At 41.8% G+C, this 58,436-nt stretch overlaps 1 protein-coding gene across 2 annotated transcripts; it reads right to left on the reverse strand.

Annotated features, from left to right (window-relative positions):
• Positions 1–20,002: 20,002 nt before the first annotated feature.
• LOC125461876 (transmembrane protein 26-like) lies at positions 20,003–49,045 on the reverse strand. 2 transcript variants are annotated; one of them, XM_048551172.2, is made up of 6 exons: positions 48,818–49,045; positions 26,881–26,992; positions 23,215–23,283; positions 22,741–22,946; positions 22,580–22,656; positions 20,003–20,951 (listed from the first exon to the last, which is right to left on the reverse strand). In XM_048551172.2, the coding sequence occupies exons 1-6, from the start codon at positions 49,006–49,008 to the stop codon at positions 20,611–20,613; spliced, it is 996 nt and encodes a 331-aa protein (XP_048407129.1). In that variant the 5' UTR covers positions 49,009–49,045; the 3' UTR covers positions 20,003–20,610. The 2 variants fall into 2 exon arrangements, with proteins under 2 accessions (XP_048407129.1, XP_048407130.1); XM_048551173.2 differs by lacking the exon at positions 22,580–22,656.
• Positions 49,046–58,436: the final 9,391 nt, after the last annotated feature.

A 58,436-nucleotide genomic window follows, 5' to 3' on the forward strand; every position in this document is an offset into this window, starting at 1 on the left:
GTAAAAGGCAGTAAATGAGTTGATTCTGGCTTTACTGTGCTTTGTGCTGGATCAGAATTGATTTTGGGATAGCTTTGTCAGTGTTTGGAATCAGCAATACTCTACAGATCCAAAGGCTTCTATCTCCCTTGTCAACTCTTCTCTGCCACTGATGTTAATGCTGCCCCACAGAATGGCTATGACATAACTAAAAGTGTCTTTGCTCTTGGCCTATTTAGGAGGGAAGAGAAGATCACAGGCAGTCTCACTCGGAGAAGCAGGGCTGGGGCCAGGTAGCAGCCGGGGCTGGAAGTGAAGGCAGAGCCAGACACAGGGACAGCACCAGGAATACGGCCAGGGTCAGAAATGGCACAGGAACCAGGCTCAGGAGGAGGAACAACATGATGGGAGGCTAGACCTGTCTAGGATTTAACAGTCTGAAGATTGAATTTTTTTATAAACTTTACTCAATTAGTTAGAGACCCAAATGAGAGAAAATCACAGCCTGGTGACCAGAGTAATTAAGTATTGTTTACTCAGTTTGACAGTACTCTACTGTGAAGGCTACACAACACTGAGAGGTCATATAATTGGGACTGTAGGCATAGAAACATAGAAAATAGGTGCAGGAATGGGCCATTTGGCCCTTCGAACCTGCACCACCATTCAATATGACCATGGCTAGTCATACAATTTCAGTAGCCCACCCCAATTTCTCTCCATACCTTCCTTGATCCCATTTGCTGCAAGGGCCACATCCAGCTCCCTCTAGAATATGTCTAACAACCCTTTCCCAACAGCTTTCTGTGGTAGAGAATTCCATAGGTTCAGAACTCCCTGAGTGAAGAAATTCCTTCTCATCTCAGTCCTGAATGGCTTACCCCTTATCCTTAGACTCACATCCAGTTCTGGAATTTGCCAACATCGGGAACGCTCTCCCTGATTCTAGCCTGTCCAGGTGCATCAGGATTTATGTGTTTCTATGAGACCCAGCCTCATTCTCCTAAATTCTAGTCAGTTCAAGTCCAGTCGATCCAGTCTTTCCTCAGTCCATCCATCCCAGGAATCAGTCTGGTGAGCCTTAGCTGGACTCCCTCAATAGTAAGAATGTCCTTCCTCAAACTAGGAGATCAAAACTGCACACAATACTCACCATGGTGCTGTGTAACTGCAGCTTACATTGTTACTTCAATGGGTACGAAGATGATCTACTCTGAGTGCTTTCGTGTCACTAACACAGAGTCCCCATTGCTGAATGTGAGTAGGCCAAGCTCTGAGTTACTTCTCACCCTGTTTTCATCAGAAAACAGTAAAACAGCAAAGAACGTTTGTGGAGAAACTGTAATACAAAAATTACACAAAGTAGACAGCAGATATTAAAGAGAATTCCCATTGAGATTCAAATACAATGTAGTGCTCTTGGAGGACTGTTCCTAACAGGATACCCAACAATACTTCACAATCAATTAATGACTTCACTTTTGTAATGTAGGATACATAGCAGCCAATTTGCGAACAACAAGTTCTAACTTACAGCAACGGGATAAATGGGCAGACCAGGACTAAATGCTAATTTCCTTTATGATAGAGCAGATTGTTTTGTCTTCTGTGTGGTTATGAACCAGATCAAAACCCCTCAAAGTATGTTAAGAAGGTAGCCTAGACCCTAATGTTTTTTTTAATTTTAAAGATAGATGTGAAGTGTCGTGTTTCAGATGCGATGCGTCTCGTCAAATTATTCAACATTGAGCAAAACACAGTTTATTTAAACACTATAGTTAAAATGCAACCCAAAGAAGGAGGAATTTAGAAAAATTTCACGACTGGAAAACTTAACAGAATAATAGATACAGTTACTATTACAAATTAACTGTTCCAATATAGTAACATTCCATTAACACATCCATTGGCAGAACTTCAGCCATAGATTCTCATATGCAGTTCTCCAATCCAGGAGGAAAAAGCATGAAGAAAAAATTCAGAAGAGGTAACAGCTAGGAGATATTCACTAAGCTTCTAACTCTTTTGAGACCCCAAAGACTTCCGCTCAAAACTAAGCTTAAAAATTTTTTAAAATCCTAGAAAGCCTGGCCTGAGCACGCTGGCCACGCCCAGGCTGCTTCCATTGTTCCAACTTTTAAAAAAATCTCAAGACCTCACAAATTGTTTACTTTCTATGAGACAGCTGGGTACCTCTATCTTACAACTTCTCTTCAACAAAAACCAGGACAGAATAACCCCTTAAAGTGACAGCATCACTGTAGTGTCAGTAAAGAACTGAGCAACAACTATCTTTTTCAGACACAAGACCATCAGCCATGCTGTCCTGCAACCACACATCTTCCAGAAATGAACACGCTTCAGTAACATCACCGTGTTTACTCCGTTTGGTCTTGTGGTTGGTTGAGGGGTAAACATTGGCCATTCCATTCGAGAGAATGCCATGGCTTATCTTTGAAATGCTTGCAGAGCAGACAGCATCTTAGTTTATTGCATTATTTGCAAGGCATGCCACCTCCCAGCTTCTTTCCATAAGCCCAGTGAAATATCTGAATGTGCCGCACTCATTCAGCATTGTCTGGCCAGACTATGGGGCTTTAAATTGAGACTTGAACCCACGACCTTTAGACTCGGAGTAACAATGCCAGCATTTAGTTGATGCTAAACAATGTTTGTTACAAGGACTATTACAATCAATTTCAAGACAGTAGGGGAGACTACAACATCTTTCCATGTATGTTTTACAATTATCACAATAAGGAACATAGATGAGAAACTGCTGTCAATAACATGAAGTCAATTTTGACCCGGGTGTGTCAGAGCAGGATTGTTAGAAGATGAAATAATTGTGGGTTGTTTGATCTTTCCTATTAAATGTAGTTCATTGACATAAACCCAAAAGGCTGTAAATGCAGATATCAAGGTTTGCTCAATTTTCATTCAATTTATCCCACCACTTGTAGCAAAAGAATGTGTGGAGAGTGTTGCTGTTAAAGAGTTCAGAAAATAAGCTGATCAATGCACTGAACTGATATTGTTTAAAAATCCCAGACCTAAGCTCTACTCAGGGCCAAGAATAAATGGGGTCAGTAGTACAGGGTCAGCCTCAGGCACAGAACACACAATAGAGTCCTGTACACAACTTCACACCATGAGGGCATCTCATTTGACCATTATGGTGGTGCAAGTGATTGGAAGCTCAGGTCTTTATAATAGAGTCATACAGTCATACAGCACGGAAACAGACCTTTCAGTCCAGCCAGTCCAAACATAATCCCAAACTAAACTAGTCCCAGCCACCTGGTCTTCACCCAAATCCCTCCAAACCTTTCCTATTCATAAATTTATCTAAGTGTTTTTTAAATGTTGTAACTGTGCTCACATCCACCACTTCCTGTGAAGTTCATTCATCGTGCAAACTACACTCTGGGTAAAAATTTGCCCCTGTCTATCTTAAATCTCTCCTCTCACGTTAAAAATATCTCCCAGTCTTGAAATCCCCCATTTTAGCGAGAAGGCACCTACCACTAACCATATCTATGCCCCTGATTTTATAAACCTCTATAAGGTCACCTTCCTACACCCCAGTAAAAAAAAGTCCCCGCCTAACCAGAGATAACACAGTGTAGAGCTGGATGAACACAGCAGGCCAAGCAGCATCATAGGAGCAGGAAGGCTGACATTTCAGGTTCTTGCTCCTATGATGCTGCCTGGCCTGGTGTATTCATCCAGCTCTACACCGTGCTATCTCGGATTCTCCAGCATCTGCTGTTCCTACTATCCCAGCCTAGCCAGCTTTCTTTGTAACTCAAATCTTCCCTATCCAGCAACATTCTGGGTAAATCTCTTCTGAGCCCTCTCTAGCTTAATAATATGTCGACTGAATGGTGATATTCAGCAAGTGATTGCTTCTAACGGCCTTAAACTGTAAACTATAATGTCCAATCTCGCCTTTCCCAGTATTGTAAGATCAGACAAGGATAGACCAATGCAAAATTTCACAGACTCAACACAGGCAAAGCCCAGCTTCAATGAGCTTATTGAAGGATGGCACACACACGTCAATAAGTCGAGAGAAATAAGATGATCTCCTCTAATGCTGATGGCATTTCTAAGTGACAGCTGAAGAGCACCAAAGCTGGCAAACTTGACAATTAATTCCGAGCGGTGCTTGGCTGACACAGAAATGCTCATTGGAAGAATAGTTATACCTGCCAGAATCTCACCAGACAGCCTGTGAAACCCTACAAGTACTCAGTGTGCTGTCTTCTTCCATCATGGGACAGTGCTCGGTCTCTACCCTTCACTGGCATGTCCTGTAAAAGTCTGTATCTCATCACGTTGCACACCACAGCAACGACAAAAATAAAGGTTCAGCCCTAATATTTTAGGTCACGGTTTACTGCTACTTACCTTTCAAGAAAAATAAATATCTTAGGCAGATCAATTTGAAACGAAGCCAGGACAAGAAAAAGTGCTAGTGTTGAAACTTTGGGAAAAACCACCCCTCCCTTGTTTGGCAAGCATTTTAGCCAAAACTTCACAAAGTGCTTTCAAGAATGTGAAACTCCGAGGTTATGAAAAATGCTGGATAAATCACTTTTTCGGGATAGATGTAAAACAGGCTGAAGACTTGTAAACACGCATTTTGCATAATCACACCTAAGGGTCTAGGCCCGAAACGTCAGCTTTCCTGCTCCTCTGATGCTGCTTGGCCTGCTGTGTTCATCAGCCCTGCACCTTGTTATCAAGATTTTACTGGTGTCAGGCTCAAAGCAAGAGAATAGTGCCATCTAGCAGTAAGAATGCATTCCGTTAATTCAGATGTATTGGTAACTATGTCCTGTATGAGAAACGCATGCCTTTTCTCAGGGGTGGCCATCAGCTGCTCCCAGATGTACACACATAGCGCACACACACCCTACAAATTATCTGGCCCTCTGCATCCCAGAACCTCTGTGTTCTTTTTCAGTGCTGAAGGTTCTAATTCAATGCTTTGTTTGCGTTTTGTGGACGGGACCCCAAGGGTTTCGGAAGAAAAGCCTCTGCCTCATTCGTGGAAAACATAAGAGCAAAGCACTGAGATCCTTCAAATCATTCTTAAATTTTCTCTTTTGGCTTCTGTTCCTGCATTTACCTTCCCCCTGCTTAACATCTGACTTGTCTTCCCGTTCTCAGTGGCTGCACCTTTAGCTGCTGTTACCTTTTTGCACTTCCTAACTGTCCCTTCAGCATCTCTTGCTCTCCCAGCCCCTTTCCCACTCTCAGTTACACATACTAAGGGCCTACTATACATATATGTACTTTAGGGAAATGCCTTGGTGCCAGATATGAACACAGTTCAGCCCCATTTCCAATTAAGAATCCATGAGATTATCCTGTGAAACACTTATGGTATCTTCTTTTTGTTTTGTATCGATGAAAACATCACAATGTTTTTTTTTCATCCACACACAGCAGATTTCTAAATGTATTCAGCTCACTGTCTTCTAGGCATAAAGCCCAAATGAATTAGAGAAGCTTGGTTTCATGTAATCTTCCATTTCATTCAACTTCTAGATTCAACATGATTACATGTCCATGTCAAGGCTGCTGTGATCTGATAAAACTCTGGTAAGGACAAGTGAATAAAGGAAGAATTCTCAACCACATTGCATCCAGTCCACTTAATGGGATAGTATTTGGAAATTTGCAGGAAGAGATTACGGAGATACAACTTGACTTTCCCGGAAATTGGGTGAGGTGTGATTAACTTGTGTGCAGACCTGCACTGATTACGATGCCGACTGGCTCCATGCCTCAGTCGGGAGCTCAGGTTTGTGTGAGGCTAATGCCGATGTTAACCTGCATTGCTAAAAGGCTCAAAGTTGAGTTACTTCTGGCTGCAGCAGTGGGTGAAGTGGTGACATTAGAGTTAAACAGCAGTCTTGACAGGCTACAGTGTGACCCAAAGGTCTCCAATACAGCACCAAAACTGTTGGTGTATGATAATATAAAAGGAGGTCCTCTTCATTCAGGAAGCCAGGGAGATACTGAGAATGCAGTGAGAACTTGTAGCTACAGTGATCAATACTAACACTCTAGTTTGAAAAACCTGAATGCAGTGCAGGTAGCAAATTAGCGACCTCACACATGTGAACAGGGTAAAATTATGCTCGCTGTGCCCTAATCTGCACCAAACTCACTATTCTTCAAAGCACCTGCGCTCTCTAGCCAGCCCTGGCTTTTGATTATGCATTGCTGTGGTTTTAAAATGATCATCCTTGAATCTAAATCCCTTCATCAGCTTGCCCCTCCTAATCTTTGTAAGGATGGGGGGAGAGAGTACAAGTCGACAGCTACATTGAATCTCAGGTCAGGGAGTGGAATTAAGAGAGTGAAGGAGTCAGGACCTAAGAGAACTTCAATGTTTGCTGTCTGTGTAAACTGTAAACTGCAATACTGGCTGCTTGCTGAAGGGGGCGAAATTGCACATGAAATTGATTCCTCAATGCTCCTGAGCCAGTCCATGTCTTTATCTTCATTGCTGCGCATATTGAAGTAAGCAAGGAGATATTTGCAGGAGACGGAAGAACAAAAATGCATACTTAAAGGATTCATCATTGTAGATACTGTGTCATGCTGCTATTTATGGATTTAGCTGAAGTACTTAATGGCATATTCATTGAGAAAAAAGGAAACGTACATTTAGATTTTAAACTAATTGGGCAGTTATGATGAGGAGGTGGGGGTGATGTATTTACAGGGCACCAGAGACAGGCATTAGAGAGAATATCCAATGTGCACAAAAGACTGAAGGAAACAACAGCATTAGAATAGAGTGATCAAGAAACAGGAGGAATTAACGATAGAATATGAGTTCCCCAATTGGACTGTTAGTCTGGTCCCATCAGGGAGCCCTGGCTGACATGAAAGGATAAGCGTAAGAGATATTGAGTTGCTGAATGTCTGAATCAGGGAGAGGCCATGTATTCGTGCATAAAAGGTGATTGATGATGGGACGTTTCCCTCTGAAGAGTAATTTTAGGCACCCTTGGGAGACTGCAATCAGTTTCAACAAGACCATTGGATGCTGGAAAAGAGGTAGGGTGGGATTAGCCAGCTTTGGGAGAAATGGTCGTAAATGTGTTGTAGAGAATGAAAGGATAAGAAGGAAGTGGGTTACCAACTTCCAGGGTAGAACCCAAATGCCATATGTGATGCACAACCCCACCCGAGATGACAAAATCTCCTTCCTTCTCACTATTTTTAATTTTTTTAAAAATGGTCAGTCTACCGCCGGCTTAAGTCCCATGTCAACTGTATGAAGGCCTTACTGCACAAGAGAAAATAGTGTGGACAATTCAAAAACAGAATCTATTTGTTTAGAATTAGACAACAGAACAGTTATTGTACTACAGGAAGTGTAGAAAGGGAACCAAGTAATTGGCAGAGTGTACTGGAGCAAATTCTGCACTCATATTTCAGAAGGATGTAAAAACTATTCGGGTCGTGACAGTGGGAGAGTTCAATTCAAGACTGGAAAAATTACAGGGCAACTTGAGGAATTCCTGAAATATGCACAAGACCATATATTTGTTCAGACATAGTAGGGGTCCAGACCCGAAATGTCAGCTTTCCTGTTCCACTGATGCTGCTTGGCCTGCTGTGTTCATCCAGCTCTACACTTTTTTATCTCACATTTTTGATCACTTTGTTTCCAGCTCAACGAGGAAGGAAGCAGTGTCAGATGTTGTCCTGGGAAATGAAGGTGAAATAGGCAAGAATTTAGACTAGGCACAGAAAAGCACAACTAAAAATCAAGCATGAGAATGTTCAAGGACTCCCTTTAGGGAGTGGAAAAGAGGTCTGGCCAAAGTAGAGTGGAATTAAAGATTGGGGGCGGCACGGTGGCTCAGTGGTTAGCACTGCAGCCTCACAGCACCAGGGACCCAGGTTCGATTCCAGCCTCGGACGACTGTGTGGAGTTTGCACATTCTCCCTGTGTCTGTGTGGGTTTCTTCTGGGTGCTCCAGTTTCCTCCCACAGTCCAAAGATGTGCAGGTTAGGTGGATTGGCCATGCTATATTGCCCGTAGTGTTCAAGGGTGTGTAGGATGTAGGCGGATGGGTCTCGGTGGGATGCTCCAAGGGGCGGTGTGGACTTGTTGGGCCAAAGGGCCTGTTTCCACACTGTAGGGAATCTAATCTAATCGAATTACCATATGAAATAGGAAATAAGCAATTGGAGGTTTTGAAAGAGTACTCATATCAGCTATGGCCTCCAGAAAGTAGAGAACAGAAGGGTTCACAAATCTAGTGATCATAGATGTCTGAAGATGTGGAGATTAAAATCAAATAGAAATTGAAGCTGATAATTTTTGATTGATAATTTAGGAGAGAAATCAGAAGTAGAATGAGCTTTATTGTCACATGTACTCAAACGAGCACAGTGAAAAGTTCACAAGTCGCTTTTATCGTACCATTAAGGTACAAAGGTACCTAGGTTCAGATTCTTAAGTAAATATTTTAGGGAAAAAAATTAGAAAAATAAATAAAAGTTCAGCATTACAGATCATAGGAATAAATTAGACAAATAAAGATATTGCCATCTTTAACAATAAAACAAAATAAAAATTTATTAACAGAAACGAAGATAAACATGAAAAACCCTCTCTATTACTTTGCGACACAGATTCAAAGATTTTTAAACACAGAGTTGAAATTATCCAAGCGTGGTACAGCTTGCAAACATTATTACAGTTCAAAGACCATTTAGTACAGTGCCGCTAGCAAGACTCACCCTAGCTTATTTCCAAAAGAGAAAGAGAATTGCGCAGGAGCAAAAAAGGGCAAAGAAGAGAGTGCTACTAATGTCAAGTTGAAAAGAAATTGAACAGAAAATGTACAGGGTAGAAATAAATCAAGAGGAGGTACTTAAAAGAGCTGCAACTTTCAAATAGAAGTCAGTGGGAAATGTCTTGGATTGCTGAGGCAAGCAATAATGGATCTATAAAAGCAAATGGTGTTTCTAAATTGGTTTAATTTTTTAAATTTAAGAGTTAAGATGGTTAGTGAAGGTAGTGTGGTTGATGATGTGTGTTTCAAATTGGCTTTTAAAAGAGATTTATGAATTAACATACAATGGACAGATTAGCAATATTGAAGTCCATGTTGTTATAGAAGCAATCGCAGCATGTATATGAAATTGCCTAAAAGTACAAATTGAAGTGAATGGTTATTTTGCAGTCTGGAGGGAAATGGTGAATTCTATGTTCTTTCTTAATGAAGGTTCTTTCTGATATACATTGACGGCCTGCATTGGGATACATAGGAAGTAATTGCAAAATTTGCAGATGACATAAAGTGTGGAAATGTAGGGAACAGAGGTAAGGAAATCATCAACAGATAGATGAAATTGGCAGACGTTTGGCAGGTAAAATTTAATGCAGTGAGATGTGAAGTGATACGTTTGGTAGGAGGAATGGTGACAGTAAAGATACCCTAAATGGTACATTTTTAAGAAGAAACAGTGGGACCTGGGAGTTTACCTACAAATGTGTTTGAAGTTGGGAGGACCAACTAAGACTATTAAAATGCACATAGAATTCCTGCCTTTAATTGGAAGCATGAGGTACAAAAGCAATAATGTTATGCTGTCTTTACATGTCACTGGTTAGGTACTAACTGGAAAATTGAATTCAATTCTTGTGCAGGCACATCAGCAAATATAAATGTTAAGTTATCAGAGCAGAAGTAGTTCTTACTGATTAAAAATCTGGCAATCTCAGACTTGAATATACTTAACCCAGGCTCAGCAGCACTATGCGGTAAATAATTCCACAGATTCACTGCCCACTGAAAAAAGAAATTCTTCCTTACCCATGTCTTAAATGTGTAACCCCTCATTAGGAGATTATGCTCTCTGGTCCTACACGTTCCCACATGGGAAAGTACCTTTCCAAATCTATCCTGTCAAGTCTCCCAGGAATCTTATATTTCTCAATAAGGTCGCCTCTCATTAAATATGTCAAGGCCTTGGACAAAGTGAAAAGAAGATTTTTTAAAAATTATTTGCTCATGGGATATGTTGGTAAGGCTCAATATTTATTGCCCATTCCAGTTGCTGTGGAGAAGGTCCCCTTCTGGAACTGTTGCCATCCATAGGGTGTAGGCGCACCCACGGTCCTCTTAGGAAGGCAGTTCAGGGATACGGAAGAAATGGCAGCAATACAGGTTCAGAAAGGAGACCTGACAAGGAACTTGCATTGAGTGGTGTTCCTATTCCTCTGCTGCCCTTAGGGTCTTTTTAGGTGGAGATGATGGGTTTGAAGGGGACTGTCAAAGGAGCTTCAGTGCATTACTGTCGTGTATCTTATGGATGGTACATGCTGCTGCCACAGTGTGGTGGCGATGGATGTTTATAATGGTGAATGGGAAGCCAATCAAACAAGCTGCTCTGTGCTTGACTGATGTTGGAGATACACCCATCCAGCCAAGTGTTGAGTATTCCACCTGGACTTGTATTTTATAGATGACAGAAAGATCTTTGAGAATCAAGACGTGAATTCTTGACCTTCTCTTGGGAAATAAGGCAGGACATTCACTGAAGTGTTGTTAGGGAGGTACTTTGGGACCAGTGATCATAATTCTGTTAGTTCTAAAATAGTTATGCAAAAGGATAGGTCTTGTAGAAAAGTTAAAGTTCTTATTTTAAGTAAAGCAAATTTTCACATTACAAGACAGGAACTTTCAAAAGCTGATTGGTATAGTCTGTTTGCAGGTATAGGGTCAACTGGCAAGTGGGAGGCGTTTAAAAGTGAGATAATGAGAGTTCAGCGGCATATGTTCCTGTTAGAGTGAAGCGTAAGGCTAGTAAGAGTAAGGGACAATGGATGAATACAGATATTGACACTCTGGTCAAAAGAAACGAAGCTTATATCAGGTATAGACAACTGGGATCAAGCAAATCTCTTGAAGAGTATATGAGGTGTAGGAGCATTCTTAAGAAGGAAATAAGGAAGGCTAACAGGGGATACCTTGGCAGGTAAGATAAAGGATAATCCAAAGAGATTCTACTAGTACATTAGCAGCAAAACAACAACTACGGAGAGAATAGGGTCCCTTAAAAGATCAGTGATGCCTGGAATCACAGGCGATGGTAGAGATATAAAATGCATTTATTGTGTCAATTTTTACTGTGGGAGAAATATATGGAGACTAGGAACTCAGGGAAATAAAAATTGATGTCTTGAAAGGAGGTGCTGGAGGAGTTATAAAACATAAAGGCGGCTAAATCTCTGGGATCTGATTAGTATATCAAACATATCCCAGGGCTTCATGGGAAGTTAGGGAAGAAATTGTGGAGCCCATAGTAGAGATATCTGCATTATCTATGACGACAAGTGAGGTGCCAGAGGACTGCAGCATTCCTGATGTTGTGCCGTTATTTAGGAAAGGCTGGAAAGAGAAGCCTGGGGACAATAGATTGGTGAGCCTGTTTATGTAGTGAATACGTTGTTTGAGGGAATTCTGAGAGATAGGATTTACATGTATTTGGAGAGGAAGGGACTGATTACGGATAGTCAACGTTGCTTTGAGCCAGGAAAATAGTGTCTCACAAACTTGATTGAGTTTTTTGAGGACATAACATAAAAGACTGATGAGGGCAGAGCAGTAGCCATTGTCTATATGGATTTTAGTGAAGACTTTGACAAGGTTCTGCAGGGTAGACTGTTTAGTGAAGCTAGAACACATGGGATCCAGGGACAACTTGCCAATTGGATACAAAATTGGCCTGATAGCAGGAGACAGAGGATGACGGTGGTGAGTTGTTTTTCAGGCTGGATGCCTGTGATCAATGGTGTTCTGCAGAGATCGGTGCTGGGTCCGCTGCTGTTCATCATTTGTATAAACAATTCAGATAAGAATGTAGGAGGAATGGTTAGTAAGTTTGTAGATGACACCAAAATTGGTGATATAGACAACAGCAAAGAGGGAGATCTAAGGTTACAAGGGGATCTTGATCAATTGGGTCAATGGACTGAGCAGTGATGGATGGAGTTTAATTTGGATAAATGTGAGGTATTGCATTTTGTAAAGCAAGGGTAGGATTTATACAGTTAATGGCAGGGCCCTGGATAGTGTTGTCAAACAGAGAGATCTAGGGGCTCCGGTACATAGTTCTTTGAAAATTGTGTCACGGGTAGACAGATTGATTAAGGTGTTTTGTATGCTTGCCTTCAGTGCTCAGACCAGTGAGTATAGGAGTTGGCATTGTCATGTTGAGGCTGCATAGGACAGTAGTGAGTTCTCTTCTGGAGTACTGTGCGCAGGTCTGTTGTCCTGTTATAGGAAAGATATTATTAAAGTGGGTAGAGTTCAGAGGAGATCTACTAGAATGTTGCTGAGATTTAGAGTGCTTAAGAATTAAAGAGAGGCTGGAAAGGCTGGGACCTTTTTCACTAGAGTGTAGAGGTTGAGGTGTGCGATAGGGTTAGGGTTATAGAGGTTTATACAATCATGAGAGCCATAGATAAGGGTGGGCAAGTTCAAAATTAGGGAGAATATTTTTAGGGTGAGAGTAAGAAGATTCAAAAGGGGCCTGAGGGTCAACATTTTCACAGAATGGGTGGTTTGTATGTGGAATAAACTGCCAGAGGAAGTGTCAGATGTAGGTACAGTTACAACATTTAAAAAACATTTGGACAGGTACATGAACAGGAAATGCTGAGAGAGATATAGGCCAAACACAGACATTTGTTTAGTTTGGGAAATTTGGCTGGTGTGGAAAAGCTGGGCCAAGGGCCTGTTTCTGTGCTGTATGACTCTATGACTCTATTTTTCAAGTCACTGCAGAGTTCTCTTAGAGACAAAACTCCCATTTTGGTCAATATAAACCAATAGGTATCACCTCTCAGTCTTGCTATCATGCTGCCTTCACATTTTTCTTATGTTTTCATATTAGAGGGATATGGACCAAACACAGGCAAGTGGGACTAGTTTAGTTTGGTAGACTTGGAATGATCAAGATGGACCGAAGGGTTTCTTTCTGTGCTGTAAGACTCTATAATTCTGCCCGTTCCCAATCTCTGATGTGCTAATGCAACCACAGTATTTATGTGGTTTGTCCAGTCCAGTTTCTTGTTGATGGTAATGGTGCAGGACAATGATGCTGGGATTTTTAGCAATTATAATGTTATCGATTATCAAGGGGCATTAGATAGACTTTCTCTTGAGCTTTTTGAAGAAGTAATGAAGAGAATTGATGAAGACAGAATGGCGGACATGATCTATATGGACTTCAGTAAGGCTTTCAACAAGGTTCTGCATGATAGACTGGTTAGCAAGGTTAGATCACACGGATTACAGGAAGAACTAGCCATTTGGATACAGAACTGGCTAGAAGTAGAAGACAGAGGGTGGTGGTGGAGGTTTGCTTTTCAGACTGAAGGCCTGCGGCCAGCGGTATGCCACAAGGATCGGTGCTGGGTCTACTGCCTTTTGTCGTTTATATAAATGATTTAGATGTGAACATAGGAGGTATGGTTAGTAAGTTTGCAGATGACACCAAACTTGGAGGAGTAGTGGACAGCAAAGAAGGTTGCCTCAGAGTACAACAGGATCTTGATCAGATGGGCCAATGGGCTGAGAAGTGTCAGGTGAAGTTTATTTTAGATAAATCTGATGTGTTGCATTTTGGAAAGGAAAATCAGGGCAGGACTTGTACACGTAATAGTCAGGTCCTGGGAAGTGGTGTTGAACAAAGAGACCTTGGAGTGCAAGTTCATAGTTCCTTGAAAGCGGAGTCGCAAGTAGATAGGATAGGGAAGGTGGTGTTTGGAACACGTGCCTTTATTGGTCAGTGAATTGAGTATAAGAGTAGGAAGGTCATATTGTGGTGGTACAGAACGTTGGTTAGGTCACTTTTGGAATACTGTGTGCAATTTTGGTCTTCGTGCTATAGGAAGGATGTTGTGAAAGTTGAAAGGGTTCAGAAAAGATTTGCAAGGGTATTGCCAGGTTGGAAAGTTTGAGCCATAGGGAGAGGCTGAATAGGCTGGGGCTATTTTCCCTGGAGTGTCAGGGGATGAGGTGTGACCTGAAAGAGTATGTAAAATCATGGGGGGTACGGATAGGGCGAATTGACAAAGTCTTTTCCTCAGAGTTGGGGAGTCCAAAACTACAGGGCCCAAGTTTAAAGTGAGGAGGTAAACTTTTAAAGTGGATCTAAGGGATAACTTTTTCGTGCAGAGGGTGGTGCGTGTATGGAATGAGTTACCAGAGCAAGTGGTGGAGGCTGGTATAATTACAGTATTTGAAAGGCATCCAGATGGGTAAATGAATGGGAAGTGCTTGGGGGATGCTGGCAAATGGGACAGGATTTATTTAGGATATCTGGTTAGCATGGACGAGTTGGACCGAAGGGTCTGCTTCTATGCTGTACATCTCTAGGACTGTATGATCATAGCCTCACAGGGCTGTGGTTTGACTGGTACTTGCTTTCTATCAGCTCAGTCTGAATGTTGTCCAAGCCTTGCTCTATATAGATACAGTTGGCTGGTGGCATCTACACCTGCCTGCCAGTCTCATCACACTTTTCAGCATTTGGTCTGTGGCCCTGGAGGTTACTCCTTTTAAAGGAGTTGAAAGTATCTGCCTCTACAACTCAATGGGTAGCCCCAAACCACCAGGGAGCCGGGTTCAATTCCAGCCTCAGGTGACTGAGTGTGGAGTTTGTACATTCCCCCATGTCTGCGTGGGTTTCCAATGGGTGCTCCTCTTTACCCCCACAGGCTAAAGATGTGCAGTTTAGGTGGATGGGCTATGCTAAATTGCCCCATAGTGTCCAGGGATGGGCAGGCTAGGTGGATTGACTGTGGGAAATGCAAGGTCACAGGGGTGGGGAGATGCTTGGGCCGGGTTGGATGCTGAGTTGAATGCTCTTCAGTGGGTTAGTGCAGACTCGATGGGCCAAATGGCCTCTTTCTGCACAGTAGGGATTCTATGACTCTACTCGAGTAGAAGAAAACCTTTCCTCATTTCCTTCCTAATCCAATCATCCCCCTCCCCAGTCACTGACCTCCCTGCTATGGTCGATAATCCCTTCAGATCCACTCTATCCAGGCCCCTCACAACATTGTGTGTCTCTTAGTCTAACCACTCTTTTCACAGAGCTGCATTTTCCAGTCCTGGCTTTTTCCCTTGTTAAATTACCTTTGTCCCGTGCCTGGTGCAACCACACATCCTTTCTGTAATAAAGTGACGAGAAATGCACTCAAATTGTACTCAAGTTGTGGCCTAATTGATTATTTATGCAGTTCCAAGATCACCGCCTTGCTCATACTCTATACCTCAGCAAATAAAGGTAAAATATCCATATGCCTTGTTAATCACCTAAGTGACTTAGAAACCCTACAGTGAGGAAGCAGGCTTTTCAGCCCAGCAAGGTCACACCAAAGACAATCCCACACAGACCCACTTCATTCCCCTGTAACCCCGCATTTCCCATGGCTAACCTACCTAATCCACACATCCCTGGACACTGTGGGCAATTTAGCATTGCCAATCCCCGAACCTGCACATTGTTGGACTGTGGGAGGAAATTGGTGCATCTGGAGGAAATCCACCCTAGATGCAGGGAGAATGTGCAAACTCCACATAGACAGTCACCCGTAGCTAGAATCAAATCTGGGTCCTTGCACTGTGAGGCAGCAGTGCTAATCACTGAGACACCATGCCGGCCTGTCATAACATCTTCAGGGACGTGTGAAGATGAATTCTAAGGTCCCTCACTTCCTTTGCACCTCCCAGTACGTGTTCATTCTTTTGCCTTGTTTAACCTCCGTGTACATCTGCCATTTTTCTTCCCATGTGATCAATCCATTGATATAATCCAGCAGTTTACAACTCCTCCCCACTATCAACAACTTTCTGCATCATCTACAAGCTTTTCCATCATGCCCCTACATCTATATTCAAATTGGTAATATATTTAATAGGGCACTATCCTGAGGAACTCATGCAGTGATGTCCTGGGGCTAAAATGATTACCAGTGATGAAGGACTTTTGGAGAGATTAGAGAAAATAGGATTTGTTCTTTTTAAGATTAAGGGAGCTGTTCAGAAGTTTTGAAGAGTTTTGATACCAGTACGGATAAATGAACTATTTCCACTAGCATCAGGGAAAATCAAACAAAACGTTGTTACACAGAAGCTTGTTATGACTCAGAATGTACTCCCAAAACGGATAATGACACAAAACTCAATAGTAAAGATTAAAAGAACTACGTATGCTGTAAATCAGAAACAGCAAAACTCAATAGCAACTTTGAAAAGGGAATTGGAGAAATAATAGAAACCATTGGCAGGATTATCAGGAAAGAGTGGGCATGATGTCGGTCTTAATAGGTCTTTCAAAGAGCTATTAATTCTCCCAATGTTTTTGTGAATATTCATCAAAACAAACATCATGAAAACAGATAACTTCATTCTTGTCATTTCTCTTTGTGGAACCTTGCTATGGACGCATTGGCTGTCATATTTCCTACATTAAACATTGTGACTGCACAAGAGAGCCTTGGTATGTGCTTTAAGTTGTTATGCTAAGTTTATTTCTTTGCGTGATAAGTTGGTCCTTGACCAATGCTACAGCTTCATGGTTATTCTTATTTTAACACGATTGAAATTCTCAAACAACTGCAGCAGGATTTGTACTCACAGAGGAGTAGATTACCAGTCCAGTTACATAGACACGACACTACACAATGAGTCTTTAGCTGTCGTTTTACCAGATATCTTTGTGAAGCACCAAGGCTTTTAGTAAGAGACAGCATTAAGACTGAAAGTGACAAGGAAGCAAAAATATTGATGAAGATATAGAACTGGGACTCAATGACGGCGCACAGATTCAAGAAACAGTTTTTGGAGACTGAAATGTTCTGAAGAATTGAGTCACACAAATCTTCCTTTGTTAATCATGAAACTGCAGTGAACGCTCTACAGCTTGAACTGTCTTGTCCATCATGAGGTTCTACATGTTGGGAACACTATTTGAAGCCATTGAGAAGTTGGGGACAAATCCTTAAGTAGCTCACTAGGAACAGAAGCGAAACCAAATGGGATAAATTGAGTTGAATTTGTTTTAAAGCAAGAGTGAAGAAAAATAATTTGCTCTGAGGAGTGACAATACTCACATTATCAGGGTGGCAAACATAGTCGCACTGTCAGGCCACATGTATGAGCTGACAATAATACTGCTCCGAAAATTTCGCTTTAGTGTAAAGGCTGCAAAGATAATGCTGAGTACAGAAAACAGTTGAAATGCTTTGGCATCCCTAAGGCTAGGTCTTCTGGTCAGCGTTGTTTGTATGTTTGGATGGGATTGAAAGGGTTAATATTGTATTGCTGATAATAAGCACCAGCCATTGTGATAATATCATGAAGACTTCATGGGAGACTGAAGTAGGATCTCATGTGAAACAGGCCTGGAGTCTTTGAAGTAATATCAAGTATAATCTGATAACCCGTAAACAGTTGCAAAAATGCAATAAACTGTATCTTGTTAATACCACTAGATTCTTCTTGTTAGATCAGAGATTGGCTACCCTCCTGTATACTAGGCCACTTGAGCCCCTAAAAAAAAATACACACACTTACAAGATACAGATGGCAATTAATGCGACGATACTGGGGTGATCACGGCTGACTGTGAAAATAACTGCAGCTCTATCTGTTTCTGACTTCCTAGTTAGGTCTTCCTGTGCCAGCAATCCCCAAAATTGCCACCAACAGACTGTCATGGCAAGAAGATGCAGCTGAGAGATCACCTTCTCAGTCACAACACTGTGTTCTGCTAAGCTTTCAAAGGCCTTTCAGAGGGTCAGCAACCTATGACAGAAATTTACAGTGAGATTGTACAAGCTTAAGTTTTCAGCTAAGTATTGGACAGAGGGTCCAAGTCTCTGATGGAGAGGTCAGTACCTGAGACATTCTTCAAGGTGGCCAGGCAGTTCCAACCTGATCATTGGAAGATTAAACTTTCTGTGCAATTATCAGTCTCAACGTTCAGTGCTGTTGGCATCAGAAGATGAAGCCTACTGTGTTCGTTCTGCATAATATCTACCAATCAGAAAAGACACTTCTATGATCTAGAAATGTAACATTTTGTGACCTTCGGACCTGGTCATTACAGTCATCTCCTGGCCATCCTTCTGTGTTCTACCAATTGTAAACCTAAGTGAACCGTCATCCTCTCTATCCTTACCTGCTCTGGAATGTGTGCTAGTCGCTTGGTTGCTTCTAATCACTGCAAATGTGAACCATGGTGACTCAAAGGGAAACCCTGCCACTATCTTTTAGGGCAAATCCCACAGTAAGGTTTGAATTCTTAGTTTTGCCAATCTGCATGTGTGAAGAATACCACAAGAGGAACTGAAGAAGCATGTTTACATTTGAGTGTGATCCTATTTAGCATGCTAAGTGAGATAAAGCAAAGTACCGCTTACCTGTTAACTGAATATAATTTTAATTCTCACCTTCTGGTTCCTTTAGTATTGAACGTTGGCAGACGAGACGTTGATTGTGCTCTCCTGGGCTGGTTTCATTCCCCTGTGGGGATCAGTGAGGAACTTTCCAGAGTACCTTTTTCACCTATTAACCCTGGGTTCCTTTTTATTTTGTTTCTTTTACTTTCCCAGGAGATTTTGGGATTTTGATGTCAGGGTTGATGTTGGTGGTGGCAGGTTATGAGGCATGAGGGTTGGATGAGTAGGAAGCATCAAATCTAGATTGTGCAGACTTCATAGTGTAAGGCAGGCTCAACAACCAGATGGTTTTCCCTCTCTATTATCTGAGTAATTCTAACAGCACAGAATTCCCATAAAGCCAATTAATCCCAACAAGAGCCACTGTCCCTTAGATTTCACTCACATTTCAGTTTGGCTGACATCAGCAGCTCACTGATGTGAGAAAGGGATTCAAATGGGAGTTTCTGCTCCACTGCTGTTTCTCAAATAGCCATTTGTTACCAAAAAATAAATTGAAGCATTACTTCAAAAATTTTGTTTGTTCTCTTCAGCATGCATGCTCTTGGCTCAGAAGAGATACTGTATGTTTTACAACATTCATAAAACGTACAGCACGTTCCATTGTTCAATGGCAGAATTGTCTCGATCTAATCAGTGCTTTGGAGTAGCATTGTGTGAGAAAGTACAGAATGTAACATTTATTCTGCCTAGCAGCAGTACAAGTTTGTCTTTCTTTTCTGAACATCCTATCCGTTCATTGCACACATACAATTATAGTTTTGGGTATTTCTGTTGCTGAGCCCTGACCAAGAAATGCTGAGTCTAATTAAAAGTCTTGAGGATGGGGTATCCCAGAATGCATTTTTTTATGGTAGGGCCCTGAGTAGAGTTGTAGAACAGAGGATCTAGGGGATCAGGTACATAATTCTTTGAAGTTTGCATTACACATAGACTGTTAGAAGGTGTTTAGCATTCTTGCCTTCATTGTTCAATCCTTGTATAGGATCTGGGAAGTCATGTTAAGGTTGTACAGGATATTAGTGAGGCCTCTTCTGGAGTTCTGTGTCCAGTTCTGGTCACTTAGTTATAGGAAGGATATTATTTAGCTGGAGACAGTTCAGAAGAGATTTACCAGGATTTTCTTTTTCCTTTATTCATTCACAGGATGAGGGTGTCGCTGGCCGGGCCAGCATTTACTGCCCATTGCTAATTACCCAGAGGGCAGTTCAGAGTCAACCAGATTGCTGTGGGTCTGCAGTGACATTTGGCCAGACCAGGTAAGGATGGCAGTTTCCTTCCCTAAAGGACATTAGTGAATCAGATGGGTTTTTCCTGCCAATCGGCAATGCTTTCATGGTCATCATTAGATTCTTAATTCCAGATATTTATTGAATTCAAATTCCACCATGTGGTGTGATGGGATTCAGATCCAGGTCCCCAGAGCATTATCTGGGTCTCTGAATTAACAGTCCAGTGATAACACCACTAGGCCATCACCCCCCCCTATGCATTGCTGGGTATGGAAGGTTTGAATTATAAACAAAGGCTGGGACCTTTTTCACTGCAGTGGAGAAGGTCGAGTGGTGACCTTACAGGATCATGAGGGGTAAAGATAGAGTTAATGGTCATTGTCTTTTCCCTAAGATGGGTGATTTTAAGACTAGGGGGCACATTTTTAAGGTGAGCAGAGAGAGATTTTAAAAAAAAGACATATTTAGGCAAATTCTTTTACACAGAAGGTGGTTTGCATGTGGAATGAACTTCCTGGTGAAGGAACATTTAGAAGACATTTGGATAGGTACATGAATAGGAACAGGTACAGTAAATGGAGGGATATGGGCCAGGAGCACAGACACGGGACTAGTTTAGTTTGGGATTATGGTCAGCAAGGACTGGTTGGATCAAAGCGTCTGTTTCTGTGGTGTATGACTCTTTAATAAAAGAAATCAGGTATATACTATATATGTGTTAATACATATGCATCATAATTCCCTACTGAAGTGAGGAGATTCTGAGTTCAAGCCTCGTTATAAAGATGTGAGCACAAAATCTCCACTGACACTCCGATTGAGGGAGTGAATCAAATGTCACCTCATTCCAATCCTCTTCTGCAAGAAGAGGTACAGCTACTCAGCAATGTCACCCATCTCGGTGTTACTTGTGGGAACATTGTCCTCAGTGGGTGTCAGTTGCTGCGTCTCATTCGATTGCCGCATTTCTAAATATATCAAGGCCAACCGATAAATCTGCAGGGTCAGTACAAGAGCATTCTTGATTGTGAAGAACACCAGCATCTGGTGAACAATCCCTTGGTGGAACATCAAGAACAATCGAAAGGTGAAGAAGGGTCCGTCTTGTATCAATATACTTATGGTAATATTCCAGAGGTCCGCGCTGTATTTGTGCAATTGTTCTTTCTTTTTTGGCCTGACCTCCCGCGGATGTGATTCTTCTGGTTTCTGAAGCACTGCAATTTGATGAACAAACAGCAATTATACAATTATTTTAACATTAACATGCTTTTCCATTTGTAATTGTGTATCTTCTCACTCATGGGGAACAGTTAAAGGTAATGGAAGAATTTGCAGGCTGTTTAAATCTGTCAGGCCACAATGTGAACTCTCCTCCCATACCCATGTGTGGGGTGTGTAGTCCCATATGTGCAACAAGCTTTATTGGCTCAGAGGCCCACACAATAAAGGGAAGGTCATCAATACCTTCTCTACACAAGAGTTTCACTGTATGTTAAACCATAGCACTGGTCTCTATCCACTGAGTCTGACAAGAGTTTCAAACAGTGCACCTTTTAAGTTGGTTGAGTATCTTCAACCACATAGCACACAATAAGGCCCATCACATCACAAACTCCATCAAAGCAATGCTCTGTCACACATCATTCCATTAATTAATATCACAAAAAAAATGCAAGTCACTACCAAACATCACTCCATCAATTAACACTATACAGAACATAGGAAGAGAAATGGGCCAGTTAGTTCCTCAAGCCAGTTCCATTCACAGAGTTAAACAGCGTGGAAACACCTTTTTGGTCCATCACTTCCATGCCGTCCAGATTTCCTAAACTAATCTAGTCCCATTTGCCAGCATTTGGCCCATACTCCTCTAAACCCTTCCTATTCGTGTACCTAGCCAGATGCCTCTTAAATGTTTCAAGTGTACTAGCCTCCACTGGCAGCTCAGTCCATTCACACCCCACCCTCTGTGCGAAAAAAGTTGCCCCTCAGGTTCCTTTTAAGTCTTTCCCCTCTCACCTTAAACCTACACAGTCCAGGTTTAGGGCTCCCCTAGCCTGGGATGGAGGCCTAGGCTATTCACCTTATCCATGCTCCTCATGACTCTTCAATTAGATTGCAATTAATCAGTGATGTAATTCCATATCCTAACCATATATCTTGTGATTTTCTTAGCTGAAACATAACTCACATGGCCTTTTATGTATTTCTACAGATAGAAAAGCCAGTATTCCATTAGCCTTTCTGGTTATTTTCTATACCTGTGGCCGGAACCTCAGTGTTCTACGTACCCAGGCTCTCACTTTTCTTCTATTTAAGCAAGGCTGGTCAGAAACTGAATTGGGCAAGCCATATAAATATTATGGCTATGAGTGTAGTTCAGAAGCTGGGAACCCTATGTAGTAACCCACCTCCCATCTTCCCAGAGTTAGTCCACCCTCTACAAAGTACAAATCAGAAATGTGGTGACAGCATTATACACACGAAATTGTAAAAAAAAAACAAATGAAAGCATTTTCCAAAACTGAAAACATATCTGAAGACAGTCACATTAAAATACAAAATATTCTGAGGGAACACGGACATACAAATTAAAAGCAGGAGGCGCCATCTGGTCCATCAAGCCTGCTCTGATCTGATTACACCACACTCCTGAGTACCCCCGATAACTATCGCCCTCTTCACTTATCAAGAGTTTATGTACCTCTGTCTTAAAAATGGCCAAAGATTTTGCTCCCACTGTCGTCTGGGGAAGCGAGTTCCACAGACTCACAACATCCAACCCTCCCCGCTCCATGAGAAAAGAACTTCTTCCCATCTAGAAAGCAGCATTAATATTTACCTGTAAGGTCTAAAGGGAACTGCAACATACTCCATGTCCAAAGAGCCAGAATTGTATATACCAAATCAGGATGACATCTGAAATCAGCGTGACAACTAGTTAGTTATTGATGCATAACTGCTGTCGCACTGATGATATATTCCACTGAGTACAAAGCTCACCTGACCCCTTTCTCTGACAAGGTTTCACTCTTAAACTCTAAGATATCAGCTGCAATTCCCACAAACGTCAGGAGGAGCTGGGATAACTGGTCTCGGCTGATGCCCACTCCCATTGGAAGTATCCATTTCCCCACTATCAGTAGAATCATGAGCGTTTGGTGAAAGCCTAGTGTCCAGTCCAGTGTGCTGTTCAAAAAGTCAATGACCTGCAAAAGCATTTAAATCCAGAAGTGACTCAACAAAGGATGCATGAGATTCAAGAGATAAATGCAATCACAATTTATGTCCGTAGAAACGAAATACAGTAAATTTAAGGAATAATATCAGACAAAATTCTGAGATTGCAAGTTAGATTTTTGTTTACACTTTTTTTATTGATACGATTTATTTACTGGCATAAGGCGATATAGAAACAAGATGAAATTCATAAGCAGTACGGATGGAAGTTTGTGAATTAAAAACAAAAAGATTTACCACATTGATGGTGCTACTGGAATTCCCGTGCCCTTTTGTAGCTGGTGCTTCTGTTGATGGGATAAAATTCTGCAAATGAATTTTCACATGTTATCTTGCAACCCAAGAAAGAATTGCAGGCTGAAAAGTGTTAACTCCACGATCCCTCTGAGTATGGGTCAGACAATCAAAGGACAAACCACAGGGTATGATTGAATGGTTCCTCAGTCCTAGGATTTGAACCTCAAAGGTCAGCTTGCCATCCTTATTGTTGCCCTATGTTGTGCTCTGTCCACTCGATTCTCTCTCCTCCTTGCTGACTCCCCGCATCCTGACAACATTATAAGGTTGCCTGCCCTGTCCTTTCTTAACGCTACAGACAAATGGTTAAGCCACAAAATCCCTGGGCATCAAGTTAGATTTTGGAAGTGCACTGGAGCAGAACCCAGACGCTTAAGGCCAAGGCTAGAAACCATATCTTAAAACCCCGAGACTAATCCAAGTCAGCACATCCCTGAACACTACTTAATTGGGACAATTGTCTGTCCTACCTCTCTAAATCTAGCGTAAATGGCCAGCAGACTGCAACTGCATAGCACCAACTCCTTCTAATCTACCCTACATCCCTAACTCACTGCTCCTGATGCTACTCATTTTGAGGGAGCATTGTTAAAGTGAAATTTTATGGAACTCAAACCAAATTATGGGCCTACTTAGGAAATTGGCTGAGGGACAGGAAACAGTGACCTACTCCTGTTTCTATATTCTGATGTTTCTGTATGTAAATTAAAGATTTTTTAATGGGCATCTCATGGAGATATACATATAAGTGACTGTGATAATAAAAGCAGAAAGCGTTAGAAAATCGCAGAGGGTCTGGCAGCATCTGTGGGGAGAGAAACAGAATTAATGTTCCACGTTGGAATGATTTTTCTTCAGAACCATGTAGCTGTGTTACTGGACAGAGGAAAAAGTTTTCCAACTACTACTCTGATAAAACCTATTAACATTTTAAACACCTCAAAGAGATCACTCCTCAACCATCTAAATTCATAAATACAAGATAGACTTGTGCCATCTGTCCTCATAATTTAACCCACTAGACCACAGTATCATTCTAGTGAATCTGCACCTTCCACTACCAAAGATAGTAGGAACTGCAGATGCTGGAGAATCTGAGATAACAAGGTGTAGAGCTGGATGAACACAGCAGGCCAAGCGGCATCAGAGGAGCAGGAAGGCTGACGTTCAGAAAATGAAGAAGGGTCTGGGCCCGAAACATCAGCCTTCCTGCACCTCTGATGCCCCTTGGCCTGCTGTGTTCATCCAGCCCTACACCTTCCACTACCAATACATCTTTCTTCAGGTTCAAAGTTTAGAATTAAATGCAGTACTTCAGATCTGGTCTGACCAGCGATTAATATAATTCAGGCATGTCTTCTTCCCCTTCTCCAACTAGTTTGAGAGAAATGCTTCACGCCATTCCGTTAGAATTCACTCATTGACAAGTGTATATATGGAAATTGTATCATGGCATTTTATGGTCAGTGGTGAAGAACAAGGAAGCAGATATAGCAATTCTACATGAGCACTGCAGTGTCTGTAAATTTAGGTCAGAATCTTTAGTTTAATGCCAAATGAGGTATAAAAGAGAAATAAAGACAAGGATATAATGGTAACAGTGTTAGAGGAAACAGAAAAATACTTTTCCAACAATAAATCAGACTTCACACCAGTAAAAGTTATTTTTCAGAGCTGGAGTGATTTGAATCAGCAGTAATTAAGATTTATTGCACGTTAAAAGTCCACTTACACTAGAATGAGTAAGCCTGAAATTTAGCTGGTGGGCACTTTTTTTTGGTAACTCGAGGAATTTATTGTTGCTGTGTATGTTTAAGTGCCAAAGCTTTTGGTGAGATGCCAATGTGAGAAAGAACTGGAAGGGGAACTGCACCTTGGATTTATATAATGCCTTTAATGGAATAAAATAGGCCAAAGTGCATCACAGGATCACTACAGTGAAAGACTTGACACTGGGCTGTGTAAGGTGATATTAGGGTAGATAGCCCAAAGCTTAGTGGAAGAGAAAGGTTTTAGGAAAGCACTAAAGAAGAAAAGAGGCAGGTTGGTTTAGTTCAGAAATTCCACCGAGGCAAGGCAATCAATTGTGTAGCAGTTAAAATGAGGTCTCTTCACAGCCCAAATTAGATCAGTACAAATACCCTGGAGAGTTACAGAACTGAAGGAAGTTACATGGGTAGTGAATGACAAAGTCACGGATGGATAAAAAACAAGGGTGTGAATTTATAAATTGAGGTGTGGCTTGTTTGTGAGCAAATGTAGATTAGTGAGCACAGGGTTGATGGTCGAACACAAATTGATGCAAGTTTGGATATCAACAGCAGAGTTTTAGCTGAACTGAAGTTTACAGCGAATAGAGCATAGGAGACCCTCTCGGGATGTGTTGAAATATTCATGTCCAAAGGTAGCAAAAATAACATTCATACCACACAGGTGCCTGCAATGACCATTTTCAACAGGTCAGAATTGAGCTGAATAGTCTTAATGTTCAAAAGTATTACCATCACTGAATCTCTTAGAGTAACAGCCTTGGGAGCAGGGCTGGGTACCATTGACCAAAAACCTAAAACCTAAGCCGATTAGAAACTATGGCAAGCAGAGCAAATCAGAGGCTGGGAATTCCGCAGCAACTAACACATCTACAAGGTGCAAATCTGGATATTCTCCACTTGTCTGGTTGGGTGCAATTCCTCAAGAAGCTTGGCACTGTTCAAGATTTAAAAAAAACTGTCTGGTGGCATTATGTTGTCTACCTTCAATGTTTTTCATTTTGCTACCAATGCATAGAGGCAACAGTGTAGCAAAGTATACACTATAGCAGCTTGCCAAGGCACCTTCGGAAGAATCTTCCAAACCCATGACCTCCAACACTGAGAAGTACAAGTACAGCAGTTGCATGGAAACATCATTGTGTGCAAGTTTCCTGCAAAACTGCACTCCATCTTGCCTTATAATTATATCACCATTCCTTCACTGCTGCTAGGTCAAAATCCTGGAACTCCCCCCAAATGGGTGGACGGGCGTTCAGCTTCTTGAGTATTGTTGGAGCTGCAATTATCCAGAAATTGGAAAATATTCCATCACTCTCATGACGCGTACCTTGTAGACAGTGGACAGGCTATGGGAAAACCGGAGATGGGGTGCTACAGAATTCTTAGACTCTGTTCTTGTAGCCACTGTATTTATATGTCTGTCCAGTTCTGTTTCTGATCAATTATAAGCCTAACGGTGTTGAGATGGGGGTCTCAAGCAATGGTAGTGCCATTAAATGGGGAGATGGTTAGAGTCTCCATTGTTTGACATTATCATTACCTGGCACGAATGTCTCAAAAGCCACTTATCAGCCCAAGCCTGGGTATCTTCCAGGTCTTACTGGTCAAAGATATGGGCTGCATCAGTGTCTGAGGTAGGGGGGGCATAATGCTGAACATTGTGCAATTATCAGTGAACATGCCCACGTCTGTCCTCATGATGGAGGGAAGTTCATTGATGAAGCGGCTGAAGATGGTTGAGTCAGGAGACTACCCTGAGGAACTCCTGTCCTGGAACACAAGTTCAGTCATTGAAACATCAGCATCTATCATGCAAATAAATAGGAATTCATACCGTGCATTTAGTAGAGGAGTTTTTTGAATTACATTCTTCAAGCTGATATAGTTCAAGCATCCATACTGGAGGTATTATATTGATCAGATAAAAAAACAGTGCTGGAGAAAATCTGTTCAAATGAACACACAAATATATTAGAGTTACTAACAGAATAATTACTTATCATTCCTGTCTTTCCAGTGCCAATTTTTATTCATTCATCTTTCCTTATAAACTGTGTGATGGAATCCAAATTGTAAAGTTGATTACTTCATTTATCAATTCTTAAATGTAACTTCAATACATTAATGATACATTTCCAGTTCTGCTCAGTTGTTGATACTTGATAAATTACTTCGAATTAACTGTACAGCATGTATCACCATGAGGTATTTAGTTCCCTCAGCCATACACTCAGGGATTCCATTTGTAAATCTCTCTGCATCTCTATCACTCCCTCCTCTTTGAACACGCTGACTTAAACCCTGCCTCTTCAACTAAGTTCACCTGTCCTAATAGAACTTGATGCAGATCAATTGGAAACTTGTTTGAATGCTGCTATCAAGCACACTGGCGCATTTTACAATAATGTGTGAATGCAAGTTGTTGTTGTGCTCTGTGTTAGAATGTTTCAGGAAGCGTGTTTGTATTTCTGGATATTTGAGCCACTCCAAACAGGAAATCCTCCTTCACTGTGACCCAAAGAATGACTTTAGTCAAATTCATATGATAATGTTGTATTAAATGACCGGGTTAAAATGAGCTTCCCAACAATTGTCAGAAGCTCAATGAAGACTTACATTAGAGTTGAAACAGATGCTGCCAGGCCTACAGAGTTTCTCCAGCACTTTGGTTTTTATTTCGGATCTCCAACATCCGCAGTACTTTGCTTTTTGCTTATCTATTCATTGGATGAGGGCACCACTGACTCGGCCAGCATTTACTGCCAATCTTTAATTGTCAGGAGTTAACTACATTGCTTTGGGTCTGGGCGATGACGGCAGTTTCCTTGCCTGAAGGACATTGAGATGTTATTGGGATAACATCCCATTGATTTCTATATTTCTATAAATTAATGTCCTTTATCTGCCTACACCTAGGCATGCAGGCACTGCCCTAAAGCTTCCTGCCCAGCTAGAAATTCGATGTAAGATTTTGTAATTCCTTATCTTCCTACACATCGGTCTGCAGACACTGCCTTAAGCTTCCTGACTGAATAAAATTAGAGTTAAACTGTCTCAAATAAGGTTAAGTGAGGAACATTTGTAAAGGTGTGAGACTCCTGAAGTATGTATCTTCTGTCACTGACAAAGGGGCCAGGGCACTGACTTTGTTCCAGCCAGACACGTCGGCAACTCGAAATTACAATCTGTCTCGTTAACAACTTGAAATCGCCTCCTGCCATTAGCAGCCAGTTCACTAACGATCGATACTATATCCTGGTCTTTTATGTTCTTGATGTAATAATTGTTTTGTATCCTGTCTTTGTCTGTTGTACTAATTGTTTCATGTATCATGTCATTGTGAGGTGTGAAATTGTTTTATGTATTATGTAGTTAGTAAAGTATAAAAAGCGGGGACTGTCCGCTGCTCGGGGAGAATTGCTTACGAGACTCTGCACTCTGTGCTGGGTTAAGTACAGTGATTCTCCACAGCTTGTACTTGCTCTGTAATAAAAGGATTTGTGTTTTTCTAAACAGGTCAGTGTCTTGTTATTGCATCAAGTCCGTGAGGGTCTCCGAAAACAAACCTGACAACATCAGTGAACCAGATGCACATTTCCCAACAATCAACAATGGATTCGTGACCATCATTAGACTCTTAATTCCAGATTTTCATTGAATTCAAATTTCAGAATCTGATGGTGGCAGGATTTGTAGTGTTTAGAATGAGGGGCAGTTGCATCTCACTGACGAAGAGGTCCTTGATTGGGGTTGTTAACCCAGGCCAATCAGGAAGCCCTGACTGACTGATATAAGCCGGACATTCACAGAGTCTCCCCAATCTAGGGGCAGGCTCTAAATTGGCAGGCCGGAGCCCATGTACTGTGCACATGTAGATAAAGGATAACTTGGTGACAGGTTACCTGCTTTCTTGGAATTATTTCAGGATTCAAACCCAGAATATTGCCTGGGTTTCTGAATTAACAGTCCAGTGATAATACCACGAGGCCATCACATCCCCTTGCTCTTAACTGTCAATAGCTCACTGCAAATTACAGAAACCCTCATGGATTATAGGAGGAGGGCCTGTCAGATATCAATATTATGCTATAATCTAAAGAACAGGTTTATTGAAAGTGAAAAGATTCAGATTCATCGGCATATATCCTCTCACCTACTGAATAACTGTCTAAACGATCCCAAAGTCACTGAGCTCATAATAACATCAAAGGAAATCTTAAATATGATGAGATAATTACAGCATTTTCTAAAGCTGTTCATGCCGTGGAGTATTATTGCTCTGTGGTCATTGCTGTAACATGAGGAATTTGTCAGAAAATGTAGCGGCCAAATTGTACACAAGGTTCCTTTAAACAACCACTTAATAGTGACCAATTAAACTGTTTTATCGAGTTTTGAGAAGATTTGTAGCTCAGGTTGAGGTTCTCGATGTAAGTTTGCTCACTGAGCTGGAAGGTTAGTTTTCAGACATTGCGTCACCATTCTAGGTAACATTATCAGTGAGCCTCCGACGAAGTGCTGGTGTTATGTCCCGCTTTCTATTTATCTGTTTAGGTTTCCTTGGGTTGGTGATGTCATTTCCTGCATTGGTGATGTCATTTCCTGTTCTTTTTCTCAGGGGATGGTAGATTGGCTCCAAATCAATGTGTTTGTTGACGGAGTTCCTAAGACAAGCCAAACAGAGACACGCACGAGAATTCCTAGAAGCATGGCATTCCAACCAGAACTCCATCAACAAACACATTGATTTGGAGCCCATCTACGATCCTCTGCGAAAAAGAACAGGAAATGACATCACCAATGCAGGAAATGACATCACCAACCCAAGGAAACCTAAACAGATAAATAGAAAGTGGGACATAACAGCAGCGCTTCGTCGGAGGCTCACTGACGATGTTACCTAGAATGGTGACGCAACGTCTGAAAACTAACCTTCCAGCTCAGCGAGCAAACTCACATCCAGAAACTGTTTTATATTATGTGAGGGGCAAACATTGGCCAAGATACCAAGAAGCACTCTTCTAATGTTTTATGAAAAGTGCCATGGGATTTTTTAATATTCTCTTGAGAAGGCTAGTGGGGCATTGGCTTACACGTTCTAATGAAACCATGGCTGGTAAACTGTTTCATCTTTACTCCCAATGTGGCTACCAGGCTGCTGGGAAAGAAACTGCAACAAGATCTCTCAATGAACACACCACATTGAAATGTTAAACTAAAGACTTAGGGACGACGGTCTCATAATATTGTGGTTGCTGTTGTTTTAATTTAATGAGCGACACAAAATTAGTTCAATTGGATCACCAGCAGGTGCAGCCTAAAACATATAGAACAGACATTGAGCATGTTGCCTCAGCTCTTCCTTTATTATTTGTTCATGGGATGTGGGCATTGTTGACTAGACCAATATTTATCGCCCACTCAAAACTGTCCCGGAGAAAGTGACTGTGAGATGAAGGTGATGTGTCACCCAAATGCTGTTAGGGAGGGAGTTCCAGGATTATGACCGAGTGATGGTGCAGGAAAAGAGTAAGAAAGTGAGTGTTGGTCCTCTAGAGCAGCACTTCCCAAACGTTTTCCAATGGTGATCCCCTTTTGATCTGGAGAGTTGCAAAGACCCCAGATCTATGAAAACAGCAGCAAAGTGGTTTCAATCCACAAGGTTTTTAAGTAGAAAGCACCAACCCAGCCTCCTTTTAGGACAGGTTTCATGCCCACATGACTGGGCAGTGAGGCCAACAATGACTGTTAAAAACTCTACACTATGCAGGGGGCCTTGCAGCTTTTGGAAACTGCTCAGAGCACATCTGCAGTGTTGCTACATCAGAACTCATGATCCCAAACAGTTTACTTCAGGCCCCACTATGGGTGGTGTTTGGGAAGTCCCACTGTAAAGAGGGACAATGGAGAGTTCATATTCCAAATAAGGAAATGGCGGCTGAAATGAATAAATAGTTTGCTCCTGACTTCACAATACAGGATGCAAAAAGCATTCCAGTAAAAGCTGCAAATCCAAAGATGGAAGGGAAAGAGGAACTTCGTGAAATTACCATCGTGAAGAAAGCAATGCAAAGTTAACCGATAGAGCTATGGGCTGTCCGGTCTCTGAGTCTAGATAGAATTCATTTTGAGGCCTTAAGGGAGATGGCTAGTAAGGTAGGAAGTGCATTAGAGTTGATGTTTCACAGTTCTCTAGATTCTGGAAAGTGTCCATCCGACTGTAAAGTAGCAAACACAGCACCTCTAGTCAAGGAAGGAGGGAGGCAGCTAACAAGAAATTATAGACCAGTTAAGAAAGAATATGAACACATTGCAGGCAGCTCAGAGTAGGTTTACCAGATTACCATCTGGAGTGCGTTGTAGGAATTGGTCGGAAAGGCTAGGCTTGTTTACAGTGGAGTTCACAACAGTCGGGGGTGATGCTTGAAGTGAATAAGATAGTCTTTATGGCCTGGAAAGGATATATCCTTTTATGATTCTAGAATTTGGGAGCATTGTTTCAAAGTTAGGGGGTCATTCTTTCGGACAGAGATGAGGAAAACATTTCTCTGTCAGAAGGTGGTGCCCCTAAAGGAGGTTGAAGCTTGGTTTCATATTTTTAAGGGAAAGGTGGATTGGAATCTTGTTCAGCAGGGAGCCAAAGGTTATTGGGGATTGTTGGAGACATGGAAATCAAAACAAAAACAGGTTAGCCAGGATCATATCCAACTGAGCAAGCCCGAGGGACCAAATGGTTTAATTCTGCTCCTGTTTTCGTACACTCATGTGTTCGTAAGTCAGAGTGGCTTGGAATTACTGTGGCAAGTGGCACTATATCCAATACTCCTGTTATTCCAGGTGGTAATTGTTTTGGGTTTGTAAGGAGCTCTCTATGGAGCCTTATTGCAGTGCACCTTGTAGATGGTACACACAGTCGCTATGTGCACGGTGGTGGAGGAAATGAATGTTGACAGCGGTGGATGTGATACCAGTGATGGTGGCTGCTTTGTCCTAGGTGGTGTCAAGCTTTGAAAGTTGTTGGGGGCCGCACACATCCAGGCAAGTCTGTCACACTCCTGACGTGTGACTTACAGATAGTGGGCAGGCTTTGTGGTGCAGAATTCCCAACTTCTGACCTGTTCTTGCAGCCACTTTATTTATTCAAGTGGTCAGTCCACTCCAATATCTGGTCAATGATAACCTGCAGGATGTTGACGGTGCGTGATTCAGTAATGGTGATGCTGTTGATCGTAAAAGGGACTGATTAGATTCTCTCTTGTTGGAGAAGGTCATTTACTGGCACTTACTTGGTGTGAATGTTACTTGCCACAATCAGCCTAAGCCTTGATTTCTCCAGGTCTTACTGTATTTGATATGTACTGTTTCAGTGTCAGAGGTATCGTGACTCATGCTGTACATCAGAGAACATCCCCCCTTTGATGTTATGATGGTCATTGATGAAGCAGCAGGACTTAGGACACTACCCTGAGGAACCCTTGTGGAGCTGAGGGAGGGCTATACTGCTGGAGATGCCATGTGTAACAATTCGTTGGCTTTAAGAGGTGTATTTTGCCCTGTATTTTTTTGAAGCAAGATTTTAAGACAGAGGTGCAGAGCTGCTTATTGAAGGCCCACAAACAGTGTGCAGAGCTTTGTTTTTCTTTGAAGTGAGGACAATAGGAGCAGCCTAAATGAGTGGGGAAAACTCCCACAGAACCAGTAGTTTTAGTTTTAGTTTTTTATTATTGGCGTCTTGAAGCTAGATGCGGAAGCTGTTTTTCCTCTCTGTTACAGCTAAAAGCTGGGGTTCTCTTCCTGCTGCTAGAATGGCATATGAGACAATCTATTTTACTGAATTTGCCTTTGCCAAGGATGTGTTTATGTGATGTTACTACGTTTGAACAGTCAATTAAAAGTAGTTAATGTACATATTATTTTGTTCACCATTTCAATTGAGTTACAGTTAAGCCAATTCTTTTATTTTTATTTTTGTCTGTATTTCAACGGTATTGTAAAAGTAAAGTGTGTTTTGCTTAACATTGTGTAGTTTCACAAACTGAATTGCAACTGGAACACAAAACCTTACACTTACCTATGAAACAAAAAAGTAGTTAGGGTCAAGACTAATCTTCTGAATATATTTTAAGAGGGTTTAATCTGGTCCATAACACATGTTTTGGATCAAACATTAAAGTGAGGTCCTATCAGCCCTCACAGGAGAATCAGGGTGGTTAGAAAATACTGAAGAACATTTTGTGGCACAGTGGTAGTGCCTCTACCTCTGAGACAGAAGGTCCAGATTCAAGTACTAACTGCTCCAAAAGTGATTGATAACATGTCTGAACAGATTGATCAAAAAAACATCTAAAACAGTTGCTATCTGAGATGATTAATTGTATTCACAAGATAAGCCCCGTCTATCAGGATATAAAGCACTGTTCTTGGGAGGAACCAAACTGTCTACGTGTCTGCATCAACTTTTAGGTCTTAAGTTGTACGTAACAAGACAATACATTCTTAAATCTTAGGTCTTAAAAGAGACGTTCATGTAACTCAGCGAGTAAATACTATGTAATAAACCTGTTCAGCAAGACCAAGCCTTGCTAAAGCTGAAGGCTTCATGTGGGTCAACTTCTCCAGTAATTTTGACCAAAATCAATTAGAGGAATTGATGGCAGTGAGTCTACACAATGGAACTTAGATGGTACTGGTGGGCATTACCACAACAGATACCAATTACCTCTGGTATTTTGGCCAATATTTTACCCTCAATCAACAGTACATTAACAAATGTGGTTATAATCACATTGTTGTTTGTGGAAGCTTTGTGTGTGTGCACTGATTGCAGCATCCTGCATTGTGACAAGGCAACACTTTAAAGTTACGGAATTGGCTGTAAAGCTCTTTGGATTGACCTATGACAGTTAAGAGCACTATATATGCAAACTGTTTTTAAAGTTATCCATTTTGTCGCTATTCGTATATAATACTTGGAGTTTGTATCATGTTTAGAACATAGAACGTAGAACATTACAGCACAGTACAGGCCCTTCGGCCCTCAATGTTGCACCGACCTGTGAAACCAATCTGAAGTCCATCTAACCTACACTATTCCATTATCATCCATACGTTTATCCAATGACCATTTAAATGCCCTTAAAGCTGGCGAGTCAACTACTTTTGCAGGTAGGGCATTCCATGACATTACTTCTCTCTGAGTAAAGAACCTACCTCTGACATGTATCCTACATCTATCGTCCCTCAATTTAAAGCTATGTCCCCTCGTACTAGCCATCACCATCCGAGGAAAAAGGCTCTCACTGTCCACCCTATCTAATCCTCTGATCATCTTGTATGTCTCTATTAAGTTGCCTCTTAACCTTCTTCTCTAAGGAAAGTCCCTCAGACATTCCTCATAAGACCTTCACTCCATACCAGGCAACATCCTGATAAATATCCTCTGCATCCTTTCCAATGCTTTCACATTCTTCCTATAATGCGTCGATCAGAACTGTACGCAATACTCCGGATGTGGCTGCACCAGAGTTTTGTACAGTTGCAACATGACCTCATGGCTCCGAAATTCAATCCCTCTACCAATAAAACCTAACACACCGTATGCCTTCTTAATAACCCTATCGACCTGGGTGGCAACTTTCAAGGATCTATGCACATGGGCACCGAGATCTCTCTGCTCATCCACACTACCAAGAATCTTACCATTAGCCCAGTACTCTGTATTCCTGTTACTCCTCCCAAAGTGAATCACCTCACACTTTTCTGCATCAAACTCCATTTGCCACCTCTCAGCCCATCTCTGCAGCTCATCTATGTCCCTCAGTAACCTGCAACATCAATGTGCACTATCCACAACTCAAGTAATGGCAAGTTAGGAAGCAGAGAGGTGGGGTAGGCTGGAGCATTTCCTCTAAAGCAGAGGCTGAAGTTTCAGGAGATGCAAATATAAAACATAGTGACTGCCTTGTTTGTGCATGAGACCCATTTTAAGAAACAACCCACTGTCTTATGGCATTTGGAGTAGGCTAACTGTCTTTTTTAGGAAGAAACTTGTCAGAGCCAATGGGGCAAAAGAAAGTCTAAATTATTTTTGAAGAGCCTGGAGGAGCAAGGAGTGTATCCTTCAGGTTTTTTTGTGTCTTGCAGCTCCTATGTGTTGTTCCTATTTATAGATCTAAATATTAAATTGAACCTGCACACACTTGGCTAACAGTGTGCCTTCTGATTGGCACAATCAGGAGAATGTGGCAGCTTTAAACAGGCACTATCGACAATAATTCAGGTGGAAGTCTCAACTGTGGGCACTGTAAAAGCTTCAATATGGGCTGTAGGAAAATCATTTAGCGGGAGGATGTATTTGGGAGAGGGGAAACGTAGGTTTTCAAAGCAAGAGGATATGACAGCATGACGAGCAGCTACTTACTTAACATTAGGCTGAGAGGGCCAGGAAGGAACAGAGTGTACAGATTTAGAAAAACAGTAGTAAATAAGGTCAAAAATGATAAAAAGGCAAAACTAATGGCGATTTACTTGAATGCAAGTAGAATTTGGTGGCACAGTAGGAAGCCTCAGCCAGAGCTTGTCCACTCTGTCTGTTTCTTTCTCCTTTCTTTCCCTTTTTTCTCCATCTTTCTCATTTCATTCCTTCTTTTCTTCACTCCTATCTCAGCATGGAACCAACAAGACATCCTCTTGCAGCCCAGCCCAGGGCGGTCTCTTGGCCTGACCTGGCAGTGCCCATCTCTCGGCCCGGTATTGCAGTGTCTCGGCCAGGTCCCTTGACCTGACCAGGCAGTATGCTGGCGTGCAAGCCCAGGGCAAGTTCCGGAGGCAGCAGGAAGAGACCAGGGAGGTGGCAGCTTCAGCAGCAGCGATGGTATTGCGGACCAACATGGGAAGAGCAGGTGGTGAGGGAACTCAGCCTGGCGGCTGCAGCGGTGACAAGAACAGGCAAGCTACAGTCTCCCCGAGAGCAAGCTAAGCAGAGGACTCATCAATGATTGCTGAACTTTTAACTTAATTCCTTTATTCTTCCACTTTATATTACGGATGACTTTAATATTAACTATTACCTTATTTCTTCACTTTTTTACTTATTCTACAAAAGTAGCTCTTAACCTTTTAAACGTTTGTTCCTTTTACTACTTTGTGCCTAGATACCTTTGTATGTGAGATGGCACAATGTGTGACAACATTATAAACTTTTCACTGTACTCCTGTACTTCTATACTTGAGCACACACGACAATAAAATCTGATTCAAAGTGAATGGTACAAATACAGGTTAATGGATATGATTTTATAGCCATTACAGAGACATAGTTACAAGAAGATCAAAGCTGGGGACTGTACATGACTTTTTGAAAGGGCAAGCAGGAATGAAAAGGTGGTGGGGTAGCATTTTTGGCCCAGGGTGGAATAAATACAACAGCAAGAAATGATCTTGGATCAGAAGATGTAGAATCCACATGGGCAAAGGTGAGAAATGAAAATGGAAAGAAGACAGCAGCAGGAATAGTCCATCGACACACCTACAGTAGCTATATAATGGGACAGAAACTAAATTAAGAGATAATGAGGGTATGTAACAAAGACGATACATTAATCAATGGTGAATTTAACCTTCGTGTAGATTTGGATAGTCAGATCAGCAGAGATAGCTATGGGGATGAATTCATACAGTGCATTTGGGGCAGTCTCATAGAACAATATGTGTGGCTTCAACCAGGGATCAGGCTATTTCAGATCTGGTGATGTGTAATGAGGCAGGTTTTGCATCCCAAAGGAAACAGTGGCAATAACATGGTAGGAGTTAAAATTCAGTTTGAAAGGGGGAAACTTGGGTTGGAAACAACTGCATTAAGCTTATACCAGGGTATTTACAAAGGAATGAAGGTAGAGCTGGTTGGGGTGCACTGGGGAAGGAAGTTGAAACAGATGAGGAACAATAGCAGCTGTTTAAGAAAATAGCAAATGGATCACAGCAAATGCATATACCAGTGAGGAAGATGATTCTCGGAAGCAGAGAAGTTAGCCATGGTTAACCAGCTGCATCAAGTTGAAAAGAAATTGTATGCAATTTGTTAAAGACTAGTTGTAAATCAGAGGATTGAGAAGGTTTTTGAAAATCAACAAAAGAGAACCAAAAACAAGTGAGGGTGAAGATAAACTTTAACATAAATGTGCAAGCAATAGGAAGATAACTCAGTTACTTCAAATATATAAAAAGAAACAGACAAGCTAACATGAATGTAGGCCCCTTAGCGAATGAGACTGGAGAAATAATAATGGTGAACCAAGAAATAGCAGCGGAATTGAAAAAATACTTTGCATCAGCCTTCACAGTAGAAGGCATTAATATAATTGCAGTAGTACGAAATATTCAAGGGGGAATGGAGGACAGGAACTAAATACAATAGCTATCACGAGAGAAAAAGTTCTAGGGAAACTACTGGGGCTAAAAACCAACAGGTCCTCCAAGAATTTAAAGACCAACAGGTCCTCCAAGAATTTAAAGACCAACAGGTCCTCCAAGAATTTAAAGACCAACAGGTCCTCCAAGAATTTAAAGTATGGAGCTACAGAGATAGTTTGTGCATTGGCTGTAAACTTCCAAGTATCCCCAGATTCTGGAGGAGTCTCAGAGGATTGGAAAACTGTCAGTTTATAAGTTTCTAACTAGAGGAGAGACACCAACTTATTAACAACACTCTCACTGCATCAAATTCACCACAGAAGAAGAAAGGAACTAACAGCTCCCGTTCCTGCATGTCATGGTTGAACGCAGGGCCTATGGGGAATTTTATGACAAAGGTACACAGAAAGGCCACACACACGGATCAAGTCCTGAATTTCTACAGCAACCACCTCAATACCCACAAGAAGAGTTGCGAAAAAGCACTATCTAAACGAGTGACAACACACTGCAGCAACTAAGCCAAAATGAAGAAAAATACCTCCACCAAATATTTAAGCACAAGATACCCGAACAACTGGGACTGATGAATCCTCACACACAAACAACAACAGGAAGGTATGGTACGCCCTGACACACTTGTCATGTTCCCAATACATCAACAGCATATCTGAACTGACCACAAGACTGACCATTGGACTTCAGAATAGCACACAAATCTACGTCAACCCTACGCCAACTGCCAACTCGAACTGAAGACCCCTTACCCACTATGGACAGTACCAACACGATAAACAAGATCCCATACAAAGGCTGTGACAAACATTACATTGGACAGACAGGAAGCAAACTGGCAACAGGAAGAATATACGAACGCCAAATAGCAACAAAAAGACACGGCCAGTATTCACTCGTCTGCATTCACACGCATAAGGCGAACCACCAGTTCGATTGGGATAACATCAGGGTCTGAGAACAGGCCAAACAGAGACAAGCACAGGAGTTTCTAGAGTCCTGGTTCTCCACCAAGAACGCTATCAATAAACAACTCGACCCCATTTATACACCACTGCGAAGAAATACCAGAAATGAGGTAATCAACTCCAATGGACCCAGAGTTTAAATACCAGGTGGGAAAACACAACAGTGTTTCACTGGAGGCTGCACAGATGATGTTACCCAGCAGGGTAATGAAACATCTGCGAACTAACGAACCAGCTCGGCGAGCAAACCAACCATAACAAAAGGGAGTCAGTTACAGGATGGCAACCTCCAATAGTGGCATGCCGCAGAAATTGGTGCTGGGGCCACATTGCTTCACATTAGATATTAACAATTCTGATGAGGAAAGCAAATGTACTTTGGCCAAGTTTGCAGATAACACAAAAATAGGTGGAAAGGCAGGTGATGAGGCTGACACAAGGAGCTTGCACCTGGATAAAGCCGGGGTACATGAGTGGATAAAAACTTAGCAGATGGAGTATAATGCGGGAAGACGTGAGGTTGTGTACTTCGGTAGGAAACATAGGGAAATTGAATATTATTTAAGTGGAAAAAGACAGTAGAAAGCTGCATAAAAGAGGGGTGTGGGAGTCCTCATGAAACAATCACAAAAAGCTAACACCCAAGTTCAGTGGTCAATAGAAAAATCAAATGGAACGTTGGCCTTTATTTCAACAGGAATAGAATATAAAAGTAGGGAGATTTTGCTAAAACTACGCAAGGCACAAATCAGACCACTATTGGAATACTGTGAACAGTTCTGGGCCCCTTATTTAAAGAAAGATATACTGGCATTGGAGGCAGTCCAGGCAAATCTCACAAGACTGATATGGATAAGGACAGTTTGTCTTATGAGGGGAGGTTGAATAGGTTGGGCCTGCACTCATTAGAATTTAGAAGAATGTGAGGCAACCTTATTGAAACATACAAGGTTCTTCGGAGATTTGACAGTGTAGATTTGGAGAGGTTGTTTCCCCTTGAGGACATAATCTCAGAACAAAGGGTCACACATTTACATCAGAGATGAGGAGGAATTTGTTCTCTCAAATTGTACGGAATCTATCGAATTCTTGAGGCTGAGGGCTGTAGAGGCCAGCACATTAACCATATTCAAGGCTGAGATTCAGAGCCTTTTAATCATTAAGGGGATCAAGGGTTATGGCGAAAAGGCAGGAGGGTGGAGCTGAGGGGAGCTCAGGAACAAAAACGCTCGGCAGGTCTGGCAGCAGCTGCGAAGGAAAAAGCAGAGTTAACGTTTCGGGTCCGATGAGCCTTCCTCAGAACTGATGGCGGCTGGGAAAACGTTACTTTATATCAGATCAGCCACTGCATGGTGGGGAGGACTAAATGGGCTGAATTGCCTATTTCCACTCCAAATCTTATGATCTTGTGGTCTTAATATCTTAGAAGATGTGGTCTCCTGGTGGACACTGCCTTTTTACAGGGCAAGTGACTTATTAAGCATAAAAAAGACGTGCTTGTTGAAATACGTAAGACCACATCCTTGAGAGAATAATCTATTCATCAAACCAATTTTATATTTTACCAAAAAATAAACCCTAAAGAACTGTGGATGGTGGAAGTCAGAAACAAAAACAGAAATTGCTGGGTTCTGAAGAAGGAACACTGGACCTGAAACGTTATGTCTGCTTTCTCTCAACAGATGCTGCCAGGCTTGCTGGGTTTTCCCAGAAATTTCTATTTTTATATTTTACTAACTCCCTCACATTGATTAGGACAGTCTACACGAGTCACAATGTCAAATGCTATTGAAAAGTATCAAACTGTTGTTAATGTCCAAGAATACATTGGAATTTCATTAATTTTGCTATCTAACCTTTTTATGCTAAACATATATTTAGACTTTTAAATCTAATACTCTTGTTATAATACAGTTTCACGCTAAATTCAAACATCCAATAAACAAAACAGAACTACTACTATGATGAAGTCAGATGCATGCTTAAGTAATTTAAATCTTCAGTTTTCTGACTGTTTGCAGTAACAACATTAAATCAATGCATCATTAAGTGTCGGTGGCTGAGGGGGCGACCTGATCGAGGTTTATAAAATCATGAGGGGCATGGATAGAGTAAATAGACAAGATCTTTTCCCTGGGGTGGGGAAGTCCAAACCTAGACAGTATAGGTTTAAGGTGAGAGGGAAAATATTTAAAAGGGACCTGAGGGGCAGCTTTTTCATGCAGAAGGTGATGCGTGAATAGAGTGAGCTGCCTGAGAAAGTGGTGGAGGCTGATACAATTACATTTTTAGAGGAACTTCAGATATCTGGTCAGCATGGATGAGTTGGACTGAAGAGTCTGTTTCAGTGCTGTGGAACTCTACGACTCTAGCATTTTTGTTAGTTTGTTATCCTTGTACTCAGAAACTTGTAGTTTTATTTACACAAAAACATAAGAAACAGGAACAAGAGTAAAATCATTCGGCCTTTTCAACTCTGTAGTTTAATAAGATCATGGTTAATCTGACTGAGGTCTCAACTCTACACCCCTGCCTGCCTCATAACTATCATCTACTAAGTACAAGCGGATCTGACCAACTCAGCTGTGACTATATCTACTGGTCTCAGAAGACAAGAAATCCATTGAACAACAGCTGTCTGAAAGAATCATTCCTACCTTAAATGGGGGATCCCTCATTCTGAAACTGTGCCCTCAAATTAAATGCAACCATATAAGGCCAGAAGAAATAGGAATAGGAGGGGCCCATTCAGTCCCTCAAGCCTGCTCTGCCATTCAGGCTGATCTGGCATTCCTCGCATCCACTTTCTGTCTTATCCCCATAACTTCTGATTGTCCTCCTGATCAAGAATCTATCTAACTCAACTTTAAATATACAACCCCTTTATTCTGAGACTATACCCTCTGGTCTTAGACTGTCCCATGGCGGGGAAGCATCATCCAGGTATTTAGTCTGCAAGCCCCTTAAGAATCCTACATGTTTCAATGAGATTGCCTCTCATTCTTCTAAATTCCAATCAGTAAAGTCCCAACCTGTTTAATCTTTGCTCATAAGACAATCCCTCCATACCAGGGTCATCCTAGTGAATCTTCTTTGATCTGCCTCCAATGAAATAATATCTTTCCTTAAATAAGGGTACCAAAACTGCTCTCAGCACACCAGATGTGGTCTCACCAACCCTTTGTGCAGTTGCAACAAGAATTCCCTATTCTTATGTTCTAACCCCCTTGGAATACGGGCTAACATTCCACAAGCCTTCTTGATTACCTGCTGCACCAGTGTGCTAGCTTCCTGCGTTTGTGCACAAGTGACCCCCAAGTTACTTTGTGTCGCAGCTTTCTGCAGTCTTTCTCCAAATGAATAATACTCCACTCTTTTGTTCTGCTTCCCAAAATGAGCAGCTTAACATTTTCCAACAATGACACACCATTTGCCAACTTCTTGCTCACTTACCTAACCTATCAACATCTGTCAACTGTTTGTATTCCTCTTACAACCTGCCTTTCCGTCCATTTTTGTGCTGTCTGCAAATTTGTCTGTAGTACATTCACGGCCTTCCTCCAAGTTTATTCTCTCAGAATCTTTCCTCTTAACTGGGATATATTTTTGCTGAGAGTCATGAATTACCTCCTTAAATATCTGGTATTACTTGCTTACTGACTTTCCTGCTAATCCATCTGCCCAGTTCACCTTAGCTAAGCCTACCCCATTCCATTATTATTTCCTTTATTTAAGTTGTTTCACACTCTCAAATTGAATATTATGTTCTATTGTGTTATGATCACTACTGCTTAGGGGATTCCTTACATATCTTCGCAGCAGTTACCTCGTTGTATGCCCTCTTATGGGTTACAACAAGTCAAGTTTCATTCTTCTAAACTGCTGTGCCTATAGGCTCAACCTTCTCAAACCTTCCGAAAAAGACAATACCTCACTGGCTGAGGAATTAACCTAATGAGCCTCAGTGTGTCCATCCTGAGATAAGGACACCAAAACTGTATATAGAACTCTAGATGTGGTCTCCCCAGCGCAATGTACAGTTGTAGAAAGACATTTGCTTTTTATTGAAGCTGACATTACAACTTGCCTTCCTATTTACCTGCCCTACCTTCACATTAACACTTTGTGAATCAAGGACTCCTGCATCCCTCTGTACAATGATATTCTTTAGTCTATATCCATTTAAATAACAATCTGCTTAGCCACACCTTTTTCCCCATTATACTTCATCTACCAAACTTTAGACCTCTCACTTAACCTAATTATACCTCTTTGCATACTCCTCATAGCTTGCTTTCCTACCCATCTTTATATCTTCAGCCGTAACACTCTTTGTCTCTTCACCCAAATCACTAATATAGACCATAAATAGATGAAGTCTTAACACTGATCATTGTGGCATTCCACTCATTGGAAGGTGCCAACCATTTATCTCAAAACTCTGTTTTCTGTTTGTTAACTAATCATCTGCCTATTATATATTATCCCAAATACCATGATTATTTTGTGTTGAAACTAATTACATAGCGACTTATTGTATGTTTTTCTGAAGTCTGAATACATTACACCTACTACTCATTTTGTTGCACCCTCAAAGAACATAATAAATTAATCAAGTACAATTTCTCTTCCATAAAACCATTTAGGTTCTATCCTGGTCCATCCATATTGATGCTACAGTTAAAAAAGCACACCAACACCTCTACTTCCTCAAGAGGCCAAGGAAATTCAGCACGCCCTTAATGACTCTTACGAATTTTTATAGATGCACAATAGAAAGCATCCGATCCAGATGTATCACAGCTTGGTGCGGCAACTGCTGTGCCCAAGACCACAAGAAACTGCCGGGAGTTGTGAACACAACCCACTCCATCTCACGGACCAGCCTTCCTTCCATTGACTCCGTCTACATTTCCTGTTGCCTCGGGAAAGCAGCCAACATAAATCAAAGACCTCTCCCACCCCAGTTATACTCTTTTCCACCTCTCCCATCAGGCAGAAAATACAAATGTTTGAAAACATGTACCAACAGATTTGAGAGCAGTTTCTTCTTTGCTATTAGACTTATGAGTGAGCCTCTCATATATTACAGCTGCTCTGTCAACACTATATTCTGCACTATTACCCTGATTGTAGAATCCCTACAGTGTGGAAGCAGGTCATTCAGCCTATCAAGTTCAAACTGACCCTCTGAAGAACATCCCACTCAAACCCACCCCCTGCCATATCCTCTAGCCCTGCATTTTCCCATGGCTAACCCAGCTAACCCTGGACATTGTGGGTAATTTTGCATACCGAGTCTATCTAACAGCCACATCTTTGGACTGTGGGAGGAAACTGGAGCACCTGGAGGAAACCCATGCAGACACAGAGAGAACAGCTGCCCAAAGGTGGAATTGAATCTGGGTCCCTGGCACTGTGAGGCAGCAGTGTTAACCACTGTGCCACCGTGTTGCCCTCACATATGCAAGGCATGATTTTGTCTGGTTAGCACGCAGAATAATACTTCTCACTATCTCAGTACATATGACAATAATAAGTCAAATGAAAATCAAGTAGGTGGCCAAGCACAGGTAAAGTATATTAGTGATCCAATTTGATTCTAAAATCGTCAAAACCCAAAGTTATCGTCACCAATGTGAATGGACAACCAAGACATTCCTGAAACATGTTTCTGTGTAGGAGCTTATTGTCAACATTAAACAGATTCCTCTAAATGCCAGGAGCCTGTGTTCGGCTCAGTTCAATAATCATTCCACACTGCCCAAGCATTTTTTGACTTTTATGCTGACACCTACCCAAATCTAGCCAGCAGGTGAAATCTCAGTGTAGTTGTACACATAATAGTAACAGGTTTCAGACCATCCTAGTCGTTGTAAAAGCTCCCAAAACAATCTGAAGTGTTTATCACACATTGCCACTGCTGGGAAGAGAAGAATCTCCACTCAAAAATTGCTTCAAAAGGAACAACATTTGAAAGTATAAAAAAACCTTAGGAAAGTGACTGCACGCTACAGAAGTGAACTCCTTGCTTGCTGACTGTCAAGATGGAGGTGAGGTGGATGTGATATAGGTTTCTCTGTCTGGCATTTCATTGTGACAAATCACAAGCAGAGGAGGGGATAGGCTGGTTACCAGAGTTAGGATCCCTGAAAAGTCATCACACCCCAAAGAATCTGGCAGAGTAAGACTCTTTACCAATTTGGCCGAGATAGACAGATTTTTAATCAGTAAGGGAATCAAGCATTATGAGGAAAAGACAGGAAAGGAGAGTTGCAGATTATCAGGTCAGCCATGATTTTGTTGAATGGCAAAGCAGACTTGATGGACTGAATGGCTTAAATTCCACTCTTACATCTTACAGTCTTATGGTCTTTCATGAGGGGTAGAAGATTAAAGATTGCATACTTTGTTTACTGTCAATCTATCCTTTACATATTGGCAATCTTTTCATTTACTCTCACATATACCTTTACCAGTGAGGCACTCCTTCCAAATATAGTGTATGATTGAAATTCTTGCTGTACTCTTCTTCCAAGAGTATTGTACCTAATGACAATATGACATAAGTTGCATGAGAAGCAGGCTCTCAGTAATTCTCAGCACAGTCCATAAGTTGTACATTCCTGTCACCCTATATCTACTCCTTCAACTTGCTGCATCCCAAAGCTGCTTTACCTATTACAGATGATGGCATCTGAATGCCCAACTGGAAAAGATTTCCCTTGATGAAGCATGGGTAGTGAAGGCATCTCTGAAGTAGCTCGCAGATTTCCAGGGATCCAATATAAATGCTGCAAACAGCACAATAATGGGATGTGTTTGTGGTACAGTCTGACACTAAGGTGCAAGGTCTCAGAGTCTGATCCCAAGGTATCTGTTGCATGTACTGGGCCTGCTCCAAATCTAGAAAGTCTCCATCAATCTTTTCAGAATTTATTTTAACAGATTGTTTAAATCATTGGGTAATCAAAAAATCTTATGAAAGGGAGCAATTTGGAATTTCAGAAGCACCAGGTTAGTGCTGCTCATTAGAACAGGGAGAAGCCCATTCAGCAGCTTGAGCCTGTTTTGTCATTCACTTAGATCTTGGTGTATCTGTGGTTTAACTCCATCCATTTGTCTAGTCCCGTGCTCTTAAAAAACCCTGACCCAACAATATCTAGCAACCTCAACAGTCAACCTCTCAACAGCTTTGAATGGGAGAAAGGACAGAGGAAACAGTTAAATCCTCTTAAGATAGTCTGTCAGGAACTGGAAAAATACATTATTTCATCATCATTCAAAAAGAGTTGTTTCATTCTTAGATTTGAGGCCTTTCTACTTTGGGAATTAAAGAGGGAAAAGGGCCATTGTTATGAAAAGAAGGCTATAAACGATTTTGTCTTATCATCTTGTGTATTCTTTGAAAAAGAAATTGGGAGCAGAGGGTGTGGGGAACCGGGAAACAGGGAATAGGGAATTGAGAGGAGGAGTGGGAAGTCGGGAGGGAGGAAGAGGGAAATTGGGAGAAACGGAGTGGGGAGTGTTTGCTTCATTTTAAAAACTTAAATACATTCTGCTCTCTCGTTTCCAGAGACCAGAGAGAGAGAGAGACTCTAACCCATAGGAACAGTACAGTAACTTGGAGCAATCACCAGATAGAGATTTGAATTTTGTCTTCACTACCTAGGGGGAGGATCTAGTGGAGTCTGCTTCCAATGTCCCATTCCCCTGGATCCAAATCACCACACCCTCTGCTCCCAATTCCCCACTCCCTCTCTCCCAATTCCCTACTCCCTCTACTCCTCATTTCCCACCCCGTTTCTCCCAATTTCCCTCTTCCTCCCTCCCAGCTTCCCACTCCTTCTCCTCTCAATTCCCTATTCCCTCTCTCCCAGTTCCCCACACCCTCTGCTCCCAATTTCCCACCCCATTTCTCCCAATTCCCCTATTCCCTCTCTCCCAATTCCCCAATCTCTCTGCTCCCAATTTCCCACTCCCTCTCTCCTAATTCCCCACTCCCTCTCCTCCCAATTCTCTATTTCCTCTCTCCAAGTTCCCCATCCTGTTATCCTCTTTACATGCACCTTTTCAAGACAATTCAGTACCTTATAGATAAAGACAAGGTCAGCCTAGCCCCAGTAGAGCACAGGGCTATTCTCTCACTGGAGAGAGATGACTGGTGATGCTTTAACCTGTGCCTCAGGCGAGGGATGAGGTTGACAAGGTGGGATCTTCATGGTGACTTCAGCCAATATGTGAACTAAACCTGTGCTGGCAACCATTATTCTGCATTGCAAATCAGCTATCCAGTCAACTGGATTAACCAACCTACATAGGATCTTATATCTTTCAATCAAATCACCCCTCACACTTCTAAACTCCAATGGAAACAACCCACTCATTCCAGGTCTCAATTTAGTAAACCTACGAATGACCTCAATTTACATCGTTCTTTAAATGAGGAAACTGAAACGTTACACAGTATGTGAGGTGTGGTCTCCTCTATTTTATCCATTTTAGTAAAGAAAAACACTTCACACACATTTACCGATTACAGCTAAATATATATCACAATGTGTATTTACTTGACAAACAACTCCCACTGTTCAGAAATCAAAAAAAAGCACTCACAATGATCAAAAAATACATATACATTGTTTTTCCTCTTAACATTTATCAGCTAATCAATAAAAACATCCAAGTTCACATTCTGTGTAAATATAAGGATTGATATCACATGCCCAATGATTGTAATCATTACTATATTTTCTACTTAAAAATTCTAAATGCAGTTCATTATATCTGGTTTTCTAATATATCGCACAATGCTGGTGAGAAACATATTGGAAAACTTTGGCCTATCAGTTGCTTAACTAGTTAAGCCTGACTTGTGTTATCATCCATATATCTATTTCTTATATGAATATTCTGTCATTATGCATCTCAAGCTGCAACAGCCCTTCAAAATATACTTCACATAGAGTTGTATAAGTGACACTTCGTGTTTTCAAAATAATGTTATAGTTTTACTATGGGATGTAGGTACATCCTTTCAACAGAATGGAACTTCCTGCTGCAGCTGAAAGAAAAAACCTGACTTTACTTTTGGCAATTTTGGAATACATTATTACCAAATTACTATAGCCTCAAGCTGCCTTAATGGACCCATCGTTTCATCCAATTCCTTTGAGCCAGTCATCGCTTAAATTTCATCACCATACCATGACTAACCCTGCCCACTGCTAGCCATTTCCAATCACAGAGAGAATGAAATTGACATCTGCTGACTCATTACAATCCCTGTATCACAATACTGGCAAAAACCAGTTCCATCTCCACAAATTTCAAGTACTCATTTTAACCTCATATTTTACCTAATTTGATTGTATCATTAACATTGTATTTGGAGATGAAAGATTTGCATGAACAGTTAAAGCTCAAGGCAGGAACACAACCAGTGGAAGATAATGCTTAGGCCATTCGGTCCAACAAGCCAGTGCCTATTTAATTGCAGCCATTTTGCTTGCCCTTATTTCATATCCTCTTACCCACAAGAAAAAATGTGTCCATTACAGTTTTGAGAACTTTATTTGATGCAGCATGCACTGCATTTTTGGGAGAGGGTTCCACACTTGCACAATTTATTTGTCCAGATTTCAGTCCTGACCTGCGTGGCCCACCTAAGATTTCCTCTGGTTCTCAAATCTCCGCCAGAGGAAATAGTTTCTCCATGTTTTCTCTACTGATTCGTTTGTATTCTTAAAGAACCTACAGCCCAACTTTCTGAACTCCAGGGAACACACTCAAGTCTATGAAACTCAGTTCTCAGTTCTCCTCATGTATCGCCATCTCACAGCCGCCTCACTGAAACGCTTCTCGCCCGCTCAGTTGCAACGTGTCGATAGGAAACAGGATTTTTCAGAAGTGCAATGTTGGGAAACACTCCTCTGCTTCTTACTCTCAGCCGTTAACATACAGCGCTTTAAATTGGTGAAAGGTTATGGGAGTGGGGGAGGTGGTGGCGGGTAGATTTTCCTTTTTTAAAAAAATTACATTTTGCGTGGCCAGTTTTAAGAAGCTCCAGGTTGGAACCGCCGCTGAGGTTTTTGTGTGGCTTGTCTGTCACATAAATACATGAGCATCAAAGTCAAGCGCTGACTTTGGCAGGAGCTTGACTCTCAAGGGAGCCTCAGCCTGGGACAGCAATCTTAGCGTGAACTGCAGTTTGCGCTGAGTTATTCTGTCACAGTAAACTGCATCAGGGATTTGTAGAGTTACAGTGATTTATATACAATTCAGCAAAAAAAGGCTTATTTTTCGCAATTTAACCGGTTTCAATTTTTTTAATTTAAATATACGGAAATCGATCAGCTATTCAAGAGTGTCCCTTACCCTCTGTAATCTTTGCCTTTCCGAACGGTTAGAGTGACAATCATCTCAACAAGCGTGAGCAAGATCAAAAGCAACAGCAGCCAGTATATGGGATCATTCTTCACTAAAGTCACTCTCCAAACCGCTAACACGGTGTGCAAGATAAAAACCACCCGAGGAACAACAGCGCTCAGATAGACAAACAGAACCATGGTCTTCTTCTCCCTACAGCCAGATTCTAAAAGCTTCCTGGCTCGGTCTGGAGATTTTGGCTCAGCTCAAACGGGGACCAATTATAATATCTTGAAGTCAAACCTGCCCCTCTGGGAACACTGCCTACTCCTGCGCCCCTCCCTGTTTAGGCCCTCTGGCTCCCAGCAGATTGCAAAGGGGGAAAGAACAGCCGGAAGGTCACTGACTAGAAAACGATTGTTTGAAGTATTTAAATTATTTTACTTTGAAGGAACACAATTACAACGTATTCACCAATGGAAGAGGGAATGAAATACGTTCGTCCTACAGAACTACTGATATTACTAAGTTGACTGATGTACTGTAATTTAATGATTGGAGGTTAATTTTATTCTTTCATGGGATGTATGGGTCCCTGTTTCCCACCCAGACATTCCCATCAAGAAAGCACAGCAACGGCTGTACTTTCTCAGGAGGCTAAGGAAGTTCAGCACGTCCACAATGACTCTTACAACTTTTTATAAATGCACCACAGTAAGCATTCTGTCTGGATGCATCACAGTGTGGTATGGCAACTGCTGTGCCCAAGACCTAAAGAAACTGTAGAGTGGTGAATACGGCCTGGCCATTCACACAAACCAGCCTTCCATCCATTGACACCATCTATACTTCCTGCTGCCTTGGGAGGGCAACCAACAAAATCAAGGATCCTCCCACCCCGGTTATAGCTCCTCCACACTCTTCCATCAGGCAGAAGATATAAAAGTTCGTATACATGTACAAACAGATTCAAGAACAGCTTCTTCCCTGCTGTTATCAGATTTTTGAATGGACCTCTCTAATGTGAATATTGATCTCTCTCTGCACCTTCTCAGCAGCGGTATCACTGTATCCTGCACTCTGTTCTGTTCCCCTCATTGTACCTTGATACATTTGACCATAATAAATCAAGTCAAAGTTTGATGCCAACCCTTGAACTACATGGCTTTCTAGGCCATTTGAGAGGGCTGTTAAGAGTGACTCTCATTGATATCATTTTGGGCTCACATGTGGGCCAAACCAGGTAAAGACAGTGGGTTCAATTCCCTGAAAGGACCCAGACCCGAAACGTCAGCTTTCCTGCTCCTCTGTTGCTGCTTGGCCTGCTGTGTTCATCCAGCTCTACACTTTGTTATCTCAGATTCTCCAGCATCCGCAGCTCCTACTATCTCTTAGTGAATAAGATGTGTTTTTACAATGATTGATGGTAGTTGTCATGTAGCCGGAGAGGAATTTGGTTTAATGCTCAGGCCTTTTCAATTTCTTTCATGTCCACAAAAGTGCCAACTGAAAGAGGCCAAATTGTGCACAGCCTGCACTGGGAACTCAAGGGTTGCAGCTTAGAGACAACATTGTTCAATTCCTTGAAGATACCAAAAATCTCTCAATCCCAACCTTGAACATATTCAACAATTGATATTGAGTTCCCTTTTGGGTAAAGATTTCCTAAGATTTACAACTGCTTGAATGAAGAAATCTTTTCTCATTGCTAAATGGCTGACTCATCTAAAATGACTGCCCTAGTTCTAGACTCTCCACCTGAGAGGAATCATGTTCTCGGCATCTAACTTGCCTTTCACCCTCTGAGCCTTATAGGTATCAATGAGATAATTTGTCATGCTTCTAAATTGCAGACAGTATAAACACACGTTATTTAATATCACTCTCATCCCAGAAATCAATCTAACAAACCTTTGTTTTACTTCTCAAAGGCAAATATATATTCTTTCTTATGTAAAGGAATCAATGCTGTATACATTAAGACAGGTGTGACCTCCCTAAAGTTCTGCCTCAGAGCAAAGCCTCCTTAATCTTGTACTCCAACTGTCCATTCATGAAAAACCTCCAGCATGCTAATGCTTTTCTAATTTCTAGCTGTACCATCACACTAGTTTTCCGCACATTGTGTCCAAGAGGATCTAAAGTTATTTGAATAGGCAAAGATTTAGATTTAGATTTTATTGCCGTGTTTACTCAAGTACAGAAATACAGGAGCACAGTGGAAAGTGTATAACGTCACCACGCACAGTACTATCTTAGGCACAAAGGTGCAAAAAACTTAGGTACAATTTAGTAAAAGACAGAAACAAAGTTTACAAAATAAACATTACAGACCATCATAATATAAGTAAAAAGTGTAATAGTTAACACGAAAGTCCGCAATATAAACTAGTAAAATAAAAAATAAAGTTAAAGGTTCAACAGTCTTTCTTGAGTGCTTAGCCATAATGGGGCCTCAATCTCCTTTGCTTAACTCGCCTCTGATTTCCTCCTGCTGCATCCAGCATATTACCGGCAGGATTCCCTTGCACCCTCCAATCACCAGGTTCCTTGATGCCACGCTTGGTTGAATGTGGAATTCAGCTCTTTTGTCCATGTTTGAACCAAGGCTGTAATGCAGTCAGTAGCTGAGTGGCCCTGACAGCACCCAGACTGGTTGTCACTGAGCAGGGTTATTGTGGTGCAACTGGGACCAGAGAATTGTTGTCCATTTGTTTGGTCATTACCGTGCAGAGGCAGATCTTTTTCCCCAACTGGGGGATCAGACCCAAACCAATGGCTGGTTAAATGGCCATTAAATAGTTCCAGGATTGATAAAATAAGTGATGGGTTAGGCCCAGGCTCAGTGCACCTCGTGTAAAATACCTGGCTATGTCTGTCAAACTCATGCTTTCAGATACAAAATAAATAAATGAATGAAACCATATAAGAAGCCTCTGACTACGCTGTTCTCTATTTCTGCCACATTTCTTTATACACCCTCACTTGAAATGCTTCCTGTGTGACAGTGTCATTGTCATTTAGTTATATACCGTGCAGGCTTTACCCTCATATATGTTAGAGTCTGTACATCATGTTGTTAAGATTTCGTAAGGTTAGGAGAGTGATATGAATTGATTTTGAAAGCATGCAATTGGAGCAACTGTGACACAAGAGCAGAGTAAGTTAATAAACTCCACAAGGAAGGGCTACCCCACCAACCATCTCAGAATCTACAAACTACCTACACAGACAGCAAGAATCCTGTACCTGTTAAATAAGGGCAAAGGCTGAGACTCATCCAGTTCTGTGACCAACCTCACGCACAGATACATCCTCCTATCATCGATCATTAGTCAGAGAAGGCTTCTTTAGGGATTTGAACTTCAAGGTAAATCTCCCTTTTTTGATGCCCCATATTGTATATGACTTGATTCAACAACTTTGAGGTGAAGTTTCTAGCGGAGCTGATAGTTACCACAACTGTGTTTTGGGGGTCCACTAAAGATGTACCTTTCTGGGGTCATAGTACTCTACAATAGCCAAATGTGCTACCATTTCAGGACGTTATTGCCCGTCATGTCAAACACGTATAAAACCTCCCCTTCCCTCACTGCATCCCAAAACCAGCCCCCGCCTCCCTAACCTGTTCTTCCTCTCACCTACCCCCTCCTCCCACCTCAAGCTGCACCTCCATTTCCTACCTACTAACCTCATCCTACCTCCTTGACCTGTCCGTCTTCCCTGGACTGACCTATCCCCTCCCTACCTCCCCACCTATACTCTCCTCTCCACCTATCTTCTTTTCTCTCCATCTTCGATCCGCCTCCCCCTCTCTCCCTATTTATTCCAGAACCCTCTCCCCATCCCCCTCTCTGATGAAGGGTCTAGGCCCGAAATGTCACCTTTTGTGCTCCTGAGATGCTGCTTGGCCTGCTGTGTTCATCCAGCTCCACACTTTGTAACCTTGTCTTATACTTGGTTTGCCTTTCAGGCCCCTGACCACTACTGTCTAGAATACCACCACCTGCGAGTTCCCCTCCAAGACACGGACCATCCCGACTTGGAAATAGGTTGGCATTCCTTCAGTGTCATTGGAACTGCTCCCCTCATGGTATTATGGATGTTCGTACACCAAATGACTGTGACAGTTCAAGAAACTAGCTCACTGCCGTCTTCTCAAGGGCATCTTGGTATGGGTAGTAAATGCTGGTTCATTCAGTGATCTCCACACCTCATCAATGAATGAATGAATGATTGTTTAAAACTCAAAGAATTGTAATAGAGCAGCAGGAGGCCATTTGGCCTGTCATGTCCATGCTAGCTCTCTACGTAAACATTGAAACTTGGTGCTAATCTCCACCCTTCTCCCTGTACCGCTGCACATTAATTCTATTCAAATAATCATTGAATGTCCCTCTTGGCTGAGCCTACCTCCAACACAGTTCCAGGCAGTACATTCCAGATCTGAGTTACTATTTATTCTTTTACATGGCTTCTCTTTCGCGTATCACTTAAAATCTGTGCCTTCTCATTCTCAATCATCTTAAGAGAAAGATCAGCTTCTTCCTATAAACTCTGCCCAGTCCTCTCACTACTTGTCTTCTTCTCTCCAAGGACGAAAGTGCCCATCCCCAATTTCCCTTCATAGCTGAAGTTTGCCACCACTGGAACTATTTTTGTAAACCTCTTCAGTGCTCTCTCTGAAGCATTCACATTCTTCCGACTGTGTGGTGCCCAGAACTATCCACAATATACAAACTAAATAGAATCACTTTGATCTTCAACTCTGCGCTCTTGTTAATAAACCAGGATACTGCCTGCTTTAATAATTGCTCTTTCTTCTTGTCCTGCCAGTTCTAATGGCTTTTGGATACATGCATCCAGATCTCTCTGCTTTTGCAACCTCGTTAGAATTGTACCATATATTTTATGTTGTCTCTCCGGGTTCTCCCTCATTGAAATGTAACCTTCATATACCTTCTCACACCACCAAGCTGAAAAAATAGTTTTGAAGATCTCAACTATCCTTTACCTTATAAAGGTTTATAAAATCATGAGGGACATAGATAGGGTGAATAGCCAAGGTCTTTTCCTCAGGGTGGGGTAGGGAGTCCATGACTAGAGGGCATAGTTTTAAGGTAAGAGGAGAAAGATTTAAAAGAGACCTAAGGGGCAACTTTTTCATGCAGAGGGAGATGAATCTATGGAACAAACTGCCAGAGGAAGTGGTGGAGTCTGGTACATTTGCAACATTTAAAAGGCATCTGGATGGGTACTTGAATAGCAAGGGTTTAGAGGTATGTGGGCCCTATGCTGGCAAATGGTGCTAGATTAATTTAGGATATCTGACCAGCATGGATGAGATGAGCCTAGGAGTCTGTTCCTAGTCTGTATACTGTATAAGCTGAGGGGCAGCACGGTAGCACAGTGGTTAGCAGTGCTGCCTCACAGCACCAGGGACCCGGGTTGAATTCCACCCTCAGGCGACTGTCTGTGTGGAGCTTGTACATTCCCCCTATGTCTGTGTGGGTTTCTTCCAGGTGCTCCGGTTTGCTCCCACGCTCCAAAGATGTGCAGGTTAGGTGGCTTGGCCATGCTAAATTGCCCGTGGTGTTCAGGGATGTTTAGGTTAGAGGAATGGGTCTGGGTGGGATGGTCTGAGGTTCAACATGGATTTGTTGGGCCAAAGGACCTGTTTCCACACTGTAGGGATTCTATGATTTTATAATCCTATTTAGATAACTTAAAAATATATCAGGAAAAGCAACGGTGCCAATACTGACCCTTGGGAGATCTCGGCTATGAGCCATCCTTGAATGTGAAAAATGACCACTAACCATTGGTGTCTGTTTCCTATTGTGCAGCCAGCTTTATGTATTTGTTGAACTTAGTTGACATTTTAACTAATTATTTGATCTGCCAGGTAATGGATAAATTAAATAGCTGTAGTGTAGCCCCAATGATTTGCAGTGATTGCAAATATTAATTCATTGATTTTTGTCCCATGTTGATCTTGTTCTCTCACGTTAGCTAGAGCTGCATTTATTTGTTTGACTGAAGGATATGTTGCTCTTAATATTTTACGAAATGATAAATACTTAGGTTTGATTCATTGGTTTCCCCCCACTCCTTATGCTCGACGAACTACTTTATTATTTCTTAAGTTTCTCCTTGTTTTATGTTTGATATCAACCTGGGGCCAATCAAAGTCTCTGTACTCTGGGAGTTACCCTTGCCCTTGCCTTTGATATTCCCCTTCCACCATTGGATCTCCCGAGGACTAAGAATGAACTGGGAGACTTTAAGACCGAGAGGTCAGCAACATTTGCTGACTTGTTAGTCTTGGTGAGCTGATTGATGGATGAACAGTCAGTTTTGCGCAGTGGCTGGGATGGCGTATCAGTCAACATCTATCACATCTGCCTCCATGTTGATCCAAAATAATAGGAACATTCACCCTCAATTAATATCAGTCTGCAGAGCTGTCTTACTGTGAAGCTGCCCAGCTTTATCCTGCAGCTCCTAATCTCTTGGGGAAGAGGTACGAATTGATATCCCATGCTTTGGAATTTGCAGGATCTGGAATGAATCACAATTTTCGAAGGGAAGGCAAAACGTTGATGTGTGTATTGGTGGGGTCCGAAGCATTCAGATTCAGGAGAAGAATGTCTTACTCTGGCGGCAAGGAAATGATCAATTAAAATAAGATGAAAATAAGGAGAGAGAAAAATTAAATGTGATGAGAAAAAATATCATAGTTTATTAAATTAAAACCAAAAGCAGAGGGTGTATGAACGTTGTCAGTTCTGAGTGCTGATAAAGTTCTGATCTATTTCACAGCTGTAGGTAATACACAACTTTCGCTCCTGTGGTCATATAAATTTGCTTTGGTCTCCTGCCCTTGAAGATGCATCTCTTACAACAGAACAATTGAATTAATCAAGGATGTTTATGTTTAAAAGTAAGACTCAGGCATTTCCTTAGGCTAAGTAAGTTAACTGCTGCACTGTTTATACGAAACAGAAAATTTAAATTTATGTGGTTCGGAGATTGTTTGAAAACTGTACCAATCTGAATTGTGAGCTGCCAATGACTGAATAACAGATCAGCAGCATTTGGTGACCTGGGTCATCAGTGTCGAGACTGTGATTCATCGAGAAATTTTCCCACTGTCGCCTGTTAGCTCTGGCCTTCAGAAATAAGCCAGAAGAACTGGGATAAGGCAAAAAGGAATGTTTAATCAAAGTGTGAATCAGAGATGTCCCCCTGTCAAAATGCCAAAGAGCACAATCCTCTGGCCTTTCCAGTCACTGTTTACCAGTCTGCAAGTAATCATTAAATAGTGAATATCTTCACAACTGACTGATGTTATGGAATAACAAACATTTGTTAATGGTGCGGCTGTAGAGGAGCAAAAGGAGTAAGCTGTCCATGGACACTCCAACGATGTAGTGATTTGTCACTAAAATAGCAATGCAGAGAGCGAAGAGTGATGTTCTGGGTTCCTGGGGTTCAAATCTCACCTCAGTAGATTGTGGAATTTGTATCCAATAAAAATCTAGGCATTGACCTAGGCACGACAAATGACAGTGGCAAACTCAACCTACCTGATGTGGCAAAGTCTTCCCCGCAAAAGTCTGAGGGCTAGTGCCAACATTGGGAACACAGAACATAGAGCAGTACAGCACAGCACAGGCCCTTTGGCCCATGATGTTGTGCCGAACTTTTACCCTAAGCCTAAGGTCTACCTAACATCTACCCCTACCTTATACTATCATCCATATGCCTATCTAATTGCCACTTAAATGCCCCTAATGAGGCCGACTCCACCACCCTCTCTGGCAATGCATTCCACGTCTTGACCACTCTCGGAGTAAAGAACCTACCTCTGACGTCTCCTTGATATCTACCTCCACTCACTTTAAAACTATGCCCCTTCATAAGAGCTACCTCCACCCAAGGAAAAAGTCTCTGGCTGTCCACTCTATCTATGCCTCTGATCATTTTGTACACCTCTACCAAGTCACCTCTCATCCTTCGTCGTTCTGAAGAGAAAAGCCCTAGCTCTCTCAACCTTTCCTCATATGACCTTCCCTCCATTCCAGGCGCTATCCTGGTGAATCTCCTCTGCACCTTTTCCAACACTTCCACATCTTTCTTCTAACGAGGTAACCAGAACTGGACACATTACTCCATATGTGGCTGAACCAGGCTTTTGTATAGCTGGAGCATAACTTCACAGCTCTTGAACTCAATCCTTCTATTAATGAAAGCTAACACACCACACGCCTTCTTAACAACTCTATCCACCTGGGTGGCAGCTTTCAGGGAACTGTGAACATGAGCCCCAAGATCCCTCTGCTCCTCCACACTGCCATGAATCTTTCCGTTCACCCTGTATTCTGCTTTCAAGTTTGTCCTTCCAAAATGAATCACCTCACACTTTTCAGGGTTAAACTCCATCTACCACTTCTCAGCCCAGCCCTGCGTCCTATCAACGTCCCTTTGTAACCTAGAACAGCCCTCTGCAGTATCGACAACTTGACCCACCTTCGCATCATCTGTGAACTTGCTCATCCACCCTGCCACTCCTTCATCCAAATCATTTACAAAAATCACATATAGAATAGGACCCATAACAGATCCTTGTGGTACACCACTCATAACTGAGCACCATGTTGAATATTTTCCATCCACTACCACCCTTTGTCTTCTAAGGGTCAGCCAATTCTGAATCCAATCTGCCACATTTCTCCCTATCCCATGCCTCCTTACCTTCTGCATGAGCCTACCATGGGGAACCTTATCAAACACCTTACTTAAATCCATGTATACCACATCCACTGATCCAACTTCATCCACGTGTTTGGTCACCTCTTCAAAGAATTCAATAAGGTTTGTGAGGCATGATCTACCCTTTACAAATCCATGCTGACTGTCACAAATCAAACTGTGCTTTTCCAAGTGACAATAAGTCCTATCTCTCAGAGCCCTTTCCAATAATTTGCCAACCACTAATGTAAGACTAATTGGCCTGTAATTTCAGGGGTTATCCCTATTCCCTTTTTTGAACAAGGGAATGATGTTTGCCTCATTGGCACTATACCTGTTGACAGTAAGGATGAAAAGATCATCGCTAAAGGCCTTGTGATCTCTTCCCTCACTTCCCATAGAATCCTTGGATAGATCCCATCAGGCCCAGGAAATTTAATTCCTGAAAATTCCTAGCACATCTTACTTACTAACATTTACCTCCTCTAGCCTATCAGCCTGTTTCACACTGTCCTCCCCTACAACTAGGTCCCTGTCAGTTGTGAATGCCAAAGAAAAGTATTCATTAAGGACTTCTCCTTTCTGTTTAGGTTCCGTGCACAAATTGGGAGAGCTGTGTGACAGAATAGTCAAGCAACAGAGTCACATAGTCATATTCACAGAATCGTATCATACACACAATGTTTCACACAACACCACCATCCTCCTGAGAATGTCCTTTTCAACCAGCAGAGATCACAGCACAGTGCGCTGCGGCACAGTCGGGAGGAACTTGCCCTAGGAATCCTCAACATTGATTCCAGATCCCCTGAAGACCCAGGGCGTAAGGAAAAACGTGGGCAAAGAAACCTTCTGATGATTACAACATGCAGCT

The sequence above is a fragment of the Stegostoma tigrinum genome, chromosome 20 (genome assembly GCF_030684315.1).
Source record: "Stegostoma tigrinum isolate sSteTig4 chromosome 20, sSteTig4.hap1, whole genome shotgun sequence".
Taxonomy (NCBI): Eukaryota; Metazoa; Chordata; class Chondrichthyes; order Orectolobiformes; family Stegostomatidae; genus Stegostoma; species Stegostoma tigrinum.

Coding starts and splice junctions, on each gene's coding strand:
- LOC125461876 (XM_048551172.2), bottom strand. CDS start 49,008: ATGGTTCTGTTTGTCTATCTGAGCGCTGTTGTTCCTCGGGTGGTTTTT. Junction 22,947..23,214: donor CCAGTAGCACCATCAATGTG/GTAAATCTTTTT, acceptor ATGCTTTTGCAG/GTCATTGACTTTTTGAACAG. Junction 20,952..22,579: donor GTTCCCTTTAGACCTTACAG/GTAAATATTAAT, acceptor ATCAAATTGCAG/TGCTTCAGAAACCAGAAGAA.